The following is a 72,089-nucleotide window of genomic DNA, read 5'->3' as shown; positions in this document are numbered from 1 at the left end:
CGATATAGCTTATATATGGAATCTAAAAAAAAAATGATACAAAAGAACTTATTTACAAAACAGAAATAGACCCACAGACATAGAAAACAAACTTAACGGTGACCAAAGGGGAAAGCGGGGGGGGGAGGGATAAATTAGGAGTTTGAGATTAAGAGATATACAGTATTACATATAAAATAGATGAACAACAAGGACCTACTGTATAGCACAGGAAACTCTACTCAATATTTTGTAATAACCTACAAGGGAAAAGAATCTGAAAAAGAATATATATATATTATGTATTTGCATATATACAATATATATGATCACTGAATCACTTTGCTGTAGACCTGAAACTAGTATAGTATAGTTATATTGTTGTTCAACAGATCTCTGGGACTTTCTCATCTTGCAACACTGAACCTCTGCAGCCATTCAATACCAGCTTCCCGTGCTCCATCCTCCCAGCCCTTGGTGTACACTTTTCTACTTTCTGTGTCTGTGATTTTAACTGTTTAGATACTTCATGTGAGTGGAGTCCTACAGTGTGTGTCCTTTTGTCCCTGGCTTATTTTGTTCAGCATGACGTCCTCGAAGTTCATTCTTGTTTTAGCAGCTGACAGGGTTTCCTTCCTTTTTAAGGCCACATAATTTCTTGGATAGGACACCAAAACCAAAGGCAACAAAAGGAAAAATAGACAGGTGGGACTACAACAAAACATTAGCACATCACAAGAAACAGTCAAGAATGAAAAGGCCACCTGTGAAATGGGAGCATCATTGCAAATCGTATATCTGATAAGGGGTGATAATTAAGAATATATTTTTTAAAAATATTTTTAAATTTAAAAAAAATAAAATTTAAAAAAATTTAAAAAAGAATATATAAGGAACTTCTACATCTCAACAACAATAAAACAAGTAAATTGATTAAAAACATGCAGAAGGGCTTAAATAGACATTTCACCCCAAAAGACAGTGACCAATAAGCATGAGAAAAGATGCTTACTATTACTAATGATTAGAGAAATGTACATCTCTAATGAGATATCACACAATGAGTTATCACCTGACACCAATGAGGATGCCTACTATAAACACAACATAATGAAAAACAAAAGAAGGAGAAAATAGCAAATGTTGGCAAGGGTGCAAAATTGGAATACTTGTGCACTGTTGGTGGGAATGTAAAATGGTGCAGTTTCTATGGAAAACTGTATGGAATTTCCTCGAAAAATTAAAAATTGTGTTATCCTATGACTCAGCAATCCCACTTACGGGTATATATGCAAAAGAATTCAAGCAAGATCTTGAAGATGTATTTGCACACCTGTGTTCATTGCACCATTATTTACAATATCCAAGAGCTGGAAGCAACCCCAAAGGTGAATGGATAAAGAAGAGGTGTCATGTCAAAGCTTAATTTCTTCATAGGTTTCTTTTCGAGGTTTAGGCCCAGCTGTTTAAGTCAAGTGAATATTTTAAAAGCTGGGTGCAAAGTTTTGAACAATGACCAAACCTCTGAGGCTGACATAATTTTTGTAGAATAAAAGGCATGCAGAAAAAACTGGCTCAGGCAGTGCAGAGAAAATTCAAGTGAAACCTCCAGTCTGAAAGTAAGATAAAGAAATTGGCAAGGTAAAAAGAAAATTTATCATATACAACAAGACTTCGATAGTGACTTTCCTCTTAACTTCCTCTGTGCCCAAATTAATTCATGCAGAGAAAACGTTGTCATAGACTGTTTTATTGAAGTAGAGTTGATTTACAGTGTTGTGTCAATTTCTGCTGTACATAAAGTGACTCAGTTTTATTTATATATGTAGACACACACACATATTCTTTTTTTTTTTTTAATATTTATTTATTTATTTATGGCTGTGTTGGCTCTTCATTTCTGTGCGAGGCTTTCTCCAGCTGCGGCAAGTGGGGGCCACTCCTCATCGCGGTGCGCGGGCCTCTCACTATCGCGGCCTCTCTTGTTGCGGAGCACAGGCTCCAGATGCGCAGGCTCAGTAATCATGGCTCACGGGGCCAGCCGCTGCACGGCACGTGGGATCTTCCCAGACCAGGGCTCGAACCCGCGTCCCCTGCATCGGCAGGCAGACTCTCAACCACTGCGCCACCAGGGAAGCCCCACACATATTCTTTTTTACTATTATTTTCCATTATGTTTTATCACAGGGTATTGAATATAGTTCTGTGTGCTCTACAGTAGGCTCTTGTTCCTGCATTCTATATATAAAAGCAAAAGTTTTACTTGAGAGATAAGTGTATAACCTTTATACCCATACCTTTCTTTTAGGTGAATCATGTATATCTTCTACTACATCTATCTATATCTATATTTCCTAAAGTGAAAATTAAATATTACTTGTGAAAAGAGAGTTTATCTCAATTTAATAGTTATGTATGCATATTTATATTTTCAGTGAGTTAGTGTGTTTTTTTAAATAGGTCATATTGGTAATCTGTACTGTGTGCACGTGTGTGGGGGGGAATCCAATGACATGGTCTATGTGAAAATATTTGAAACCTATAAATCCACAAACCAGCTTGCATCCTCTCGGATAAAGAATGTGAGGCTCACATCTATACAGTAAGTGTCTCATGAGAGTTGTGAATAAGACCCAGGTCGCCTTTCAAGGTGTAGCTTCTGTCTGTTTCTAAGTAATTACGAAAAAGTTGTTCTCAGCACGTCCTGTTGGTGTTGTATTTGTATCCTGCTAGTGCACCTGGCGGGTACAACATACGGTGCTTCATCTCATAACAGTGGTTAGTGATGCAAAAATGATTCAGCCAGTGATTATTGGTTCATGACCAACAGTCATGGTCCACGCTATAGACAACAAGCGCGTGCATCTCGGCGTATGAACGGAAGCAGCTCACCAGGTGTCCAGCTGCTTGTGTTCTGCTCGGGAATACAAACCCCCATGTTAACGACTTTCATAAATTCTTACCATCTCTCCATAACCATTATTCAAATGGTCATGAGTACCGACTTTAATAACAGTTTGATAAAGGAAAATATTAGCCTAGAAGAAGCATCTGCTTTCCATAATGCAGATAAGCTCTATAATGCTCTGAATATCCATCGTTAATTATTTTTAATTGTCTAATCAATATGAAACTTTGAATCACTCATTTGCAATTAGAGGTCATACAAATTTACCACAATAACAGAACTAATTTCAAAATATAGCATCTAATCCAATAATGGTTACATGCTATATCAAATTTAGTATAAGTTGACAGTCAGAGAAAAGGGTTAAGATACCATTTTCTTAGCATTGCACTGTGTACATCTAATGTTCCCCAATTCTGGAGGACTACCTAATTTATAGTTAATGCCATTTAACATATTCCACTGAGTAATTTAGGCTCTAAGGGAGCTGTATAAATTAGGTTTTAAAGGATAAACAGAATGGGACGATTCCGGCAGAGAACAGCTGTACTGCGTCTGTCCACATGTCATAACTGTACTCACGTATGCAATCAGTATGGACTCAATTCCTAGAATTAAAGGAAATCGTAATACTTCCCTCCAGCAGTTTAATATGCTTGCACGATTTATTATGCTTTATTAACCAAAAGGAGATTATACTATTGCAGGCAAAGGTGTTATTATTTTAGAATTGAGAAAACTCAGGTCTCTATGCATGAGAAGCATGGAGGAAAAAGTGCTAGTTTTTGAGAAGAAACAGAAGGAAGTAATTTGGGGGAAGCAGCATCATTTGCTCACTAAGAAGTTTATCCCGTGGTAGGTAAAGGACAGGAAAAGCATAGTATAGGAAGAGCAAAGAGCCCGAGACATTCATCCTTGATCTCATGCTGCCCCGTGACCACAAGCAAGCAGTTCACATCTTCAGTCTTTAGTTTGCTTGGCTCTTGTTGAGGTTGGGATGTGTTCTAACAATTCCCTTTTGGCTCTAAAATCGTACACTGCTGTGATCACTTCCAAGTAAAGTTATACATGGACATAAACCCTTACGTTCTGTTATATAGGTAGACTATCCCAGCATTAATGGAAATGCTGACTATTCTAGGGCATCCACGACCAAATTCCTGTTCTGCTTATGTTCTAATTCTACCTGTGTCTGCCTTTTCGTTTTTGGTGTGTTCATTGGATAGAGACAAACCATGACGTAATTCTGTTTTTCAATAGCTCGTGACAGATCAAACAAGGTCCAAAGGGCTGTACAATAATTAGGGCATAACAACAACTTTAACTACTTCCTAAATTCTGAACACGTAGATTTTTTCGTCAGACGACAGCCCTGAATCTTAAATAGAAGAACATTGAGGTGCCAGTGTTACCGAACCGTACTTGGGTCCACTCGGGTCCAGAGGTGCAGTAAAGCCAATCTACTGACCCCGGGAAGTGGCGAAAGAAAGTACAGCGTTTATTGCAGGTGCCTCATCCTTGTTTTAGTTCAATATTTCAAGCAAGAAGAGCCCAAGACACGGATCGAAGTGCTGACGCATTTTAGGGGCAAAAGCCCAGGGGTGGTGGTCAGCAAGAAGCACACCAGGCCTGGGAAGAAGGGCACCCAGGAAATGCAAATCTGCACGGTCCCTTTTTGGTCGTTGCTTCACAAAAAGCCTTGAGGCGACAGCACATGGCTCTGCAGATAAAACTGAGGAGAAAACCTGCATCTGTGCCCTCTTTCAGCTGTAACCAGTGACCGCGTGGACAGCACACACCCAGAGGGCCGGGCAGCCCCAGAGAAGACCTCTAACCATCAAGATACAGGTACTTATCATCCCTCTGGGTAGGAAGTCTGCCTCCCTCTCACCTCTTCCTCACTGAGAGGAAAGCCTTCTTACCGTTCCTGACACGTGTCTCCAATTCCCCTCTAAAATGCCTATAAAGATGAAGGGAAATCACCCTCCATCCAAAACAACAACGAGCACAAAATCAACGTGACTTCTTAAACCAAGACTGACGCTCACTCCAGCAGCTGTACCTGGAGGCTGTCTGATGACTCCCAGGTTATACAACGTGGTGGAGATGCATGGTCAGGGGCTGCCCACGCTCCCGTCATGTATGGTAACACATGCATGTGGTTCCAGGGATTAGGACATGTGGCCGTCTCTGGAAGAAGACAGGTATTTCCAGCCACCCCCAAATCCATATCCCATCAAGTCTCCAGTTAGGAGAAAGGAGGGCATACCCACCTGCCCAGGTGGGTCCTGTCCCCGTCTGCCATTGCCCAGGGTTCGCCTCTGCACTTCAGATCTGGACCCTCTTGCTTCTTGGGAAGCCAGAAGCTTGCGTGGTGACTGGACCTCCTCCATGTTCAGAACTGGAAGGCAATTTTCGAGGAATAGGGCTGCCTGACACAGGCTAGTCCCACCGGAGCCCGAGGTTTCAGCTTAGATTTTGGACAGCTTGAAAGCATCAGAAGAGGAGAGAGATGTGCGTTTGGGTAGGTGTTCCTGTTGGAAAGAGCGAATCAGAAGAAAGGAGAAGAGAAAGGCAGCAGTTTTCAACCCACTGGCGTCTTGTCTCAATTATTGTATTTTGATTGGTAGTGATTTTGGTAATTTTCCCCCTGTGTACTTTTGGTTCCGATGTAAACATTTTCAAATCTCCAAATCCCTAGTGAAAGGCGTGTAATTTTCTGGGTCTCAAACTCAGATGCAGCGAGAACAGTGAACATGCTTAAAATAATAACATTTTGGATGGAACCCATTTACAAAACGATGCTTGGAAATCAGGGCGAATGCATGATGCTAACATCAGGTCTGCAATGTATCTCTGACCTCCAGTTTCATTTGGAATTATTTTCATAAAGATTTCGCAAAAAGCAAGGTAATTTATGCAAGAGATTTTCCATTAACATAGTTTTCTGAAATATTACAAACATAAGGATCATTTGGGATTTTCATGTAACACTGGAAGTGTCTGTGAATCTGTATGTAAAAATGAATGTGTTTCGTATGACATTTCATGCATACAGATAAAAACATGAAGTATATGTAAGTATGCACTGTAAAAAAAATGAAACATATGACATTAAGGGGGTCTGTGGAGAATCAGTGCTTTAACAAAAACCACAGTGTGATTTCAATGAAAAGGTAATTCTGGTCAACAGGTGGGATGATTTACTTCAAAATGTATTGGTGTACTTTTGATATTTAAATATTCTGGCTGCTAATTTATTAATGTACATATCTGCCGTATACAATTTCCCTTATTAGACCCATATTGAAGAAGCACATACGTTACTTGTTTAAACATATGCAGCTTATCCGGTGTCTTTTCTCACCTCCTATCAAAATGGCCAGAATAACGTTTGGGGTGATAACATGTAAAATACACCAGTTTCTTGTGTAAGAAATTCACTCGCAAAAAAAAAAAACAAAAAAAACCAAACAAACAAAAAAAGAAATTCACTCGCAAATCCTCAGCTACACCCTTTTGAGAAAACTGGTTTTCTGTGCAAATAAAGTAAAAGGTTTGTAAAATATGCCTGAAATCCAAAACAGCAGAACCAGCTCTCTCGACGGCCAAGGAGATGTATTCGGATGTGAGAAACGGGTGAGGGACCACAGAGAGATGCAGCCCTGCTCAGCGATTACGGGAAATACACGACAGGAATCCCTGAAGTGGGCATTCTTGTTTATACTAACCTTTAAGGACAGGGCACACCCAGTGGTGTTTGCCTTTTGAGTGAAAGACCATCACCACGTATGCATAGAATACAAGTTTTGTTCCAGCCCCCAACTTGGTGTGCATAGAGACTGGAACCGTTGACGTGTTCAGGGTTTGGAATGTCACTGTGGTTTCACCCTGATATAGAAAGGTGAGCCAGAGGGCAAAGGGCATTCCCCATGGTGGGGGACACTGGGACAAATTCCTCAGAGTTCAGAGTTGCTGAGGATCTTACTATCTTAGTCTGTCGGAGGTGCCATAACAAGGTCCCACAGACTGGGCACCTTAAACAATGGACATTTATCTCTCACAGTCCTGGAGGCTGGACATCCAAGGTCAAGGCACCAGCAGATGGAGCGTCTCTTGAGGGCTCGCTTCCTGGTTCTTGCTGTATCCTTACATGTGGAAGGGGTGAGGGAGCTCTCTGGGATCTCTATTCTAAGGGCACTAATTCCATTCATGGGGGCTCCACCCCTGTGACCTCATCACCTCCCAAAAACCCCATCTCCCAGTACCATCTCCTTGGGGTTGGGTTTCAATACACGAATTTTCGGGGGAGACAAACATTCAGACCATAGGGACATCAATATCTGGAATCCAGATATTGACAAAAGAACAACACCATCAACTAAGGGTATTGAGAGTTTAAATACCCCATTCCACCAGGTGCAGGCATGGGAATTTAATATCTGTTACCAGCATGCGTCGGATTTCCTTGAACCCTACTTGCCTTCCAGTAGCAACCCTGCTAAAGTCTGCCAGCTGGACAGAGCCCACTAGTAACAGCAGGTACTCCACTTGGCCATGCAGATTTAAGGAAGAGATACTTTTCACGTGGGAAGCCCTGCAGCGCCACGGTTATGGGTTATGCATGGGTGCTTCTGAGAGAAGAACAGCAAAGCAGCTGCTTCTCGAAACTGAGAAGCATTGCCATTCTGAAATAATTACGTCTGTTCCCACATTGTCCTTTGCATTGCTATTGAGTTGATTCCCGGAACATTCCTGATGCTTGTATCACCTGGGATATAAATCTATCCAAAAGGTAAAAGCCTGTGATATGCACTGCTGGTTGCTCGTGGACACAGCTGCAGGGTGATCTGCTCTGCTGTGTCGGGATCCCGATGGTTATTACCTGTGTTTACGTGTCTAATGAGACAAACGTCAAATCAGTGCAACTTAACCTGCAGCAGCAAAGCCCTAGGATAATGTCAGAGATACCGTGTATGATCTCAAACCTTCCTAGTCTTTCTGAATTTCATTGAAGTAGGTGGACCTGTTCTATGGTCTACTCAGTTAACAACGCCAGTTGGTCTAAGGCGGTGCCCAACAATTTGCATTTCAAACGAGTGTCCAGGTGATGCTGACCTTGTTGGCCCAGAGACTGTATTTTGAGAACCGCTCGTTGAGTTAAAGGAAATCTAAATTTCGAATAATTTTTAAAGTAAAAAGGATGACATCGGCTCCCATGAATGTATTAATTTATCCCAAGGATTATTAGATAAAAACTTGCTGCCTAAGCTGGTTAGTTTCTTTTTAAATTTATTTTATTTTACTTACTTATTTCTTAAGCTGGGTAACTGCTTAATGACCGCTAAATGAAAACAGCATCCTCATGCGTGGAAATCACTTTGCCTCAGGAAACATGGTTACTAAACCCAGTGATACATTAAACAATATCAATGGAGTAATAAGCGCTCTGAGATGTAATTGAAATATTAATTTGTGTTGTGTCTTATTTCAAGGAAACTGCTGAAAAACGCACTCCATGACTGTTTGTGTCTCTTCTTATGCTGTCAAGCAGCAGTAAGCTACTAATGAAGAATTGTGACGAAAAGCATTATTTAGCATCATGAGAAAGGGAAGTTTTTGAAAATGAAGCAAAGCAAAGCAATCGAAGCATCTTAGCTAAGTAAATAAATGGCCATACATTTGTGACAGAACAGTTAAACTAGTATTTAACACTGATTAGAAAAGAGTCATGCACCCCTATGTTCATAGCAGCACTGTTTACAATAGCCAGGACATGGGAGCAACCTAAGTGCCCATCAGCAGGTGATTGCTTTAAGAGGATCTGGTATATACACAATGGAATACTACTCAGCTGTAAAAAAGAACAAAATTTGGCCATTTACAGCAACATGGATGGACTTGGAGGGCATTATGCTAAATAAAATAAGGCAGACAGAAAAAGACATATACTATATATCACTTATATGTGGAATCTAAAAAATACAACAAAACTAGTGAATGTAACAAAAAAGAAGCCAACTCACAGATACAGAAAACAAACTAGTGGTTACCAGTGGGAAGGGGGGGAGGGGCAAGACAGGGATAGGGCATTAGAGGTACAAACTATTATGTATAATAAAAGCTACAAAGATATATTGTACAGCACGGCGAATATAGCCAATACTTTATAACAACTATAAATGCAGTATAACTTGTAAAAAACATTGAATCACTGTATTCTACACCTGTAAGTTATATAATATTGTGTAGCAACTATACTTCGATTAAAAAGAAGTGGCTTTAGGTGTAAAAAACAAAACAAAACAAAAAAACTAGTAGTTTAAATGGACAGCAAAACTGGTACGATTGACACAGAACCTCTACATGAGTGTAAGGGTGCTCACATAAGATGTATTTTGGAACATTTTAATCTTACTCTGAATGTCCTGGGGAAGCTTGCTTTCCTAAATACATTCCCAGAAGATTATTTCATGATATAATTAATCTGTCTATCACATCTGACTTTAAAATTTACCTACTTTTTGCATTGTATTTTTTTAAATGCAGAGAAATTAAAATAGTTTTCTGAAATGCAGACTATGTACACACTAGACCTTACCAGTTCGAAAAAAATCATCTTCTGTTTAATATTCAAATTTTGCTTCACATCAAAAGCTGGTCTCTTATTTGCATCTTCCTCTTTAAAGCCAAGTGCCTGTACTTTTGCTCTGTAGTCTAGGGAAACCTCGGTCATTCTGAAGAGGCTGACGTGTCATCTGTAAATAACATTTCTCAAATATTTGCGGCTAAGCTATTCTATTTTGATGTTTTAATGACAATATCATATGTATGCATTTATCAATGTAAAAAAAAATCTATATCTATCTATCTATCTATCTATATCAGGACTTGACAAATGCACACAACCAGGCCACACGTGTTATTTTTTCCCAGCACTCTGCCCTCTGAATACAAAACTAAAAATATTTTAAGGAAAATTCCGTAAGAAGTTGTTTGTAGCCCTGAGAAAACACTGCCATCCTCCCATGATTGGGTAACTTATTTCCTCATGAATATTTGTGTGCTGACATTGCAAGTATCTACTTGTTCATGTATTTCTGTTTTAAAAGTAGGATTATTTTACTGAATGTGTCTCCCCAAAGGTAGAAACCAATATTTCCCATTTTAGCAACTAAAATGTTGATGAATCATAAAGAATGTAAAACAATATTTTTGCTGCTTATATGAATGAGTCATATATATATATAGTTTTATATGTTCCATAAAATAAAATCCTATATATTGTGGGATATATTATTATTCCTACAAAGCACGCTTAAATGAAAGCGAGGTATTGGTTTTTGCCAATACAAATATAAAAAAGCAACCGTCTTTTGAAAAGGTCTTATTTTGCTTGTCCCAGAAAACTGTCCTGAGTCCAGGCATCCGTTTCACAAGGACTTTGATAGATCACCCCAGAAAACCCCACTTGGAGGACGAGTGAAGCCAATAATGGCCCGTTTTTCTTGTCCTTTACCACTTGGGGGAAATGGAGAGCTCCTCTCTCGGTGGAAATCTTGTATCCAGTGTAGGTGTGGCTCACAATGACCCCAGCCGGGGAACCAGGAGGTTAGGTGTGTGTTAACAACTTCCAGTCTGTCAGTGATGGACAGCTGTTTCCCCAGGGAGGATGGGCTTCATGTCAATCAGAGGTACCATTTCACACCACTGTTGGAGCTCTCTTTTACTGTTTTCTTTTCATTCTGTTCATTTCGGAGGAGGAAAAAAAAAAGTCACCAATGGTTATTTGTTTAGAAATTTACTTTGTGAAAGGCAGAAAATATCAAGAGGGGATGATACAGCAAACAGCAACTTAGGAATTGACTTAGAGAAAAATGGTAAGAGATGCAAATCAAAACCAAAATGGGGTATCACCTCACACCTGTCAGAATGGCCATCATCAAAAAACCTACAAACAATAAATGCTGGAGAGGGTGTGGAGAAAAGGGAACCCTCTCGCACCGTTGGTGGGAATGTAAATTGGTGCAGCCACTAAGGAGAACAGTATGGAAGTTTCTCAAAAGATTGAAACTAGAACTACCATATGACCCAGCAATCCCACTCCTGGGCTTATACCCTGAGAAAACTGTAATTCAAAAAGACACATGTACCCCAATGTTCATTACAGCACTATTTACAATAGCCATGTCATGGAAGCAACCTAAATGCCCATCCACAGACGAATGGATAAAGAAGTTGTGGTGCATATATACAATGGAATACTACTCAGCCATAAAAAAGAATGAAATGTTGCCATTTGCAGCAACGGGGATGGACTTGGAGGGTATTATGCTTAGTGAAATAAGTCAGAAAGAGAAAGACAAATACTGTATGATCTCTCTTATATGTGGAGTCTAAAAAAAAATAAGCTTATAGAAACAGACAACAGATGGGCAGTTGGTAAAGGCAGGGGGTGAGGGGTAGTCAAAATGAGTGAAGGGGGTCAAAAGGCACAACCTTCCAGTTTTAAGTCCTCGGGATCTAATGTACGGCATGGTGACTATAGTTAATAATACTGTCTTGCATATTTGAAAGTTGCCACTTTCTCTCTTCACCACCAGAATATCCCCGGTGACCCTCTTCAGTCTGCTTCAGCCATAGTTAGATTTGGGCATCTGTTAAATCACTTCTGTCTTAGGGTAGGCTTTTAGAAAATGCTGCTTTCTGTACCATGCCCTAACAAAAGCTCCGTCATTTTCCGGGTGGTTAATTCCTTACTGGAATTTCTATTTTGTAAATTGCATTGTAATTTTAACAATTTAGTCATTCACCTTAGAATTGTTTATGGAGCCTTGAGTACATCACCCACTCTCTTAGCAACGGGGATCACAGAAATAAATACTATGAGTTCCCTTCATTCTTGGAGATTGTATTTCAGTGGGAGAGGTCAGAAAATAAGCCAACAAGTACATTAGGTAAAAATTTTCCATTTTAAGAGGTGTTATCTTGCATCTTCAATGTTTTCTGACCTACTGCAGTTCACATCCCTTTAACTTGACTCCTAGCTTTCAGTAAACTGTGTGATAGTTCCCTGTTCTTGAATGTGATGGCTTTATCTTAATTGAAATTCCGACATTATTTTAGGCTATCGACTGCACATATTTCCAATGACAGGTTCTGTATCTTAAAAACAATCATTAAATTGAAACAGAAAAAAAAGAGCACTTTATAACTGAAACTGTGTTGAAAAGCCTATGTTAATTTCCCGTCAAAATGAAATGGATCGAATTTTACATACCATGAAATGTTAGTGATACTGTTATTATCCAGGTCCAGTGCATAATGCTGTTTACTTTTTGGAGTCAGAAATCAAATACTGCTTTCACTTGGATTGTTTCCGTATATACTGTGAAGATATTTAAATTCATGAAAATAATGCATTTCCCATTTAAGTTGGGGATGATAAATGGAAATGTCCATTTAAATTGAGTTCTTTTTAGATCATTAAAAGGAAAAGTTGTTTGAATTTTGTGATCTGACGTACCTTCTGAACAATAGACAAAAATAAATAGGAATCACATTAACTTAATAATATACAATGCAGAAAAACAGAGCGACAATGAAAGTTCCAGTTACAGGGCTGTCAGTATTCCAGTAAAGAAGTACAAAGTTTAAAGTAGTATTTTTTAGATAAAAACCAAGGACACGTAGATAATTGCATCGTGAATTTGTATAATATCTAACTTTCCTGTCCCACAGTGTAGGGCAGGGGAACAGGGTCTAATTGCTGTCAAAATATATACTGCTGATAACAGTTAATAGTGTAAGAGCCAATTCTGCATTCTGCATTCTGTTGATTATTACTAGAAATATTCAAAGTCATGATTGTCAGCCTAAATCCTTTGATATTTAGATCATTCTCTTTTTACTTTCTTATCTGGATTAAAGATATAAAAATGTTCAGTTCTTAAAACTTTAGCCAGAGGCTGACACGATGATATGTCTCTCTTTCTGTCAAAATAAGTTTTTCTACTTCATCTTGAAAAGGAAAAAAGTTCTCTAATTTAGAATAATTAACCCAAGTGTATTTTCTGAATTCATTTATTGCTTTGAGAATTGAGCCATTTGTCTTTATAATCATAAAGTATCATTTTTTGTTTAAGAGGGGAAAAGTAAAGAAGGAACAAATTTTTTTTTTTTTAAATCAATGAAGAATTCCTAAAGAGACAACTGATTGCTGTAAGATATTTCTGGGAAAGTTAAGACAACGATAGCTTGTCCCAGGGAGGAAGAAATCGGCATTAATTTGGGGTGTTGTCGGTGTGAAGGTATCTAATGTAATTTTAGATAATTTGTGGGGTATGCATTTTTATTTCAATGGTGATATACATACACAGTAAGTGCATTAAAATAAATAGGCACATAAAAATTCGTAGGAGTGATTGAAAATTCAGAAGTAGCCATTCTTCCATGGTCACTTTTTACAAATATAAGTGAAATTAGCTCAGTGAAATAATTTCTTAGGCTCGCTGATGGGTTAATCGTTAGAATTTTACACCATCCACCTGAACACTGTGGGCCATGACATTTATTTCAATAAATGACCAGCACCGTCTTTACTTCCTAATTATGTGTGTATACCTCTATTTTATTATTATAGTGTATCTCTATATGTTTATTACTTTCTTCATTGAACCTAGTTCACTTATTACTTCTTTCACTGAACTCTGTAGTTCTTTAGATTCCATTAGGTACAGTTTCCTCTCACCCATGCATCGCATTTGCTTCTGTGTTTCAACATCAGTCATCTCCTTGCTTTGTATCGGAGAAGAGGCTGTATAAATTATGTAGAATTGAATTCAGAGGAAATAGCGTATCTCAAATAGGTTTAAATCCAGGCTCTTTCTATGAAACCTTTTGGCTCAAGCCTTTGTTTACTTTACCTGTAAAATATGACATTTCAGAACCGCCATCACAAGATACTTATTAGAAGAAAATGACGTGGGAATAAAGCAAGCAACTCAGTGCATGCTTTGTCAGCATAAATAATAAATAATTATAAAGTCAAGAAATGGAAATGGCAAATATCATTATTAGTGTGTTGTAGGTTATAATTGAAATGAACCTGGGCATCACAAATTAAATGATCCGAAACCAGAGATGTACTCATTAGAAAATGACAAGGATTAAATTTTAAACCAAGACTGCTCTCCAGTATTTTTTTTTTTTTTTCAAATTACGCGTTGACAGAGTGGAGTAGAATTTCTTCTTTAGCAAAAGAGCTTGTAGTAAGGTTTTTTCCCACTTGAACTGCTGGAAGGATAATCCTCTCATCGAATGGCACAGATTGTCACACTTGAAATATTCAAGTTATCAGGGTCTCTTTCCAAGAATCACTGTCAGTCACTATGCCTTGGTTTCCAGACTGTATCTACAGTCCAGATGGTACAATTCTCAACAGGAATTTCTACCAACTAACTGATGGTACTAAATTCAGAATATCATCTCCAGCTATTCTCTGCCTGTGAACGTTGCACCCCCAGTCCTGATGATTTTGCGTGATGTGGTTAGATTACTCCATCACCTCTTTTCTTCTGTCAGGACATAGAGAAACCAATTGCTGTCCTCAGAGGTGTGTAATGAGAGATACGTAACAATATAGATAAATTACTTAGGCGTGGCAAACCTAACAAGTGTTTGATAAATATTATAGTAATGAGTACGACTTTACAACTTTATACTGTAGATGTATACTAGGTTATATACAGAGAGATCTCCATTTTTCATTAAAATGAATATTCAGAAAGCTAAAAGATATAGAAGTCTAAGAAACATCATGTATGATGTAATGAAAGTCTTGACAGTAGAGAAGTAGTTGTTCCCATAGCCCAACTGGATGGATGGGAACATAAGATTCCACTTTGTGGCTAAGATGATAAAAACCCATGCATGGCAGAAATCCAGATATTAAAATACTCAAGAGTGATAATTGCAGCCAGTAAATCTCACCAGCCATTGTGGATGAGAAAGTGGACGTGTGGAATTTCCTTTCCACGTGAGGAGACAGATGCTTTAATTAGCTTGACTGTGATGGTCATTTCACGCGTATACGTCTATGAAAACATCCACTTGTGCCCTGTAAAATATACACAATTTTTATTTGTCCTTTATACCGCAGTAAAGCTGGGGAAAAGAAGAAAATGGATCTTTTTTGTATGTTGTCTTTCCATCTCAAATATTTCCATCTCATTATTGACCGGAGACGTATTAATATGTCCTTCGTTACCCGAACGTTATGTATCAGTACGTTTTCAGAGAGGGATACAGTTAACATCACCGTGCGAAGTTGCTAGAGCTTAACGTTGATCAAGGGTTCATTATACAACGTATGATTGTCCTTATCATTCACATTTTGCTCCGTTAGGTTTTTGTTCCAACCTTGTGTCTATCATAAACGTACAATTTTCAAAACTGACGCCTCGCGAAATTCTGAGTGAAGAAGGATCTTTCGGTGAATTTTAGGTAGATACTTTCTCTGATGGTCCGAGTGCCATATATACTAGTGTCTCAGAAGATGATAGTGCTTCCGAATATAGTTCTGACTCAGACGATGTGAATAATACCCCGGTCAGTAATGAGTTCAAGGAAGTTACCAGGCATCTCTCCTCTGCTCTGTCTGTGTGCTGCCTTTCCTGCAGTTTCATAGCCCAAAGCTTGGGACTTGTTAATCAAGGCATTTAGAGAACAGAACTGCCCGTTTAAGTGGTCATTCACCCCTCGTTCTCTCCAGGGCTTGTTCCCGTTGTTTTAAATGGCCTTACTTGGGCGTCTTAGCCCACTGCCCCCAGGAAACAATTTCACCCTCCATTAGATCTCATTCTTCGGAATATTGTGACGCTTAACCTAAGACACATTGACTTCGGATGATCACCTTACGCTTTGAACTCTTTGAGCTTAATGCCTGTCTGTCCCCCTGGCAAACCAGAATGTGATCAAGGTCACCGTTTAAACTTTATCATTTTAGACATAAAATAAGCTGCGTTCGCTTTGATAGCTTTACGTTTTAACGTTAATAAACTTTTCAGTATTCTATTCCGGCATGAATGGGTTTCCACATTGCTTCCTTCATTTTTGTGTGATGTATCCTCCCTTTATCTAAAAACATCCTAAGATCCTTGTCACTTAGTTTGTTGCAGGGATGTCCTAAAGTTATTACTAGGTACTGTCAGGGTAGAAGAAATTTCCCTCTACCTTTCCAGGCTCTTCTGGCTGGTCTAAGAATGAAATGGACATGAGACAGATGAACAGGAGAAAATCACACAACGTTTAGTCACACGTGCACGTGGGAGAGACCCGGGAAAACTGAGTCACTCACCAAGATGACTGAACCCCTCCCCTTAAATACCATCTTCAGTTAAGACAGAAGAGCCTGCTGGGGTAGTGGTTTGGGACCTCAGAGGGGAGGAGGGCAGTTCCCATGGAGACGGAGAAGCAAGTGTTTGTAAACAAGTGTTTGCTGGGCCTGCAGAGACAGGGGGACACAGAGAGGGATTGTAACAGGCAGACCTTGCTGGGTTCCTCCCCACCTACACGCCCAGTTCACAGTACAGTTATCTAGGGTGACGGCTCCCTTCCTGGGGCAGGTCCTCTGTCTCCATTCCTCAGGCAGTTAGGGGAAGGTCACACATTCTTCCTGATTTTTGGGGGGCCTTGATTATTTTCAGTTCACAATAATCCACATGCCAAGGAGACATTTGGGGGTGGCAATATTTGCTCCCCTAGAGTACAGTAAAAAATACATATTAAAAACATTCTGAGGGGCTTCCTTGGTGGCGCAGTGGTTAAGAATCTGCCGCCAGTGCAGGGGACGTGGGTTCGAGTCCCGGTCCGGGAAGATCCCACATGCCGCGGAGCGTCTGGGCTCGTGAGCCATGGCCGCTGGGCCCACGCATCCGGAGTCTGCAACGGGAGAGGCCACAACAGTGAGAGGCCTGCGTACTGCAAAAAAAAAAAAAAAACATTCTGAGTACACCTGAATCTAACACAACATTGTAAATCAACTATATTACAATAAAATTTTAAAAAATTTTTTGAACTCTTAATAATGAATCACAATGCACTTGATACTCAATTTATATTTTATATTAAATTTATTTAAATTGATATATGTATACACATTGTGTAAGTACTGTATATAGTATATAATTTATATGTACATATAAATTACATGTCTTTATACCATTTTACAACTGAATGTATATATATACATTTGTATATGTACTTGTACAAATTGTGTAAATATATATAAATTATATATATGTTTTATATAGATTTATAAAATAATATATATTGGATAATATGTGAAAAGAATGCAGAGTAGGAGTTCCTGATTTGATTTTTTTTTTTTGGAGTGTTAGGTTTCAGGTTTATTACAAAGTCAAAGCAAATATGTAATTTATAGTAATTATAGTAATATATTATTTTTCAACCGTATTATTTTCAGGACTCAACACTTATAGCACTCTTTTTTAAAATTTTTTGAATATTTTATTTTTTTATACAGCAGGTTCTTATTAGTTATTCATGTTTCTTCAGTTGTTCTTCTAGGCTTTTCAGATTCATAGAACTAAATCCCAGGTGTTAGGGAAAGGTCACACAATTTACACAAGAAAATATTTGTTTGCCAGTTGTGCTAAGAGAAAATTCTTTCTTCTATAAATAGCAAAATAACATATATATCCCTTCAAATCCAAGCTGCCCTGGTAAGAGTGTTCTTTTTTTTTTTTTTTTAAAAGAAGATGTTGGGGGTAGGAGTTTATTAATTAATTAATTTATTTTTGCTGTGTTGGGTCTTCGTTTCTGTGCGAGAGCTTTCTCTAGTTGTGGCAAGCGGGGGCCACTCTTCATCGCAGTGTGCGGGCCTCTCACTGTCGTGGCCTCTCTTTTTGCGGAGCACAGGCTCCAGAGGCGCAGGCTCAGTGGTTGTGGCTCACGGGCCTAGTTGCTCCGCGGCATGTGGGATCCTCCCAGACCAGGGCTCGAACCCGTGTCTCCTGCATTAGCAGGCAGATTCTCAACCACTGTGCCACCAGGGAAGCCCCAAGAGTGTTCTTTACTCTTGCAGGTTGCTTCAGTTAAGGACATCAGAAATATGACCTGTTCCAGAAAAAAGTATATCTTTTAATGTATATTTTTGGTTGATTGCAAGTAGTAAAAGGAAGTTATACATGTAGAAAAAAAAGAAGCTTCTTAAAAAATGTGATCTCATGAACAATGCACTAAGATGGATAATTCTTTAAAAAGGCCCACTGGAGAGTCTGCCTTGAAAAAATAATATTAACTTGACACCAATGAAATGTCATACTTAATATGATAAACCTTTAAATAAAGTTAGTTGGTTAATGATATTTGGAAATGCTTGACTAGAAAAACCAATGAGCATTATCACTTGGATGTTTCCCACATAGGAAATCAATGTAGCTGGCATAGACAGTCGCCACTTTTTACCAAAGAATTATAATCCACTTGTTGTCATTAGAAACAACTTACAACTCAAGGCTGTATAAGGCTGAATTTCATTGTTAGAAAGAGGAAAGATGGTTGGAAGAAAAGTTCCTTTAAAAATATTTTATCGGGGCTTCCCTGGTGGTGCAGTGGTTGAGAGTCCGCCTGCCGATGCAGGGGACACGGGTTCGTGCCCCGGTCTGGGAAGATCCCACATGCCGCGGAGCGGCTGGGCCCATGAGCCATGGCCGCTGAGCCTGCACGTCCGGAGCCTGTGCTCCGCAACGGGAGAGGCCGCAACAGTGAGAGGCCCGCGTACCACAAAAAACAAAAACAAAAACAAAAATATTTTATCGATTTGTCAGCCCCAAATAATAAATGCTCAGTGTAGAAAACTTGAGAAACGTAGGAGCGTATAACATAAGCAAAAAGTTCACAAATGACACAGGACATAGAGTGTAGCCATCGCTAATGTTGCATTGGATTTTCTTTCATACTTTCCTGTGAATAGGTACATGGACAAATAACACTGCAGATGGAGTGTCCTATATTTTACCTGCTTATCACTTGTCTATGTCATCAGTCTGTCTATCATCTATCTCATCTATTTATGTATCTAGCTAGCTAGCTACTATCTATCTATCTATCTGTCTGTTATCTAGCTAGCTAGCTATTATCTGTCCATCCATCCTTCTAGCTAGGTAGCTAGCTAGCTATTATCTATCTATTCATCCATCCATCCATCCTTCTATCCATCCATCTAGCTATCTGTTTAGCTAGCTAGCTAGCTAGCTACCTATCTATATATCTAGCTAGCTAGCTTTTATCTATCTATCTATCATCTATCTAATTCTCAGTGGACTAGCTCAAGTACAGCTTTCTCTCTGAAGCTTCTGTTAATTGTAACAGTGCAGTGTAAGGAAAAAAAAGACGTGACGGTCCTAATGTTCAGTGCACCCCAGTGTTTTTCACTCTCTATTCTCTGCAAATACACATCTTCCTATTCATCTTTTCTTTGAGCACTTCTTTTTCCATTTACATTGTAGGTAAGGCTAACCTAAAATTCTGAAATCACCTCAAAATTTTGCTCATAAATGAAGTCATCATCTAAAAATGGCTACTTCCTTTGTTTATTTTTATGTTCCTACTAATTCATGAATAAAATTAGAAAAATTTAAACTTGTTAATATTTTTCTACTAATCAGAATTTTTTATTATATCTTTCAAATCTGTCTTTTTGTTCTTATATTTACTCAACTCTAGACAGTAAAATCTTACCTGTTCTACCACAGCAGACCTCTTTCTGACCTCTAATATTTCCACACACTATTGTTACTTTTATATCCCTAAATTTTCTTTTATCACATCATAGTCTCTTGGTTAAAATCATTCAGTGTTTTTCTATTATTCCAAAACAAAATTTATTCTTAGTTGGATCCTGATTATTTTTCCTATCTTGCGATTAGCTAATTAAGTGTACACAATTATTCGGTGTAGAATTTCTAATAGCTATCCTGTTCATGGAACACAGCTTCCGAAACGCTGTTCGTTGCATATTAGGGATTGTTTATTGGTTTGTTATTTGTTAAATAACCAATATTTGTTATTGGTTATTTATCGTTTTCGCCTGTGTAATGACAAGTCAGGGTATGGAGTAGCCATTGCCTCCAACTCATAAGCTTCTGGATATCAACAGGCTCATACGTTTGGAGAAGTAGCATTCTTGGCTATAATGTGCCAAGATGAGGGGGAGGGGAAATTTTGAGAAGCACTGATTTAGGAACAGGTTTTGCTGTTTGAATAATCACCAGGAGCACAATAAATTGAGTAAGATAAGAGGACTTTTATTCATTAACAAGGTTTCCACACTGATGCAGGAGATCCGTGGTGCTGGAACCCAGGCTCCTTCTGTATTGTGGCTCTGCCTGCCCCTGAGCTTTTTTTTTTTTTTTGCGGTACGCGGGCCTCTCACTGATGTGGCCCCTCCCGCTGCGGAGCACAGGCTCCAGACATGCAGGCTCAGCGGCCACAGCTCACGGGCCCAGCCGCCCCGCGGCATGTGGGATCTTCCCGGACCGGGGCACGAACCCGCATCCCCTGCATTGGCAGGCGGACTCTCAACCGCTGCGCCACCAGGGAAGCCCTGCCCCTGAACTTTGATTGGACCTTCATGCTCCCTACCTTCCTTTATTCCTGCCAGAAAGGAGTTGGCCCGTACATGGCACACTCATCCGTGAAGTGGCATCCCTCTCCCATCCCTCTTACCATCCAGACACTACCCACACAGCTGCAAGGGAAGCTGGAAGAGAGACCGTTTTCCTCATGCTCATGTCCAGCTTAGGACACAGGAGGATTTTCCTTTTGTTTTGTTTTCTTTTATTTCCCTAAAATAAAAAATAAAGATGACCGTGATTAGCTCTACCCTAACTACCGATGCCCCATAAAGGAAGCTATTAGAACTGAAGATTTCTTAAGGGAATAAACCAAGGATTTAAGGTGTTGGAATTAGAAAAATCTTGGTTTGAGTTCACAATAATAAAAATAAGACTATAAGTGTTTTAATATTTTTATGAGACAGTAGTAGAACTACCTGTTTTTTTTAAGTAAGAAAATAGACATCTGTATAAACATTGAAGCATTAAACAGCAAAGTTACCGTTTCTGTGTCTCCATATATAATCTCTGGCAGATACTGTGAAGCCAGCAATAGGTATTAGCATGGAAGGTAGATTTCTAGAGTTCTTCTGTTTATGTCAGACTAATTTGGCTTGGATAATGGCACATATGCATGCACAGGTAGTGTGGCGTATCAGAGGGAATGGTAATAGGGTGGTTTGGCATATGTTCAATGCAGACTTCCAACACTGTGCCAGCATACAGATATAAAGTTTAAGAACAGATTGAAGGTCCAGAAAAGATTCCATGCCACACAGAGAGGGCAGTGGAGCTGTACAACAGGGTTAACATTTCCCTGTGACTTTTTTATAACATAGAAATAGAGTGAAATATAGCCATGTTTCACAGTGGGAGATTCTAATGCTAATGTTCTCTTACAGAAGATTGATCACAATGACTTATTTTGACTTAATGAGTCAAAGGTTATAGAGTTCCTGAAAAATACTAGGGCCTCGCGTTTAGTAAGTCTCTAAAGTCCTGTCATTTTTTGTTTGTTTCTTTTTCTTTTCAGATATTTTTATTGAAATATAGTTGATTTACAGTGTTGTGTTAGTTTCAGGTGTACAGCAAAGTGATACAGTTATACATATATGTATATTCTTTTTTTTTTTTTTTTTTGCGGTACGCAGGCCTCTCACTGTTGTGGCCTCTCCCGTTGCGGAGCACAGGCTCCAGACGCGCAGGCTCAGCAGCCACGGCTCACGGGCCCAGCCGCTCCGCGGCATGTGGAATCTTCCCGGACCGGGGCACGAACCCGCGTCCCCTGCATCGGCAGGCGGACTCTCAACCACTGCGCCACCAGGGAAGCCCTGTATATTCTTTTTTTCACATTTTCTTCTATTATAGGTTATTACAAGGTATTGAGTATAGTTCCCTGTGCTATACAATAGGTCCTTATTAGTTATTTATTTTATATACAGTAGTGTGTATCTGTTAATTCCAAAATACTAGTTTATTCCTCTCCCCTTCCCCTTTGCTAACCATAAGTTTGTTTTCTATGTCTGTGAGTCTGTTTGTGTTTTGTAAATTAGCTCATTTGCATCGTTTTTGTACATTCCACCTATGAGCGATATCATATAATATTTGTCTTTCACTGTCTGACTTACTTCACTTAGTATGATAATTTCTAAGGCATCCATGTTGCTGCAAATGACATTATTTCATTTTTTATGGCTGAGTAGTATTCCATTGTATGTATGTACCACATCTTCTTTATCCATTCATCTGTCAGTGGACATTTCGGTTGTTTTCATGTCTTGGCTATTGTAGATAATGCTGCTATGAACATTGGGGTGCATGTATCTTTTCAAAGTCCTATTAGGTTTTGATGTTTTAGTGGTTAAACTGTTTTAAAATTAAGCCAATTCAGTATTCCCTGCTACTGGATCCCCTTCCGTAAAGCAGAATTTGTAATTTGTGATAGACAACTAAATATTCATATTTATGGTGGAGGGTAAAAAAATCTCCAGATTTTCTCTCTACAGAAAATACTCTTGAACATAAGGACCTTTTCCATATACTTTACAGGGGCTAACTGACAAATCCACACAAAGACGTCTTTCATAAAAGCGGACAGAATTGGGTGTAAATTCCATGGTAACATTTTCTAAGCTCCAACTAGCTCATAGGCAATAGGGGACCACCATTACCCCTCCTAGTATCATAAAGAAGACTAACTAAAATCGCAAAATAAAATTGCCTACAATTATTTAAACATTATTTTTTAAATTCTTCTTTACCTCATTCATGTTTTCATTGCAAGAATGTAATCCGTTACATGCAATGGCCTCGTCTCTCTGTCTCTCACACTGTCCTGCAATTTCATTAAACTCTAGTGCTTGGTAATGAAGGATGAATATTTATTTTAGCTCTGTTATGTAAATTCCCTGCTATCTCCAACTCCAGATATCCAGGTGACGAGACATTAAGTAATGTTGAATCAGGTGAGGATATATAAATTATCAAACTACTTCCAGCAGGTAAATTTTGTCACATTTTTTTTTCATGTAAAAAATAATTGTAATGGGAAAAAGTCAACCTGAAAAGGCTCGCTACTCTATGAATCCAATTCTGTGACATCCTGGAAAAGGGAAAACTATGGAGACAGTAAAATGACCGGTGGTCAGTGGGGAGGGAGGGATGGATGAATGGATGGAGGAGAGGGAATTTCGGGCAGTTAAACTCCTCTGTATGACACCATAATGATGGATACATTGTCCAAATCCATGGAAAGTACACCACCAAGAGTGAACCCTAATGTCGACTATGGACTTTGGGTGATGACGATGTGTCCATGGAGGTTCATCGCTCATAAAGAATGTATCATCTGGAGGGGAATGTGGATAATAGGGGAGGCTATGCGTGTGTGCGGGACAGGGGATACATGGGAACTCTCTGTACCTTTTCCTCAAATTTGCTGTGGACCTAAAACTACTCTAAAAATATCCAGTCTTTAAAAATAAACTTGTAGTAGCATAGAGATCTAGCATGTCAGGCCATCCAAGCAGGTGTCCATGTGTTCCCCCTATGAAAGAGTTAACTTTCAATGGGGTCAACCCAGCTTAAATACTGACAGGGGGAGAGAGAGACTTCAGGATGTAATATGTCCTGTCATATTGCCGTGTGCATCTTGTGTATTGTGAAGTCTCTCCCAGAACTGTTCTATCTCTTCAAAAGTCGTTTGTGTTTTGTTTCATTGGTGTTTGTGTGCGTGTTTCTTCTAAATCATTTCACGTCTCTGATTCGTAGGTCTAGCCTCTTACAGTCCCTGTGGAGCCATTACGCAGGGGGTCTGTCCCCTCTTAGAAGGGAAGCCTAGTTACCAAAACGAACATACTGATCATGTGTTAAGTGTTTCCTATGCACCTGCATAACTCTGAGCATTTCATGTGTCTTCTCTGAATGGATTGTACATTTGCAACTTTTGAAATTTGTTTTAATATTCACTAGGCATGTATTTTGAAGCTGTATTAGTGGGTGCAAATATGGGATGACTTTAATTTCCTATTACATACCAGCTTGTGGTTATGGATTTAATGGTATATCTTTCCACCCTTTTGTTTTCAAACTTCCTCTGTCCTCATGTTTCAGTCAGTATCATACATAATGTACAACTTGTAGTCAGTATAATATATTTGTTGTTGTTACTGTTGTGATTGTTTGTTGTTCTTTTTCATCCAAGTTGACAAGCTTGATATGTTATTTGGAGTTGTTACTTCATTTACATTTTATGTAAATGCTAGTTTTGTTTTCCTCTACAATAATACAAATATATATATATATTTTTTCTCCCCTATTTGGCCCATCTATTGCATGTTGTTTTATTTCCTCTTTCTTAACATATATGAGATCGATTGACGCTTTTTATTATTTTATTTGTTCCTTCTTTTAACATTTTATAGATTTTAATGGTCTAGAATGAACGCAAAGAAGGTAACACACAACTGAGACTTATAACACTCTAATATAAAATGTTACAATATTACTAATTCCCCAATGCAGCTAAAACCTTAGAAGCTACGAACATATTTACCCACATACCCTCTTTCTTTGGGTTACTACTTCCCTCCACTTTTTGGTTTAAATAAAATTTGAAGTCCAAGGACAACCAGAGTTATTGTTTTGTGGTTGATATTTATTGACATATATGAATATATTAGCCCTTTGCTGGTTCTTCATATCCTGCTGCTTTTCCGTGTCCATTATAATTATTAAGAAGAATCCTTCTTAGTATTCTGCTCGTGAGAAATTCCATCAGCCTTTATATGAGAGCTGCTTTGTGTCAACGTTCATTTTTTGAAAGATATGTTTACTGGTTCCAGAAAATATAACTTTCTTCACTTCGAAAATGTCATTCCATTGCATTCTTCTGTTCATGATGAATCCAGGTGTCATATTTAGGACCCAGCTGTACATGCATGAGAAACTTCTGGTCATGTGTACCAGGAGAGTAACACAAAAATGTTTTTAGCAGCCTTGCAAAGTGGTACAAAACCCAGAAAGGCACACTGGAAAAAAGATAGATATAAAGAGTATATTATACTCACATCATGGACTATTATAGAGCCTTGAACATAAATCATCTTAACTACTTGCCTGCTTGCAAACATGAATGCCCATGAGTAAGCATGTGTATCGATTAAAAACTATTCCTAAGAGAAAACAGAGTATGATGCTCTTATAACAAATTCATAAATCTGTAAACAACAGGATAAATCCACATTTACATATGTGTAGGTGTCCAAACACATACGCACACATGCATACACACATGCATACACATACATGTATGTATGTAGCTATGCATACATGTGTGTATATACGCTTGTACATACACAGTTCTAAAAGTTTAAACGTTTTATCCTGTCAGAGATGAACATTTGTGTTCAGTGAGTTCTGACTCTAGACATGCTTTGCTTTTAAAGATGTCAACTTGCAGCACTGCAGGTACCAAAAGATTTAAGAAGTAGATGCTAGAGAATGAACACAGATGAGTTCAGAGATTGCAATGAAGCAACTAGAGATTAATTGCCTACCAGGAAAGGGAAAATGTGAACTCTACCCTGAAACATCCAATAACTGAAATACAAACAAAGAGTGTGCTTTTTAGGAAAGCTTTTCTAGTTTTTCTTTTCTTTTCTTTTCTTTTCTATTTAGGAAGCCTCTTTGAACAAAATGACTTTCATTGAAGTGATGTCTAAATGACATTGTCAATATCACTATAAAATTATACCATTAAATTTGCTTTCGGATGAGTTCCTGCAGTTTACCTACCGCATAATCTCTGCTTCCTAAATTATATGCCTCTCCTCTCTTTCCTGAGATTCATCACAAAATGACCACACATAAGGTACAATTTGAAGCCAGTCACCGTAGCTCATCATTTTTTGAGTTATGTTACATATTGTATATTCTGCTTCTTCCCAAATGAAGAGATCAGTAAAATGGAATAGGGTTGTTTTTATAGCAGCTCAAGGTAAATTAGGAAAAATTGGTCATAGGTGTTATTTTATGTGAAAAACACAAATATATATGTTCATCACATAACCTTAAGTATGGGGAATAAATTTCCTACCATGTATCAACTAACAGGTAGAAATTTGTATCCTAATTTTACAGATGAAGAAACATAGACCTGATGTGATTAAATATTTGAGGGAATACATAGGTCAGAAATGGGGAGACCAGATTTTGAAGCCAGATCTGCTCACTGTAACCAATTCACCTGCTGCCTTGAAAGTAGAACTTTCCAACAGTTGGACCTGCTTAGTAGTATAAGATTCTGTCTCAAGATGTAGTAATGCCTATATTCCAGATTCACTAGACACAGAAAACAAAACAAAACAAAATAGAATAAACCAAAAAAAAATTTTTTCCTATCATTCCTTCATTTTATAGCTTCAGAATTAAATGGCTTATTAAGGGTGAAGCAGCTAGCTAATGTCAGGGCCAGACATGAAACTGAAATTGTTGGCCCTCAGATGCTACTTTTCCATGAACTAGGTATTTACATTGTAAATGTTATGTATGTGAATTAGTGTTTGCTATGAAAGAGCGTATTTATAAATTCAGAAATTCCATCTATCAAACTTCTGGAATTTGTTTTTTGAATTTTGACAATTGTAGACAATCTTAACATTTGTAATCCACATCAATATTATAATTTATATTACTTTGTGTTTTTGTGTAATTATAGTAAAACAACCTTCATAATATATTCATGGAATACAGGATGCACAGGGTAAACTAGGGATCCTTTAATCATTAGAAAATGATGATATAATGTAGAGAATAATATTGGAATGCAGGTACTTAAAAGAAAAACCAAAAAACTAGGATAAGTCTTAGGAAATCAACATAGCAAACTCATTTTCAAGGTGCGAATGGTCAAACAGTTGAACCATAATAAAAATATATATTTACCTGTCCACACACTTGTGTTTCAAGATGCAGCTGAAGTGCCCCTGGGAGCCAATGACGTCTTATTAGCAAGAGCTGCATACACTTAACTATAAAATAAGCCAGGGTCTTCTGGAAACTACAGAGGATATGTTACCTTTAAATTCAAAATAAGCAGCGACCCCTAGAATGCAGATCAGAGAAGATGTTCAGGCAACTGAGCTGAACCGTGGGAAAGAGAAGGATGCTTATGATGGGTCATAAGAAAATGTATTGCTTGTAACAGGTTCGCTATCAGATATAGGTGCAAAGAATGTGAAATTTGAGTCAAACCTCTGTACACCAGTAAGGATAGACCATCTTAACATAGCTGTTAATATTTTGAGAAATTACAAAGATACCTTATTGTATGTATATAATATATATACACACACATCATGTATATCGATAATATGTATATAATATGTATATATGTATAATATATACATATATGCACAGTGTATATACATACATGTATATATATATACACTGAATATATAATATGTATCATCAGTGTACATACTGTATATACGTATATATAATCTGTTTACATATAAAATCTGTATAATCTCTATGTGATATAATCTCTATATAAAATCTTTATAGTATATACAGTATATTTATAAGCATATGTGTGTATATATATATATACCTATATATAATGTATAATCAGGTTGTATTTATAGAGAAACATAATAAATCTCTTTCAGAAACATAATAATCCAAATATTGGGCCACAGAAAGAATGAGTGGAGTTTCTGTGTCCAAAGCCAGACATAGAATTACTTGGACATCCCTCCCAGATGCAAGTTATAGGACGATCTCACATGGGCTTTTTAGGTTGTCACATAATTATGACCCATAGAGGCTATCCAAGAAAGTCTTTGGGATTCACAGTGACATTAAATTAATGGATGAGTAATTGATATTGTTCTTATCACGAGATTCTTTTCTCTTTAATTGGTTTATAAGAAATTCCATTAAGAGAATTCCTGTATCCAATAATTATACTGTCGATTTTATTTTTAAAAAGTTAAGGCCAATGGACTTTTATGATTTCTGCCAAATGTGGCCATTCTAGAAGTGTTCATTGCAGCTAAACTTTGTTGCCATTTATGACAGGAACTGCAGATGTAAAATTATGTTCTTGGAAACACACTTTTATTTACATATTGAGGCGTGAGGAAGATTAGCTATGATCGGTCAACCAGAAAGGTCACGTTAATATGTAGAATGAGTAGGGAAGATAGAAAAATAGGGTTATGTATTTTTCATCTTTTGTTTGTTAACCTCATATTTTTTGTAAGTCGATGGTCATTCTCCAACGTATATCCTCCACAGTCAGCATAGGGTTTGTAGCTAAGTGGATTGAGGCCATAAGAGACTGAGTACCGACTGCTGACATGTAAGCACCTGTTCTTATCTAATATTCTAAAGTATTTCTCCAAGGTCTTCAGGATCAGAGTGAAAAATGCCATTTGTTTAAACTCATTCTTGCAGCATAAACAAAGATCGTTTGCCAAGTACATGTGATCCCCCTTAAGGATGGTGAGTGTTCATAAGAAGGCCAGCTCCTGGAAATAATAGTTGTACGGACTAGCTATTTCTGAATTAGCCTTGAACTGGGGGTCTCAGCACATTCACAGCTCAAAAAAGTTAATTTGATTGTTGGAATTGGATCAATGTTTGTTAATGCTGTCCTCAAAGAGAAGACCAAATTCTTTTATCCCTAGGCACTCAAATTTATCGTCTTAGGTAAAACAGTGCAGAATAATTTCTTCCGTGTTGTGCCCCTAAAGGACTTGAGAAGGCGTTGTGTCTTCATGGATGTTTTCTTTGCTCTTTCCACATCATGGTTGCTAAATAACAGTCACTTCCAGTCTCCGTGCATCAGCTTGAGATGATGGGATAGTACAGCACTCCTCCCCAGGATGGTGCCAGACTCCCACAGACAGCCACCTTTGGAGATCCCAGCTAGCCACTGAGTGTGGTGGGAGTGGGCAAACGACATCTGTTTTCATTTGGGGGCGTGATGGCTTATCTCCTGTGTCAAGTTGACTGGGCCATGGGGTTGCCCAGGTGTTGGTTTAAACATTCTTTCTGGGTGTATTAGTGAGAGTGTTTCTGGAAGAGATTCACATTTGAGTCAAGCCCATGATTACCGTACTTAATGTGGCTGGGCATGACCCAGTTCACAGAGAGCCTGAACAGAACAAAAAGGGCAAGGGTGGATTCATTCTGTCTGCCTGACTCTCTTTGAACTGGTTTTCAGTCCTTTCCTGCCTTTGCACTTGAACTTGGACTGCAAATACACCATCAGGTCTCCTGGGTCTATAGCTTGCCAACCACAGATTTTGACGCTTGTCAGCCTCCAAAATCATGAGTCAATTCCATAGGATATGTAGAGACAGAGACAGATGTAGATAGATAGATACATAGATACACACATAAATGAATAGATAAATGGATACATAGATACATAGATATATAGACAGATACATACATACATACATAGATAAATGGATAGATACATATATACATAGATAGATAGATATATACATACATAAATGAATAGATCGATAACTGGATAGATAGATACATAGACAGACATAGATATGCAGTTTTCTCCTACTGATTCTCTTTCTCTGTGGAACCCTGACTCATCTGACTAATACAAGGGGGTACTTTAGGGTCAAGATTTCTTAAACTAAAAAAATGAAAGATCACATATAATCATTTAACATTTTGGAAACCTTCAGGGTCAGTTGTGGTTGACCCAAGGATTGTGAGGTCTGTTCTGATATGTTAGTGGTCAGGGCCTAGGTATGCTAGCCATTTTGAGGATACAGAAGAGTTCTGTTCAAAGAACTGTCCCTTTTCCCTCATGACTTTCACGTATCCTCCCAGACATACATGTAAGTGGAAAAAAAAAAAAAGAGATTTTGTATATATACAGATTGTATAGAGTATGTATACTGATTATACATATATATATACACTGTATATACATATATATTATACATATACACACACTGTATATATACAATGTGTGTATATATGTATATATACATTCTATATATATAGTGTGTGTACAGATATATATACAGTGTGTATATATATACATATATATATATACACACACACACACATGCAGTGTATATATATTGCTCTCTCTGAGTCCAGAAACTAATTAAACCCCATTTTACATATGAATACAAATAATGTTTCAAATTGTTCTTATACACATTGAATTTTCAAGGAAGAAGACATTTAACTGTGTAAATTCAGGGAAAATGATGTTTTGTTTTCTTTTAAAGGCTTTTCCTTGGAAAACCTTTCTTTCAAGACAGACTACGAGCAAATTCTACCCAGGTTGCAAGTATAAATTCTATTGGAAGTAACAGTTCTTCCTCTACCACTAAGATGCTAAGGAAACTAATGCTGAGTTTCCTGATAACCCTTCAAAACTAATTTGAACCCTGGTGCCTATTCCGCATTTTAAATACGATCCTGCTTGGTAGATAAAGGTGAACGTTTGACTGGGATTATGTGCCACCCATTTTATTTTCCCTTAGCATGGGGAAAAACGAGCAGGGAGATTGTTCCTTCACTGAAAATAATTCAGGAAAAGAGAGAAGCTTGATGATAACAAGATTATTTTTTTTTCTTCATTTTTGTTTTATTTCTGTTCTATCTGCTCTGCTACCTTCAAACACCAAATGTTTCCATGCTCTGTTGTTTCTATTAGGTTTTTCTCTTTTGGAAATTCAGATACTCTGTCTTCGTTGACGATTATACTGTGTTCCCTCCCAGAGAAAAGGGTGATAGTGTAACTCAGGATACTCAAAATTCCATAGTCCGTCCCTTGCTTAAAACTTCCTTGGCTTGAATCAGACAAGTTTTGCAGACATGGCGGGGACTTGACCCCATAGATGAATATCCTATATTCACTCATGCAATTTCAGGAAGGATGCTATCTGTAGAAGTGGCCTTAAAGCAACCTATGAATCATGAATTGCTCCAAATGCATCTTTCAAAAAACAAACGAACACAAAAGATAGAACGTCCTTTTAAAACAGTTGTTCTGACCAGTCTCGGTGAGGGTCAAAACAGGTCCAGGTCCTTAGTCACCGTATGTACCCATCTTGAATAAATTGCTAGAAAATGGCGCTGAAAAAAGCAGAATTGCCTTAAAATGGTCGCAGTCTTCCTGTGAAAGGTGAACAGGTGAAAAGCACATGACAGAGATACGGTAGAATGAGTTTATGCCTGGAAAGATGGAGGGAAATGAGACCAATTCAGCAGCACGCAAAGTAACGTCCTGTCCTGTATGTTTCCACGGCGCATCATCTTGTTAACGCGATCAAAGGATGCAGAGATGATTTCCACAAAACCTGCCCAAAGAACTACGTTCTAGGCTCTGAATACCTGGAGAAGCTTTCTGCATGGGTCCTATTCCTAATAATTGGGCGAACACCCACCTCTGAACTGCCTGGGAGATCTCTCCCATTTAACAGGATACGCCCCGCGTTGTCACAGATCCCAGGCTGTCGAGCTGATCTGCTCTCCTTTGGACTTCGGGGACGTTTCTGTGGGTGCCAGAGGGCGTTAGAGAAACCAAGAAAGAGCTCATCTGGTTAAAGGGAAGTCAGAACAGTGCTGTGGCCTGAACCCCTCAGGACGGTTGGGGAGAAAAACGTCTGATGGCAGAGCAAGGGAGTAGATGATGTGTGGTCCTGTGGACAGAAAATCTCATCCACCCTGTGGTATTATTATCTATTAACATCATGTCTGCATTATTTCAGTTTTTTAAATTCTGATAAAAAAAACAATGCCGGTGTAAGAGGAAAACACATTTAAAGTACTTGGAAATCAGAAGATGATTGTCAGGTACATGAATTTTAACAACAGAAAGAGTAAATTAAATCTGCTGTTTCTTGTACTTCGGATTAACACGTTTTCCAGGTTGGGAATCATCAATAAAACATCGCCTGCAATATTGCCAAGCCGACATACTGCTGTCTTCTTCCTTATTTAGTGATTGAGGGAAGAGTAATATTCATAAAATATAGATGATTTAGAACTAAACCCACCCACTCATCCAATACCAATTAGGTATTGACTTCCTACTCAGTGCTGGGCAATGTTCGAAACCCTGTGGATTTAGTGAGAAATAAAACCAGCGTGGAGCGTATGTTAGCTTTATTGATTCGGAGCCAGCTGGGAGGCGTAGACGTCAAAGGAAGAGTCAGGAGTTTGGTCTTAAACATATTGTTTCACTGATTTGCGAAAAGTTGAATCTATCCTTGCCGTGCAAGTCCTGCGCTGAGGACGAGAGCGTAATTTTGGACAGTGAGAATATTGACAGCATGAAAGAAGCATGCCCGTCTTTCATGTTGGAATCCCACTGGGAACGCCTTCTGCATTTTTAAAATTAAATATCATCCAATGTTCACTCTTGCCATCCACTTGGAGACCTTTTTATTTTCGCATATGGATCTGTCTACCTACCTACCTATCTACCCACCTATCCATCCATCATATCTGTCTATCCATCCATCCATCATATCTATACACACAAATATATATGTTTTAATTGTGACATCATACGCATGATATCGATTTTACCATGTTAACCATTTGAAAGAGTACAAGGAATTGGTATTTAGTACATTCACCATATTGTGCGAACATCCCCTCTGTCTAGTCCTAGGACTTCTTCATTACCCCAAAATGAGACCCTGTACCTATTAGCACTAGACCCCCTACCCTCCTTCCCCCACCCCTGGAGCCACTACTCAGCTTTCAGCCTCTAAAAATTTACCTGTTCTGGACATCTTCTGTAAGGTTAATCATACACTCTGTGACCCTTTTTGCATCTAGCATCATGTTTTCAAGGTCCATCTATGTTTTAGCATCTACCAGAACTTTGTTCTTTTATGTGGCAATATAATTTTGATACAAACATATAGATAACGGCAGAAGGAGTAACACTTGGGGTATCCAACCATTCTCAAGGGAACCCGAGTCCTGGGAAACCCAAAGCTGGGTGTCTGCATCCTCTTGTCAAACCTTCCAAAGAAATTCCAGCCGACCTCCCCTGACTCATCTCCGTGTCCCGTTTGCTTTCTGCATGGTGATCTTGTTTCAGATTTATTAAAGGGCTGAGAAGATTAACTCTCAGTTAATGGAACTGTTCCCTTTGGTTCACCCCAGCTTCCTAGAGAATTTCCTCTTATTGAATAACTTAGTACTGTCAAGTGTAGCTGGCTCACCAGATATTACTTTAAGCAGAAAGTACGGAGCCGCCATCTCTGGTGGAATCAGCATTTTAATTAGCAAAAGCCCTCCATGGAGAACCGACAATGCATTTTCCTCACTTAGGGAGACAGTGGATGAATAACCCTCCTAGAAACATCCTCAAGCCAGATGGGCGTACTCGGAGTGTTTAGGAAATATCTTTAGGCTCCTTTTTAATTAGCTTCTGAAACCCCACAAACAAGGTCACAGTAGTTGCATTTCACTTACTTTGTAAGGAGGACGGGTCTGTTTAAAATGCAAAAACAGTGCGTGTCTCAGGACAGGACAGCAGCTTAACAGAAGCTCCTCAATGTGTGTCTTCAAATAGATAACATCACTCATCTTGTTTTCTCCTATCAGACGCAACCTCTCTCTGTGGTCCAGCTAGATAATATTTTTACTCTTTCTCTGAATGCTGGACTAATCATTCCAATCAGTACAGTACAAGTCATTGCTACAATGAGAACTGGCAGGGCAGGGTGGTGGGGCAAGATTCAATTTTAAAGCTTAATGCTCGGACATAATGTCCTTGATTTGTGGCAATTGCTTGAAAATATAAATACGCTTATAAATAAATATCCAGGGAATACTGGCATCTTGTTTTTTTCTCTTTAAACACAATGGCAGCCACATATATTTAATTGAAAGCATAACAGTTTAAAGATGGAAAATTATGTCTTAGAGATTATTTTATTTAACTATGTTTTAAAACTGATCCCCACCGATATCTAGAAATGTGTCCAAGGTCTTATGACAAGAAGTTTTTCATTGCCATGTGGAACTCAAAACACGGACTTTCAATTCAGAACTTTTATCACTAATGTTTGGAAAAACAGAAAAAAAGAGAGGGGGGAGGTGGGGTAATTAGGTGTGAATTTTTTTTGTAGGAGGGTAAGGGATGCAAGAAAATGATTGGGAATTTCTAGTTGCAAATCTGTGCTTTACAGTCCAGAATTAATGTTCACATCCATCCCCAGTGCTTCTGTGATCTTTGTGTTTCGCAGTCACAATCTAGAGGTGAACATAACGTGGAAACATTTACACTCTGGGTTACAGAAAGAAGTGAAACCGAGTCCCCCGAACACTGAGTTCCCTTCCCGAGTTTATGATTAACCTCTCTATCCAATACTCTATTCCCTTTCTTGACCTATCCTTGTTCCACTTGGGATTGAGAACTATCGAAGAACAGGGGGGATTGAACCAAGCAGGACCCTGCAGGGAACCTCCCTCGTACAAACACCCCCTCCGTGTTCCCTGTTTTCTTGTTTATAGAAAACAAAAAGGCTTTCTGTCCTAGGCCTTCCCCATGTTCCAAAGAGCAGACTCAAGCAGTTAATGATTAGAATTACAGAGTCACAGCTCTCCTAGTTCCTCCTCAAGGGTTAGAGATAATAATCTGATGCGTATCTCTGAGTACTTCTGCAGAACCTAAGACCCCTACCCCGGTGGAGGATGGTGACCACGTGCTGACCACCAGCATGTAGACCCCAGGCTGGTTGGAACCAGAAGGTTGATGATGAAAATTCCCAAAACATCACCCTGTTACCTCACCACCAACCAGTCGAAAGAAAGTCATGCCCCCTGAAACCCTCACCCCAAATATTGCCTTTCAAAACCCTTCCTTCCCTGAAAGCCTCAAGGAGTTAGGGTCTTTTGAGCCTTATTTGACACCCTGCAAATAAACCCTTCCTTTGCTGTAAACCTCTGCTGTCAGAGTTTGGCGTTCTGCACCGTGGACACACAAGTCCTTGCCTGGTAACACAATCAATCCTTACCTTGTCTTTTAAGTGAATTTTTACTGTGAAATATAACATAGGCTCCAAAAAGTGCATAAAACACAAATGTAGACCTCAACGGTATCTTACAGAGTGGGCACCTAAGTAAAGAAATAAGACCTCAACAGCACCCCTGACTTCACAAACATCAACTCTTCCATTCCCTCCAAAAATAACAGTGTCCTGAGCGTTATGGCCATTGCTAGCCGCGGGGGTGGACCTTTGGATCATATCCAGGTGGAGGATATGAAAAATAAGAAACGTGCAATGGATAGAGTGTAGAAATCATTCCCGCATTTCAACTGGGTCTGCACCAACGGATGGAGTCTCTGGTACATAGATATATGAGATAATGCAAGAATGTTTTTTGAAGTTGCGTACCAGTTGACTTTTCACCATCAGTCTCTGGAAGTTTCTTCTTCCCCCGTGTCGTTGACAGCACTCGGTATTGTCAAACTGTTTTTCTTTAGCCGGAGGGTCTTTTGATGTACGTCATGGGTGTTACGACATGTATTTTCTTGGGCACAGTGAACTGGCTACCATTTTGTATGTGTATTGGTTATTCGAATACGGTGTTCTTGTTTGTGAGGCTGTTGATGAGCTCTTTGACATTTTTCCGATTCCTGTGTCTTTTTCCTTCTTGGTTCCGAGGTGGTATTTGTAAGCTCTTGGTGGTTGCGTATGTTGCAACGTCCTTACCTGATGGCACGGCTGTGCTTCCTACCCTTGTGTTCACGCTGGATGCGGAGCGCTTCGGAAACATAATGTCCTTGATTTACCAACATCTTTCTAATACTTAGGCCTTGTGTATCTTGCTTTAAAATCTCACTTTACGGTGAGCTCCTAAAAATATTCCATAATATTATTTTGTAGATCCGCCCTGCACTGCTCACTTCCACTTTCTGAGATGATGGAAATGTTCTGATTGTTGCCGTCCAGTGCTGGCTCTGAGCACACAGATGGGGCTAGTCTCACTGAGAAACTGAATTTCAGCTCTGATTTGGTTAGTTCCATTTGAATTGGCATCTGTGGCCACTGGGTTCTTACTGAATAGTGACGTTCTAGATGCTTTGTGGTTTTACGTTTCTCATTCGTAGCGTTTCCATTGTTGAGCAGTCATTTATTCGTGTAAAATGCGTCTATTTCTGACCTCCCCATTCTGTTCCCTTGGTTTATTTTCTGATTTTTGCATACTGTTTTAATGACAATTTAGTATCTCTTTATGTCCAATAAGGCAGCTAACACTCTTGCAGGGAACTCCTAAAACCCTTGGAATTTCCTGAGGGATAAGAGTTTCCTTGTAATTCATGGCAAGCCCCTGCCAAGGACACCTGCGTTTATGCTAATGAGTTTATGCTAACGAGTGATGGCTAGAGGGGCCCAGGATGGCTTCCGGATGAGGGCTGGTTGCCATAAAGGCCACCCGGGAGATGTGAGGGTTGCCACTTTGAGCTTTCCCTTCTGACTTCCACGGAGGAGAGACCTGAGATTGACTTCTATGACCAACCACTAACGACGTGATCATTTATACCTATGTAACACAACCTCCATAAAATCCCATAGATAATAGGATTTGGAGAACCTGAAGTGGGGGAACCCAAGGAAATGCTGGGAGGGTGGTGTGCCTGAGTAGGGGTTGTGGATACCCTCAAATTTATATCTAGTTGATCCAAAGTACAGGTGGCCCCAGAGACTCACACCTGGTATCTGAAACGGGGGCATTGCTGTGAGACTGAGCCCATCGCCTGCACGGTCTGTGTTACAGCTGGGGGTCACCTTTGGATTCAGAGAATTTGTTCTTGGTGTAGAAAACACCACCGTGCTCCCCGAGTTCTCCTCTTCAAGACAAAGTCTCGCTAGTCTTTGTTAATTGCAGTTAAATATAAATTGTAGATTTAGTTGACCAGATTCCCTAACAACCTGTTGGATGGTTGGCCATAGGGATAGATCGGTTGGTGGGAAATTCAAACCTGTGCAATATTGATTCTTTTAACCATTAAAAAGTTTAGGAACCTTCATTCATTTAGGCCTTTCTTATTTTCTCTTATGATTGTTTTAATTTGCTTTTGTGAGGACTTCTTCCAATGTATTCTGTTTACATTTGTTATAGGTAATTATTACAGTCATGCCATGGTAAATGGTATTTTCTTTCCATTTTTTTCCCTTTTATTTCTCTTACGTAAAAATTCAGTAAATTGTGCGTGCGTTGACTTTGAGCCTAACGCTGCTGCTAAACTCCCGTATTAATTATCTTACTATACCCCTAGCTGCTTTTGGAGTTCTAGTTTATGTCACATGTTTCTTCCTTGCCTAATCACCCAGGAAATAATCTCTAGAACAGTGCTGAATAGAATACGTTTTTGCATGCCTATCTGCTTCCTTATTCAAAGAGAAAGTTTCCAGTATTTCCCGAATAACTAGGAGCTTTGTTATACGTATTTAAAAAATATGTACTACTTATCAACTCATAAAAAGCAGAGTAGAAATATGATAGCATTATTTATCAGGGATTGATACAGAATTTTCAATGATGATTTTTTACCTCTATTAAACTAAAGTGGTGAATTATTTTGATTGATAATGAATGATAACCTAAATTAGAATTCCATATTATGGTACATTTTCTACAAAATGTTTTGCATGGAATTTTATCAGTTATGGCATTGGAAAATTGTGGCCTGTAATTTTCCTTTTTAATGCTGGCCTTTGATGGGTTTGGTATCAGAATTAAGCTGGATAATGAACACGTGTCAGGAAATCTACTCCTTTGCTGTTACCTGGCAGCATGTGCTCAAACGGGTTATTCTACCCTGATATTTCATTCTGAAAAATGTAAAACATGCAGCAAACTGAAATATTTCTCCAGTGAATACCTATATACTCCACCTGGTTTAAACCACTAACATTTTTACTTCACTTTTTCAAATCACATGTCTGTCTGTCTTTGCATCTATCTGTCATTTGTCTATCTATATACGAACATCTATCTGTGTATCTATCTATGAATCTTTGTATCTGTCATCTGTGTATCCGTCCATAAACCTATCTTCTGTCTAGCTCTATCTGTATCTATTTATCTATATATCATCTATCTACCTACGTATCCATGGATTTATCACCTGTCAGTGTATCTGTTTCATATCTAACTATATTCATCTCTCTAAGCAATCTTGAGCTGTACATACAATATATAATGTATTTAATGCATATATAATTTATAGCGTATAATATTTAAAGTATAATTCATGGCATAAATATATAAATTTATCCCAGGCTCTCTGGGGACCACCTACTTATTTTCTTTATGATGACTTTTGATGATCAGATTTTTTTTTTAAGTTTGATGAAGTCTAAATTGTTCATCTTTTTCTTATATGGTTATTGTTTTCTGTGACCTATGACATGTGCTTTTTCCCAATGCATGGAGATAATCTCCTTTGTTTTGTCTTTTATGTTTAGGTCTATAATACACCTCAAATTAATTTTTAAAAACTTTTGTTTGCAGTGGGAGGCAGGGGTTAAGGTTCGTTAATTCCATAAAGATAACTAGTTATTCCAGCATCATTTGTAAACCCACCCTTCCTTCAGTGGATTACTTTGGAGCCTTAGACAAAAGCCAAATGGGTATAGAGTTCTATTTCTGAGTTCTGTAATGTGTTCTATTGATCTAGTGAGTGGGCGGTCTTTAATGCTGATACCACATTGCTTGACATCTGCTGATCTGTAGTAGTTCTGGAGGTCACTGGGTGTAAGTTCTGCCTTTGTTTTTTTCTTTCAAGTGTCTTTGGATATTCTAGGTCCTTTGACTTTACAAATAACATTTAAAATCAGCTTGCCGGCTTCTGCCCATAAACTGCTGATTTTTTATTGGGGTTACATTGAATCTTTAGGTTATTAAGAGAAACTGTCACACTGACCCTCTGCATAGTCTGGTTGGCCAAGACAAGACATGTGACCATGTCAGGTATTAATGGGACGAAAGAGTATACACCTCAGCAGCAGTTTTTTTTTTTTTAAACATTGCTATTTTTAAATTTTTAAGTTATTTTTTATAATTTTAAAAATTTAAGTATAGTTGATTTACAGTGTTGTGTTAATTTCTGCTGTACAGCAAAGTGATTCCATAACACATATATATGTATACCTGTACATTCTTTTTCCATTATGGTTTATCATAGGATGTTGATTATAGCTCCCTGTGCTATACAGTAGGCCCTTGTTGTTTATCCATTCTATATACAATAGTGTGCATCTACCAACCCCAAACTGCCAGTCCATCACTTTCCTCCCCGACTCCTTGGCAACCACAAGTCTAATCTCTATGTCCAACAGCAGGTTTTATTTTGAGGTTCCATGAAGGTTAATCATATGTGTCCACTTGCAGGGTGTCTTGCGTTGAGATTGACATCTATACTGATGTACTTTAAGAAAAGCAGATTGCCCTACATAATGTGGGTGGGCCCTGTGTAATCAGCTGAAGGCCTGCATAGAACAAAAAGATGGGCCTCCCCAAGCAGGAGGGAGTTGTCCAGCAGATGGCCTTTGGACGTCATCTGCACCATTGGCCTTTGGGTGTCAAGCCCACTGGACCACCCTACAGACTTCGCCATCCTACATCATCAGATGAGCCAATGGCTCCTAATAAATCTATCTATCTATCTATCTATCTACCTATGTATCTATCTATCTACATAAACACGTATTATTGATTCTGTTTCTCTGGAAAACTGACTAGTACAGGTGGGAAGGCATGACTGTTTGCTTATCAGTAATTTAAGTGGCCACAATTACTATACGTACCACTATCATATCAATCACTTCGATATATGGTCACTATGATAAACCCTTAACAATCTTCCTTTTTAAAAAAATATGGAAAAGAATGTTTATAATGTGATGTCTCAACTCAACTTTATGTCTTCTCAAAATTTTTATTTAATTCTCTTTCTTTCGCCTACATGAACTTTCCCAATTTGATCACACATTTATGGTCTTTGAGCAGTTTCCTATTGCCATTCACAGGACCCACGTTATGCCTGAATTCTGCCACTGTTTAATCAGTTAGCAAACCTGACCTACACAGAGGTCTGGCACTGCTGTTATGACATGTGTCAACATCCTCTGTGCCACCAGGATGTGAATTAATGATCCTGAAACTCATACCCTCATGGATTATTTCCTGTCATCACTAAAAGGAATCTTCTGAGTGTATGTGGCGTTCCAGAGGGAAAAAAATTTTTTTTTTTTTGCTTTAGTACAGGCATGAATTATCAAACATGCCAACAGCAGGATATATTTAAAATTCTTTCTACTGGTTTTGAAAAATTTCATCAATTATGGAATAAGCCATATGGAGCAGGTAAAGTGTTTAAAATATCTTATTGCTTCAGTTGAATAATATTGATCCAGTGTCAAGATCTTAAGCATTGCATTGCTGTGGAGACATTAAGTTTAACATAATATTCAGTATAAGTCAAGGCTATATTTCATGTAGGTATGAAAAACTAAACTCTAACTAGTGAAGAAAAACATTTTAAAAATGGGAGAATGTTAGAAAGTTAGAAATTTCAAGAACAATGCTGGTTATCCATTAAAATGGACAAGAATCTTTCAAGTTGCCACTCTGCTTTCATTTGTATCATCTTCATGAATCATCGGGTCCTTTCCTGGGGAGTGGAGACAAATTGTTCAGAAGGAGCTCACAGAGAAGCAGATCCAGTGGTTGTAGATTTTCTTTCTCCATTTTCTCAGTAAAATGCTTAGGATTCGCTCTTGGATTAATTTGGACCACCTTTACCTCTAAACTTGTTAGTGATGGGATGGAATGTGGTGGTGCTTCCATGGGATATGGACAGCCCCAAGATCTCTTAAGTAGGATCACTCTACGATAAAGGTCAGATACTGAGACTGAACCCCCCATGTTCACAGCAGCACTGTTCACAATAGCAAAGACAGGGAAGCGACCTAAATGTCCATCGACAGATGGATGGATAAAGAAGATGTGGTACATATATACAATGGAATAATACTCAGCCGTGAAAGAGAATGAAGTAATGCCATTTGCAGCAACATGAATGGACCATACTAAGTAAAGTAAGTCAGACAGAGAAAGACAGATACCATATGATATCTCTTATATGTGGAATCTAAAAAATAGTTCAAATGAATCTATGTACAAAACAGAAATAGACTCACAGACATAGATAACAATCTTATGGTTACCAAAGGGGAAGGAGGGGGGAGGGATAAATTAGGAGTTTGGGATTAACATATACACAGTACTGTATATAAAATAGATAACCAACAAGGACGTACTGTAGAGCACAGGGAACTATACTCAACATCTTATAATAACCTATAATGGAAAAGAATCTGAAAAAAGAATACATACATATATATACACACACCTATATATACATGGAAGATATGTAATCACTTCACTGTACACCAGAAACTAACACAACACTGTAAAGCGACCATACTTCAATTCCAAAAAAAAAAAAAAAGATGGAGCATGTATCAAAAGGAAACGCAAGTAGTTTTGCTGGAAGTCGAGATGTTGAATAAGTGAAGGCAGTAGCCATCTCACTGTAAGTGACAAAATCCATGTGATGACTACCAAACATTTTTGAAGTATTCATACATGTAAAATTATATATGACATATATAACATGCATAAAAACGAGTAAACATTAACCATGTTACATCTAAAATCAAAATGGAGCCTCAGACTCTGATCAGTATTTTAGGGCACCTCCAGAAACATCCCTTTGTTGCCTATTAAGGTGATGGATTTTTGCTGACTGTCTGTTTGCTCTCGGCTATACGTATATATCCTTAAACACTATATTCTTAGGTTCGCTATGGGTTTGTATACATTCGCCTTAACTGTGTAGAAACTTAGCCAACTGCGTTTCTTACTCAGCATTATGCTTACAAATGCACTCTCACGTAATAGCAATTAAGCGAACTTCACCAACATATAACATTCCAAAATAGGAAGAGAACAAGCCTTTTCTGTTCTCTTGTGTTTGAACATCTTCCTTGTTTTATTTTCCTAAAAAATTAGTTTTTGAATGTGTGCTGATTTGAGGATTCTTTTCCAGAACTCCTACTGAAGTTTTTAAGAATCTGGTCCTGGGTATTACGCTTCGGAGTGGAAGTGCTGGGTCCCAGGAAATACACTTTACAGTCAGTATATCCTGAAGGTGTTCTGACGCCACTCTTCATGTCCTCACAAACACCTGCTTTCATGGGGCAGTTTGATTTCTTTCCAGTCTGTTGGCGGAAACATGTCTTACTGTAGTTTTTATTTTCTATTCCTCATGTTGAAGATAGTAAATTTTTCATATATTGTTTGGCCATATTTTTTTTCTACGAAATGTCTGAACTGATTCTAAAACACCCCCAGCTTTCTAGAATTTCCATGAACATTTCCAGATACTTCAGCAGTAAGTTTTAAACGTCACAGATGTTGCTAACCATGATATTTTGGGGTACAGAAATATGTCATTATTATTTTTTCTTAAAAGTTTTACCGATTAGTGTATTCACCCTGCCACCTCCTCTGAAGTACACACACCGTCACTCTGTCCACCACCACCAGTAACAAATAGTAAAAGCATGTTATGTACACAAGTATTGGCCAAATTTTCCCCAAGACACAATCCATTCTCAGATTATAAGATCCCTTGTTGCATCAAAACAAAGTAGAATATGACACAAAGTACAATTAAATCGCATTTGCTTGTATTGTAAACATTTAAGACGAACATGCTGGGAGACCTTTGCTTGCAGGAAACAACTAAGCCATTGTCCGGGCATAATTAAGAGCCACGTTAGGGAGTTTATCGACATGGGATTGGACAGATCCATTTGAGGTGATAGATTGCTTTTCATTATATTGTTGTATCCCGTTTAGCAGAACAAGGACAGATTACGTGGAAGCGTGTCCATCTTGTGAAATTCCCCTCCTACAGCAGGGAAATGGGTGGTTTATCCTGTATCAGGTCCTTTCTCTGTGTGGTCAGATTTATTCCACAAGATTGAATTTGTCTGGTCTTAACAGGACAAGGCAGAATGCTTATCTTTTCTGTGTCCAGATTCTCACCATTAGGACATGATCTCACAAGGCGATTTTAAGGAATAGAGGAAATTATATCAAGTATCTTGTTTTCTCTTTTTAGAATTGCATTTTTAAGTCCACTTATAATGTGTCCTCTATCCATTTCCTTCAAGCTTCTTATTGTTTTATTTTGTGGCAGCCCTGCACGGCTTGCGGGGTCTTCGTTCCCCAACCAGGGATTAAACCCAGGCCACGGCAGTGAAAGCACGGAATCCTAATCACTGGACCGCCAGGGAGCTCCCTTCCAGCTTCTGAAACGATCTCAGTTTTTCTTCTCCTCTCGAACTCTCCTTTTAAATGTTGCTCACAGAACGAGTCCACTTGGTAACCCATTGGTCTCCAGCACCGTTTCCCCATCTCAGCACTATTCACATTGTGGACTAGGTAACCCCGATGGGGGGCCGTCCTGGGCATTGTAGGTTGTGGAGCAACACCCCTGGTCTTCTCCCATGATAGCTGCCAACCGAGCTGTGAGGACCCAGAGTCTCTCTCTACTTTGACAAATCTCGCTACGGGCAGAATCACCCCCAGTTGGGTTCCATTTGTCAAGACTCCAGCCAAGAGTTGGAAGTAGATATAATCACTTCCTGCTAGTTTCACCTTCAAACTCTATCCCTCCAGCTCCCAGACCTCCACCATCATCTAGGTGATGGATCGGCGAACTACAGCTCAGAGTCCATACCCGGACAGCTGCGTGTATCTGTAGATCGTTCTCTCGGCACACAGCCGTGACCATCCGTGTCTGTATTGTCTACACGTCTCCGGTAGTTTTCACACGGCAGCTCCGGAGTTGAGACTTGTTGACAGAAACCATATGGCCCACAAAACCTAGAATAGTTACTTTTTATTTGGCTTTTCTGGAAAAGAAAACATTGCAGATTTCTGGTCTGTGTCGTCTCCAGGGGTCTGGATGTGCGTTGTCTGTTGGGTGTTTTCAGAGTTCCTCCTGATTTTTCTTTTACAAAATGAAGATATAATTAACATATTATATTAGTGTATGTGCAACATAATGATGGGATATTGATGCATATTGTGAAATGATCACCACAGTAAGTCTAGTTATAAGTTTTTTATTCTGGTGATGAGAAAGTTTGAGATCTACTCTCAGGAACTTTGAAATATAAAAACACAGTGTTAGGGACTTCCCTGGTGGCCCAGTGGTTAAGACTCCACACTCCCTATGCAGGGGGCCTGGGTTCGATCCCTGGTCAGGGAACTAGATCCCGCATGCCTGCCGCAAGTAAGACCCAGCACAGCCAAATAAATAAAATAAAATAAATAAATATTTAAAAACACGGTGTTATTAGCTATAGTCACTATGCTATGCATTCCATTCCCAGGACTTACTTGTTTCATAATTGGAAGTTTGTACCTTTTTATTCACCTGTTTTGCTCACCGCCCCACCTTGCCTCAAGATGAATGGATAAAGAAAATGTGATCATATATATAAAGTACATGCATATATATGTGATATACAGATGTATATATGTGGGAGATTATATATATATACACATATATATATATACACACACACACACTTATAACACACAGACACACATATGCGTGCACACACTGGAATATTATTCAGGCATAAAAAAAGAAGGCTGTCTTGCCATTTGTGACAACATGGATGGACTTTGAGGGCATTTTGCTTAGTGAGATAAGTCAGACAGAGAAAGACAAATACTGTACGATCTCACTTATGTGTGGAATCTACACAAACAAAACCCAGACTCACAGATACAGAGAACAGATTGGTGGTTGTCTAATCTGTGTTTTACAGAACTCGAGCAGTGTATTTCTTTGAAAAGTGTCTATGTGATTATGTTGCTCTACTCTGTAGAACTGTGCATCTCTTCACAGTGAACTCAGGACTAAATCCAGTCACCTCAGCTTATCTCTTCCTTCCCCAGCTACTCAGGCCTCCCCATCCTCCAAGTTTCTTACCCACCATGTCCTATTTTCTTCCTCAAATATGGGTTGCCTCAGTCTTTGCCTGAATCCCTCTTGTTCATCCTTCAAGTCTTAAACGAAACGTTATTTCTTTAAAGTTATTTTTTTTTAATGACAACCCCTACCCACGTCAATTATATGCTTTTCCCCCACGAATCATTCTCAGGGATGCTCCACACGTGCGGGTGCTCAGTTGCAGACGATCACATCCACGTAAGCGCATGTCAGCAGCATGGACTAGTACAGTGTTCGTTTGATTGTAGGAGCACAGCCCACACTGCAAGCTTCTCTGATAAGGACCGCCATCCCTGGGATGGCGGTAGCTTCTGCTGCATAGTTGGAGTTTATTTTCAATAATGAGTCATACTCTTGGTCTGCCTGCCCACAGAGTGACAGAAACTTGACATTTTTCTGCGGATTTCACCATAGGAAGGAATAATTCACATTGCAGGGAAAGAATCAATAAGGAATAAATCAGTAAGTCAGGAATGACGTATGATAAGAGGAAGGAGATTTCTTCCAGGGTAACAGAAAGGCAGTGGAGAATGAGTGTCATTTTCTACCGTTAACTCTTCTATCCAGAAGAAGGAGGGGAAGACACAGAGTTGCTCTCACCACTCTGTCAATGGACACCTTTTGCTTTCTGCATCAACAACAGTGATGTTTCTCAGCCTTAAACACTTGTAGGACCATTTATACGCATACTTTCCTACCTTGCCAGAAGTAGTGCTCACTGTATAATTGTTCTCTTTCGCCCACTGAAGAATAAATGCCGGGGCTATGTAAATACATCCTATATATTTACACATTACGTAGCATAAGGATTTGCTGTAAGATGAGGAAATGAATGATATCTCTTTGTATAGGGCAATCATTATGCCTATTGTATTAAGTACCAGCCAGCGCCCTGCTGTACTAGCAGATTCGGAGTTTTATCAAAATATCATGAAAAGAGCACTTCAGAGTCCTTGGGATTCTTTTACAAAGTCAAGAGACAAGTCAGCGTCGAGATGAGTTCCAGTTGTTTCAGCGCAGCAACTGAAAGTGAGAAAAATTGGACACAGACTCAAAGAACACTGTTAAACTTTGGGTGTTATTAGGATTCTTTCAATTTTAGTTACTCGTCAGAAACAGGGTGAAACAGAAGTTCAGGGATAAAATGAAGACAAAAGAGGTATTTGATGCTGAATTAAAAAAAAAAGGGGGGGGGCTTCCCTGGTGGCGCAGTGGCTGAGAGTCCGCCTGCCGATGCAGGGGACACGGGTTCGTACCCCGGTCCGGGAAGATCCCACATGCCGCGGAGCGGCTGCGCCCGTGAGCCGTGGCCGCTGAGCCTGCGCATCCGGAGCCTGTGCTCCGCAACAGAAGAGGCCACGGCAGTGAGAGGCCCGTGTACCGCAAAAGAAAAAAAAAAAAAAAAAGGTTTGTTATAAAGATGGAAAAACATCCATTTCAGAATGTCATGCTCCTTTTTATTTTTTTTTTACTTTATTTATTTTTGCTGTGTTGAGTCTTTGTTTCTGTGCGAGGGCTTTCTCTAGTTGCGGCGAGCGGGGGCCACTCTTCATCGCGGTGCGTGGGCCTCTCCCGTTGTGGACCACAGGCTCCGGATAAGCAGGCTCAGCGGCCATGGCTCACGGGCGTAGTTGCTCCGCGGCATGTGGGATCTTCCCAGACCAGGCCTTGAACCCGTGTCCCCTGCATTAGCAGGTAGATTCTCAACCACTGCATCACCAGGGAAGCCCCGTCATGCTCCTTTTGATCTCAGGCAGTTTTGAGGCCAATCGGCATTTTTCCAAGGTCTCAAAAAAATGTTTCAATCAGACCAGTAAAACGTGCATGACCTCAGAGGCATCTGAATTATCTATCTGACCCTGTCGCTTTTCTTCTTAAAATACATCGGTAGCTATTTGCCATCTCTAAGGAGAAGCTGAATGCCTACACTGGTGCGAGACCCTTCATGATCTAAGCCCCTACTTACCTCTCCTAATAGCCTCCTGGACACTAAGCCCACAGCGCCAGCCTATTGCCTTTCCACTTCCCACAGGGTTCATACGGCTGGACTTAAAGTGTACACTGACGCTCTGTGGCTTTGCTGAGGCTGACCCCACTCCATATAAAAGCAAACGCTGTTCACCCTCTTCACCTTGGAGAATCTCATAAATAAGTAAAGACACAGCTCACCTGTTCCTCTTCTGACCATCTCCTAATCCTGCCGGGCTCCATAGGATTGCCTATTTCCTCAGAGCATAGTTTGATCACTCTGTATAATTCTTACTCTGTCTTGAGTATCTTGTTACATGTTTGTCTCCCATCCAGGATGAGGGATCAGGTCCATATTTACTTAACATTTAAGCATCCAGGGCCCAGCTCAGTGGCTGCTTAGAAGAAAAATAATTACTTCTGGAATGATTAAATCAAGGAATGCATGGATACTTCCTTGTGTTATTACCTGGGCCATATTTTTTATTCTTATTCTAGAATTTATTTTATTCTAGAATTCACATGCCTTTGGTGCAGAAGAGTGAATGCTCAACGGTTTTTAAGAAGTGAGTGAATGATCTCATCCTATTTATAAATTGTTTTCACCAAGAATCTCTGAGGCTCCAGATGATCTATTATTATTATTATTATTATTAGGTTGCTAAGTTCAACCTAAGAGGCTGTTGCATACTTACCAAATTCAGAAACATGAGTAACCTCAATATATGTCTGATAAGTGTTGGTATATCAACACCTGATTGCCAGCCAGTCATGAAGCAAGCTTGTTGTAAGCTAGAAGTCCATGCCTCTAGTGGATGCAGTTCAAATGGAGTATAAGGTTTATATGTCTTCGTAATGATCTACATGATTCCTTCATCACCATCACCAACAAAAGTATTGATCAGTCTATCCATCTACATGTAATTTGACCTGACGTCTTTTTTAGACCAGATACATTGTTGGAGATAGGCATAGGGAGATAAAAAAGACAAACTTGGTTTCCACCCTGATGAAGAAGACACCCTAATTGGTGAAAAATAAGCAATATACTTAGAGATTGTTGTAAGAACACACTGTGAAGTTGATGGTGGTGGTGATGGTGATTTTAACGATGTTGATGGTGGGGTGATGGAGATGATGATGCCATCATGATGATGATGATGGTAATGAGCGTGATGGAGATGATGATGGTGATGATGATGATGGTGGTGGTGACGATGATGATGGTCCTGCTGCTGCTGCTGAAGGTGGTGATGGTGATGATTGTGATGATGATGGTTGTGGTGATGTTGATGATGATGATAGTGGTGATGATGGTGATGGTGATGGTGTTGATGATGATGGTGGTGATGATCATGATGGTGATGGTGGTGGTGGTGACGATGGTGATGGTGCTGATGGAGATGATGGTGATGGTGGTGGTGATGATGATGGTGGTGGTGGTGACGATGGTGATGGTGCTGATGGAGATGATGGTGATGATGGTGGTGATGATGATGGTGATGATTATGGTGATGATGGTGGTGATGATGGTGGTGGTGATGATGGTGATGGTGGTGATGATGATAGTGGTGATGATGGTGGTGATGATGATGATGATCATGATGATGATGTTGGTCGTGGTGCTGCTGCTGCTGCTGATGGTGATGATGATGATGGTGGTGAGGATGGTGATGGTGATGCTGGTGGTTATGGTGATGATGGTGATGGTGATGATGATGGTGGTGATGACGATGGTGATGATGCTGGTGGTGATGTTGATGATGGTGATGATGAGGGTGATGGAGATGATGATTCCATGATGATGATTATGTTGAGGGTGATGGTGATGATAATGATTGACAGTTTTTAATGGCCATTTATTTTTTGCCTAGTCAGAAATCACTGCCTGATTCAGCTTAGTTCATAGATAGACATCCTGAACAGCCAGACTCACTCTCAAAGTAAAACGTAATTTTTCAATAAATGTGTGATAGTACAGTCCACTTTTGCTTTCTTTTGTGTTCTGAGAGATGAACAACAGGAATGGGCCTTCAGCCTCTCCTTCCCTCAAATATCATATTAGCTACTTAAACATGAAACTGTTTTAGCAGGAGTTCCTTTTCGTAGTTGGTAACTCGCCAGCAAGCTGTTCTGTCCTTCTTCACACAAGTGCACGAGAATGTTACTAAAAATTAGTTTATCAGCACATATTAGTTGAGCTACCAGATGGTTCCCCAATCTATAAAATAATTTTAAAAACTAAAAATTCCCCGTGTAACGTATATGCTGATTATTACTGGCAGATGGGGCTCAGTGGATATAAAGTTTCAGTTATAAATTCTAGCGATCTGTTCTACAACACTGTACCTATAGATGACATGGTATTGTGGACTTAAAAAATTGTTAAAAGGGTAGATCTCACATTAAGTGTTCTTACTAACATGTTCACACACACACACACACACAAAGGAACACAAAGAAACTTTAGGAGGTGATGGATACGTTTACTTCCTTGATGGTGGTGATGGTATCATAGTGTATGCATACGTCCACTCATAAAATTTTATGTATTAAACTCCTGCGGGTTTTATTGTATTTCAATTGTGTCTCAGTAAAGCTGCTAAAGCAAAAGAAAGAAACATTAGAGTTATTTTTTTGACTGTTAAAAAGAGATAACGATAATCAGGTTAAGTAGAACCTCTTGAATTTTATGTCAAATTAGAAGAACCTGGAAAACTCCAATTCAGGCTGCACACTGCCAACTCCTTTTCTTGAAATACTGGAATATTAAAAACATACATGCAGATCAATTAAACTGATACCTATTTAGAGTAGTATAGTTCTCAGAATTTGTCCAGATTCCTTTCTGCTGGGATTCTTAAAAAGGCAAAAAGAAAACTTGTTCACGAAAACATGATTATATAGTGACTACACATTCTGAACCAGATATATTCTGCACAAAGCACTCTAATTTATTCTTGCTTGTTTTAATCTCCCTGTCAGATTTTCACTCCTCAAATGATGTATCTAAAACATCCTTGGGAATTCCCTGGCGGTCCAGTGGTTAGGACTCCACGTTTCCACTGCAGGGGGCACGGGTTCGATCCCTGGTGAGGGAGCTAAGATCCCGTAAGCTGCATGGTGTGGCCAAAAAAAAAAAAAAAAATTAAAAAATCCTTAAGTAAACTTTTTTGTGGCTATCCATTAAGAAAGTTCCTCGTTTATATTACCAATTACCTTTCTCTCTCTGGATCATAATATTGTATGTGACACTTTGAAAATATCAGTGTACACATATGACTTTCCTTCTAGACTTCAGGTTTTTCCAGATGGCATATACCTCTGATTCATCTTGGTGTATTCAGATGTGAACCCACTGCCAGGATTCACAGTGGACCCTGCCACTGTTTAATGTATTCATGGAAAGTGAAAATTCAGGGATGGGAGGTGTTCACAGTGAGATAATTTCTCAACGCCCCGTCTTTTTTTGAGTCAGGCGCCGCATCCTGTGTGTCGTCAGAAAGCATCTTAACAGCTAACCAGTTCTCTTCTGACAGACACCCTCCGCAGCTGTGTAAAAATAAGATGAAATTGCTAAGCAAAGTAAATATTTAATTAAGAAACAGCTAATCAGATTCCCCTTCGCTTTGTTCTGTTTATAGTTAAGCAGCTCCCTTTAATAGAAGACCATTTCCATTAGTATTTTAAAATCCCTTCAACATATTTTCATTTCAGTTTTCTGCTGCATTTTACTGACCTTCATCCCCAAATTGATTCTGGCTGTGTTACTGCTGGAGATACATTATATGTATATAAGACTTTTAAATTCACTTAGAATTCGAAGTCCTATCATCCATCGTCTTATTTAAAAGAAGCCTCTCTGCACAGGTGCACAGGCAGAATTAGAATGAAACTTGCCCTCAGACGATACTTACTGTGGTTTCTCACACACTTTCATTAAAACTTCAGGTACACATAGGCTCCTAAAAGACTAAATGCAATGCATTGCTGCTAATTGAAGAGGAACAATTATGCTTAAAATAAGAAAAAAAAAATCTCTATTTTCAAAATTATAAAATGTAGCCAAACTTTAATTTCATGCCTAAGCCATCTTCCAGAATTATAAAATGTAATTAAACTTTAATTTCATGCCTAAGATTTCCACATTTTTTTTTCAAATAGGATTGCCTTGAGGTATGAAAAAGGACAGCCCATTTCACCCTTGTTGTGTGTACCTTTAGACTGAAAGAAAGTCAGTCACACATTTTCAAATGCAGTACTATAGTATGATATTAAAAGGCCACCAGATAACATATACTGAAGGTAGTCTTTATTTTTTTTTATTTTTTTATTTCTTTGCGGTACGCGGGCCTCTCACTGCTGCGGCCTCTCCCGTTGCAGAGCACAGGCTCCGGACACGCAGGCTCAGCGGCCATGGCTCATGGGCCCAGCCGCTCCGCGGCATGTGGGATCCTCCTGGACCGGGGCACGAACCCGTGTCCCCTGCATCGGCAGGCAGACTGTCAACCACTGCGCCACCAGGGAAGCCCTGGTAGTCTTTATTTTTTAGAGATCTCCAAATTTTGTTTTGAAATAAATAAATCCAGCTTATCCTGGATTGAATTAAGCATGAGAGAGATGTACATAAAATTCAGAATGGTGATTATTTCTGGAGAATAACAGAAAGGAAATGGGGGGGGGGAGTGGCTGAGAATGGCTCTGTTTCTGATCAATATCCATTGATCATATATTTATATATGTAGATTTATACATAAATATATAATCATCTGAAGCATAATGTCAGATTATTGACATGTAGTACACTTAGATGATTGTGTGCGCGAGTGGGTCCTATATTATTTTTGGTCCTTTCCAGTGGAAGCTCTAAAGAAGAAATATTTACTGTAGGAGCAAAAAAAAAAAATCCAGAAGAAAAAATAAAACAAACATCTGTACGTGGTGGGTGAGATGTCCATGAAAACTGAGACACTCAAAGGTTGGGAATTTCTCTCAAGAAAAAAAAAAAGTTAATTCTACCATTCTCCTTATGGAAGTGACGTAAAAATCATGTGAATTTTAAAGTAAAAAAAAAAATCAAGCTATTTTAACATTAAAATCAAGTTGGATCAAGAAGCTCTATCATCTGTGAATAGTATAGAAAGATGACACAGCTTGTGATGCAGTTAAAAACATATTTTAAGGGAACCCCAAATGGATTCAGCTAGAGATGATTATACAGATGCTCCCCAAATATTTTGAAAATTATAAAACAAACACAGAGGCAAAAGCATGTAGATGCGTAATGAAAAAATAAATTCCCATGAAGCACGTTGCAGCACAAAATCCTAGTTGATTTTGTCAGGACTTGGTTGCTGTTAAGAGCTCAGTTAAAGAACATGAGCTCCTCAGACTTTCCTGGTGGCACAGCAGTTAAGACTCCGCCTGCCCAGGGAGATCAGCTAGGTGGTTTGTGACCACCTAGAGGGGTGGGATAGGGAGGGTGGGAGGGACGGAGACGCAACAGGGAAGAGATATGGGAACATATGTATACGTATAACTGGTTCACTTTGTTATAAAGCAGAAACTAACACACCATTGTAAAGCAATTATACCCCAATAAAGATGTTAAAAAAAAAAAAAAAAAAGAATCCGCCTGGCCATGCAGGGGACACGGGTTCGAGCCCTGGTCCGGGAAGATTCCACATGCCGCGGAATAACTAAACCCGTGCGTCACAACTACTGAGCCTGGGCTCTATAGTCCATGAGCCACAACTACTGAGCCCGTGCACTCTAGAGCCCACGGGCCACAACTGCTGAGCCCACGGGCCTAGAGCCCATGCTGTGCAACAAGAGAAGCCACCACAATGAGAAGCCCGAGCACCGCAACAAAGAGTAGCCCCTGCTCACCGCAACTAGAGAAAGGTCATGATTGATCATGGCTGGTTCCAAGGTCATGATTGGTTCCAAGAGGGGCAGAGTGCAAACGTCGAGGCCACATAAAGTATCCACCCAGAGCACTCACAGCAGCCCAAAGCCACAACTAGAGAAAGCCCATGCGCAGCAGCAAAGACCCAACGCAACCAAAAAGAAAATAAAAAAAAAGAACATGAGCTCCTAGTAACACATATCTGTGTTTCAGGCTGACCTAGTGAGGTTAGAGGTTGCTTTTCCCAGCTTCCTCTTAGGAATTCTTAGCATTCTACCTGATACTGCTTAGTTTTCCTGTCTGGTTATTCTTGAGTGTGGCGAATCCCAGAGTTGGTCTCTGCAGGTAGATTGGTTAAAACTCCACTTACAGGTGTTGATGGTGGCCGTGCCTGATGCTTCCATTTTTAAACTCTTATGTAAAAAACTCTTAGATAAGAGTTTAAAAATGGAAGCGGGGGAGGGAGGAAGGAAGGACAGGGGGAAGGAAGAAAGGACAGAGGGAGGGGAAGAACAGAAACGTTTGGAAAGGAGAGGAGAGGGGAAAAAATGACAAAAAGAGAAAGGGTTTTATAAAGACAGGGAGGAACCAGAAAAAGACCTTTAAAAAAAAAATGAGCAGATTTCTACAGAACGGTTTTCCAGTATTGAAAAGGATGATTCTTCAATCACTGCCGTCCAAGTTGAAGGGAATCGAGGCGGTGCCCCTTACCTCTCACCGCATGACAGACCGCCCTCAAGCTGCAGTGTCCTAGTACCATGATGCTTTCCTGTTTCTCATGAGAATGCATGTTCCTTGCTGGTTTCTCTGCTGATCTAGGCTGGTCTCACTCACAAGCTCACATTCAGAGAGATGTTCAGCCCTGGCTGGCTTCCACTGAGGTGCTGGCGTGGCAGAACCTGCCTCTTCTTGGGCTGTTTCATCCTTAAATCCTGGAGCGTGAGCCTCCCCACAAGGTCACGATTGCGTTCCAAGACAGGCAAAGTACAAATGTCAGGGCCACGTATAGCATCCTCCCAGAGTACTCACAGCAGCCCAAAGCCACATTCTGTGGCTGAAGACATCCCCAGGGGCAGCCGTGATTCAAGGTAGCAGCAACAGGAGGATGCCCGGACCTCATGTCTACTGAGCACCTGGAAGGGGAAGCTGTGCTTTAGCTGTCTGTGCACCCCAAGATGCAAAGTCACTTGGATTGCGGCTAGGTACCTCTGGGTACATTAGTTCCCCAGGGCTGCTCTTAACCAAATACTACAAGCCATGGGATCCAGAAAAACAGAAATTTGTCTCCCAGTTCTGCAACCTAGGAGTCCAAAAATCAAGGTGTCAGCAGGCCTCGCTCCTTCTAGAGACTCCAGGGGAGGGTCCTTCCCGCCTCTTCTGGCTTCTGGTGGCCCCTGGATACCCCTGGGCTTGTGGCCCCATCAGTCCGATTTCTGCCGCTGTCTTCACATGGCTTCTGCTCTGTGACTGTATCTCCACATGTCTTTCTCCTATCTTATAAAAAGAGCAGAGGCACCTCCTCCAGGGTGACCTCATCTTACCTATGTAATAACATCTTCAAAGACCATATTTCCAAATCAGCTCAGACTGTGCAGGACGGGGAGTTGGGGCTTCAGCGTATCTTTCGGGGGGACACAGTTCAACCCCCTTGCATATGTAACCCACCTATTCTAGTACTGTCATTCCACTTTCTATGTTTTAACCCATCTTCTTTGACCTTAGTCTCTTTTTTTAAATTAAATTTTATTTTTTTTAACATCTTTCTTGGAGTATAATTGCTTTACAATGGTGGGTTAGTTTCTGCTGTATAACAAAGTGAATCAGCTATACATAGACATATATCCCAATATACTTTTCTTCAGGGTTTCGTTCTCCCCAGAGAACCTCATTCCATAGAGATACCTTAAGAAAAACACTATTGCTGGCAATCAAGATACAAATATTTGGGACATTACAGAATGAAAGCCTTTTGAGACTTTGGTTTCCTACACTTGAGGTTGACCAGATCTCTGAGTTGATGTGATTGTAAACAAGTAAAATATACATCAAAATTGTCTAAGACACATCCAGGGGCTGACAAGAAAGTTGGGAATGCTCAGAAAAAAAAAAAAAAAAAGACCAGGAAAGGCAGAAGGGGCACAGATACTGACTTTGGTTTTGAGATAATTTGTTGACCTGGTGAACATGACCACCGATATTCTACTGAGTCAGTGTATTGAGGCTTTAAAGAGAAAGACGAGGGACAGGTCAAAATAATTGGTTTCATAGGAAAACACTCCTAATTCTGGTGCACCAAGATATTAGCATAGCATAAAGTGGAAGTTTCCTGGCAAGTGCCAAAATAAATAAGCACAGTAGATAAGAAAGGAGGAGCTTTAGAAATGGGTAATTATCTCTTCTGGAATGAATAAACACTGAACAAGATAGGGAGACATGCCCAATGGATAGTAAAAAAAAAAAAAAGTAAAGCTATACTCATTAGCACAGCATCCCATTGTTGCAAGATAGGTCCAAGATACCATAAGATACATGAGTATATTGATGCTGGTTCTATGGCAGAGATGGGGTTGCCACTAATTGTGGAAAGGAGGAATTTTCACTCTTTTGCATGCATACACTATATCACAATAAAAACTGCAAGGAAACAAACAGTATTTATTATAAACTCTGAGTATGTTATGGCAAGGAGGGTTATAAGATGTCCAACAAGAAAAAAAAAAAAAAAAGATGTCCAACAAGAATTCTGCCTCTTGGGACTTCCCTGGTGGTCCAGTGGTTGAGAATCCGTCTTGCAATGCAGGGGGACGACGCTGGTTTGATCTCTGGTCAGGGAACTAAGATCTCACATGCCGCGGGCCAACTCAGCCTGCGTGCCACAGCTAGAGAGCACACGTGCCAGGAACTACAGAGCCCATGCGCCACAGCTAGAGAGAAGGCCGCGCACCGCAACGAAGATAAATAAATAAACATTACAAAAAAAAAAAAAGAATCGTGCCTCATGGTGGTACACACCCTGTATGATTCAATCTCCTTGAGTGTTAGTGGGACTGTGGATAGGATGGGATTTATTTCCTATGATTAGGCTACTAACTAGCTGGCTTTGAGCTAATCCAAAGAGGAATTAGTGTGGGTGGTCCTGGCCTAATCAGGGGATGAAAGCAGGTGCACTCCTGCAGGGCTCAGGGAAGACAGGAAACACCTGTGATGTACACTTGGAAGAGGTGGCTTCTAGATACTGAGCCTCCCTCAGCCAGCAGCTGACAAATGACAGGACCTCAGTCCTACAACCACAAGGAATTAAATACCCAAAACCTCTAGATGAGAATGCAGCCAGGCCAACACCTGGCTTTAATACGTGTGAGCAGAGGACCCAGCTCAGCCCTGGACTCCTATCCCACGGACACTGTGAGATAATGAATGTGAGTTTAGGTTGCTGCCTGTGGAGTTCATTATGCAGCAGTAGCAAAGGAATACAGACATCCGTTAGGTTACGACGATAATAGTTTGGGTGACATTTTAACCTTGAAATGATAAATTACCTTGTGAATGATTCAGAGCAATCGAAAGGGGAAAACCAGCCCTAGTAGGTTGGGAAGTGGAGTAAGAACTTAGAAAATCCCCCAAGTTGCACAGAATGCAGGTCTACTCATTTTATCCAAGAGCCTCTATCTCTCAATAGACAGGACCAAGTGGATAAGATGTTTTGCCATTTGAAGGTGTGTTAGCACCGTTTTCAGAAGGACATTTTTATACCCTGCTCAGGCAAAAATCAATAATAAACAAACGTTAGAGACTCACCTTGAAGGTGCCCTGTTCAACTATATGGCGTGGCTTCAGTGTGTTCATCCGGTTTCCAGGTCTCAGGGGTGAGCCTCACCTCCAAAAGATTCCCCGTGCCCTTTGTAAGAGTCTGCCTTTCTGTCTGAGCCCCGTGGTGTTAGGCATTGCCTGAAGTACAGTTCCGCAAAACAGACATTATTCGTCACACTTACGGGCTCAGTCAACTAATGAGTTGGCCTTGGAATTGGGAGAAAAAAAAAATTGCAAATTGGAACATGAAATCCATTTGATGTGGAGTTTTATGCCGAGTGTCTTTACTGAAAAAGTCTGCACCCGACACTGAGATTCCATAGAAATGTCAAAAAAATGGACAGTTGATGTAATAATCCTTTCTTCAGAATAATCAGTCATCATTTGACAAACTTCTCTCTCTCTTGCTGCTTTCCGCTGGTGCGTCCCGCTGCTACAAGCCTGTTCTCTCTTCCGCAGGGGTCTCCTTAGACCACTGACAGCGGACAGATCTCTGCACTGCACCGAGGATGGAACTGGGCTGCCAGCCATCTGTTATCCAAACCCTCCTCGCAGGCTTCACGGGTGAGTTTATTGTAGATGAAGGAGACCTCACCTACGGGGAAACACTCTGGGACCACATTTCTATCCAAGAAAAAAACATTGCAACAAGAGAACATAGAATATTGTGATGCTGTGTTTCTCCACAGCTTCTGTAGAAGAAAACTGTTATCTGTAGAACCAGTTCTGTGTGATTAATACATAACCGGGTGGGGAGTATTCAATTCTGAGACATCATCATCGGATTATAAAAGCTGAGGGAAGTCTGTCTAGCAGGATCGTACATTTGGTCGCTGGTAAGACCCGTCTGAATTGCCTCTGAAAAGCATATCACAAGGATGGGTTTCAACAAAGCACGATCCGTGAATTTTGTTCATGGCATACCATTGGGGTCCCCACCGCCATTTTTTTCATTAATTCTCTTTATTTGCCTTGTATGTGTAAAAAGCGAAGGTGTGTGTCTAGTGAAAGGATGTCTTGGTATTAACACAAGTGGCAAGAAAATGTGGAGTTTGCTGTCTAAGGAATCAGTTAAAGCCACGTTTATGATGATCACTATCTGAATCATGCTGGAAAGGAATTGATGCTGCACAGGATTTTCTTTCATAATCATCTTTTATAATGGTCAGCTTTCAGTGCTTGTTTAATGTAAGTGTTATAGATACAAATTTTAGTAATCCACCAATTTATCTGTCTTCCAAAAACTTATCAACTTAAGTACATTCCAGTGAACCGTATACAGGGATTCTGCCCACAAAGCTTTTTGTTTGAAGAATGGCTTACTTATTACATATATTTTCTAATTGACATGGATGTTTATTTTGTAGTCATACTTGTGTTTTTTTAACTCAATTGCGTTGTTGTTGAAGAACAGTGTGGTCTGTTGGATATTGATATGAAGTGATTTGTTAAAGGCAAATGTCTAAAATACTTACACTTTTTGAAAAGAAGAATGGGGTCTTTGGGCAAATGCCAGAAAGTCATAAGGAACATACTTGTCGTTGGGCAAGTGGGCGTTTTTACACATTGCAGCAAGGGAGACTGCAAACCATGGGGGCCATGGGCTGTCTCCGTAGGAAGTTGTTACAATTAGCTGTCCTAGGATGGATGCTGGTGGGTATTTGGGGACCATCTAAAGGATTGGAGGTTTATCTGGATTGGAATGTGGAGATATTTCTATGATAGAGTATGTCAATAATTCTTATCTCCGAGGAGGACAGGAAAGGCTACCTCTGTCATTGGTAAAGAAGCAGCCCCCGAATCCGTCACAAGAGGGGGCAGTTCTGCATTTTGTGATCCGGATCATGTTCCTGGCGTGTCTGTGTGTGGAAGTGATCATGGGGGGGTCTTTGTCTTAATTTGTCGTAATCAAAGTGCGGCATCATCACTTACGATGTGAGATACGTATACCTCATTCCGTGCGTTCTTTAGTTTCTCTACTTTCTCTGTTTCAAAATGTGCAAACATAAATCCCCCTTTTCCCCCTCATCTTTTCATATTTGAGTAAGAGGTGTGTTCATGAGACTGGATCATGCCCATGAAATAATCTTGGTATCTTAAGGTTACCTGTGGCATAGAACATAACTCAACCATGGGAGTGACAGTCGCATCCTAGTCAGGAGCTTTACTTTCTGTGGAGGGAGTGGACTCTGTCCTCCGGTCTTGGGCTTGTCCTTTGGATCCAGTGTGCGGACACGGAAGGCCTCAGGGATGGGTGAAACCATAAACTTCTGGCATCCCGGTCCCTGCAGCCCAGGTGAGACTGAGCCCTCTTCTCTCTGACCTCAACGTGAGGCGAGTAAGGTGTAAACCTTTTTGCTGTCCAGGCTCTGAGCTTTGCAGGACATCTGCTTTTGTGCCTGCCCTGCTCACAGGAAGCTGTAGAATGATAAGGGTCCTAAAGAGTGAGAATCTGCCTGTGAGAACCTTGGGCTTCCCCGCTGCTGAGATGGACCCGCGGGAGCCGCAGAGAGATGACGGTCAGGTGTGCCGTGTGCCAGGGATGTGGCTCTTTGCACAACTCCAGGGTGTGATTGGTGCAGTTTTAGCACCTGGGTTTTGAGCATCAGATATCAAGGAATAATATCGTTGTAATTTAGGTAATGAAAATAAATTTTACTTTCTTTTGTAATCATACTTGGTGTCATCAGGACTTTTGACAGCTGTAATGGGCTGAATTGTGCTGCCCCCGCAAATTCCTGTGTTGATTACCAAAATGTGACACACAGACATGAAATGAGCAAATGCTATTGGAAAGATGACCCCAGTAGACTTGCTGGACACAAGGTTGTCACAAACCATCAATTTGTAAAAACGGCGGTATCTGTGAAGTACAGAAAAAACTGAGGTCTGCCTGGGTGTGTATATACAGACATATCATATCTTCCTCTCTTCCCTTATTTTCTCTACCATCTTTTTCTAATGCGGGATGACTTTATTTCCACGAGTTAAATTCTACTGATCACTAGATGCTCATGCAGAAGAACTGTTTATTGTATGAGAATACACCTGTTTTTTCTGGGGCAGTCTGTTGAGGGTTTTCTAGCTTAAGGTGAACTTTGACTTTCTTTCTGCTTAGCTGTCAGAAAGGTGGGAAGAATTCTGAAAACAGAGGTGTATCTTCCAAGTAGTTGGCTAAGTTCAAGCCAGGCAGTTGATCAAGGTTCTCTCAAGCCAGTGTCTTATCTGGCTGAGGCGACGTTCATAGCGGAGAATCTGGCAAGTGAAAATCAGTGAGCATATTGGCCCCAAGAAAATGGGTTTTTCAATTCCAAGATTTGTAAAAGCATGATCTGTAAATAGTCAGTACAAATAGAAAAGTCAATGGAATGAAGAGAATTGAGAGAGGAGGTTGATTAAAAGGAAGAAATTCAGTAATAACATTATGCTTGTAAAAATCTGTACAATTCAGGAAAGCACAGATCACTGAGGACCTGTGAATGGCAGCCCATTCACAGGTCCAAATAACTGAGATGTTTTTTGACAGCTACACTGAATGATAATTTTAGGCTTATCTGTGTGTCCAAGTCCTGATAATATTTTCCAACCATCCCTTTTATTATTCTCAAAATGGCTTTTTCTTTAAAAATCATAATATTAGACAATGTTAGCACAGCAATTAAATGTAGAGATGCTTTGCAACCAAAGTGTCTATGTTATACATGTTTTTGGAGCAGAAGATATGAAGCCGTTAAGTATGGCCGATATAGAAAAAAAAATCCAGCCGTTTTCTTTCCAAAGCCTGTATCATTTCTACACACATTTTAGTTAAATGAATACATTTTCTTTCATTACTCTAGAAATCCTTAACCCAGTTTGTATTACTGTTACCGTTTTACCAGCAAACATCAAGTTTAAGATGATGGCCTTCCAAAGCATTACTTACCAGTATGTGACTTCCGTGATGGACGATTTTTTTTTTTTTTTGCGGAGCACAGGCTCCGGACGCGCAGGCTCAGCGGCCATGGCTCACGGGCCCAGCAGCTCCGCGGCATGTGGGATCTTCCCGGACCGGGGCACGAACCCGTGTCCCCTGCATCGGCAGGCGGACTCGCAACCCCTGTGCCACCACGGAAACCCGGATGATTTTTTTAATATGTATTTTTAAGTAGCCTTACAAGGTATCAAATTCAAAAGAACGAAAGACCACCAGATCCACAGCCCAGTAGCAAACAGCATCATCTGTTGTTTGGATCGACTTGTCACAGGTCGTACGTTACATGCTTCCTATACAAGCAAATACATGGAGCGTGTATTTATGAGTAAAAATAGAGACACAGATGTGTTTGCGTCACTGTGTCTGTTTTCCTGGAGCTCATCCCATTTTACTAGAGGTTGGAACAATGTTTCTCCTCCATCTTGTCGGATTAATATAAAGTGTTCCGATTGGTCCAACTCCCACTAGTTGGCAGAAAACCTAGACAATGTCTGTGATATTTAAATTGATAAGTAATGTGTCCTGGTCTCTTTCAGGACCCGGACTTACCCGTCTCTTTGTGGTGAGTCAGTAATCTTTCCTGGATTTTGCCAGATATCCGCTCTGTGAGGTCAGATGGCAGGGGAACCAGTGTAGGGGAGCAAAACCGGCCACCCTAAAACATCTCTGTGCCATGTGGATTATTTCTAGCTGAGAACAATCAAGGCCCCATCAAAACTCAGGAAGAAACGTGGACCTTCCCCCAACTGCCTGAGGAATGGAGACAGAGGACCTGCCCCAGGAAGGGAGCCGTCACCCTAGATAACTGTACTGTGAACGGGGCGTGTAGGTGGGGAGGAACCCAGCAAGGTCTGCCTGTTACAATCCCTCTCTGTGTCCCCCTGTCTCTGTAGGCCCAGCAAACACTTGTTTACAAACACTTGCTTCTCCGTCTCCATGGGAACTGCCCTCCTCCCCTCTGAGGTCCCAAATCACTATCCCAACAGGCTCTTTTGTCTTAACTGAAGATGGTATTTAAGGGGAGGGGTTCAGTCATCTTGGTGAGTGACTCAGTTTTCCCGGGTCTCTCCCATGTGTACGTGTGATTAATTAAACGTTGTGTGATTTTCTCCTGTTCATCTGTCTCATGTCCATTTCATTCTTAGACCAGCCAGAGGAGCCTGGAAGGGTAGAGGGAAATGTCCTCCTCTCGTCTGTACTGTCATGAGGCAGCTGGGGAGACTTCAAATCACAGGCAGCACCTGTTGCTGCAATTCCTGGGCTTACGAGATGTGTTCTGTGTTGCCTCTGGTTCAAGGAGTGTGGCCGTATCCCTGTGCTTCACTGACCCTCTTTCTACTTTGCTTTTCTGTCATTAGCAGCTTGTAAAAATCATATTCTTCTCTCAGAGGTGGCCTTTCCCTGTCAACACTCTCCAGAACCGTCACCATGCATGAGAGAAAAGAAGTTAGGTTATTGAAAAAGATGAGGACTTCCCTGGTGGCGCGGTGGTTAAGAATCCGCCTGCCGATGCAGGGGGCATGGGTTCGAGCCGTGGCCCGGGAAGATCCCACATGCCACAGAACAGCTAAGCCCGTGCGTCACAACTACTGAGCCTGCGCTCTAGAGCCCGCGAGCCATAACTACTGAGCCTGCGTGCTGCAACTACTGAAGCCCGCGTGCCTAGAGCCCATGCTCTGCAACAAGAGAAACCACTGCAATGAGAATGCCATGCACCGCAACAAAGAGTAGCCCCTGCTCGCCGCAACTAGAGAAAGCCCGCATGCAGCAACGAAGACCCAACGCAGCCAAAAATAAATAAATAAATTAATGAAAAGAAAAGAAAAAGAATTGATTCATTGCAGACTATATGTATCCCCCAATTACTTAAACCATGTTCATTAGGCTGTGTTCTTCTCCTTTAGAAGAATATGTAATATATTTGGAAATGGGTGTTCTAAGATTTAAATACTTGCAACATTCTTCTTTTCCAGAAAGGTAACAAGAATCATTTTTCAGAGAAATTCAGTTGCTAATGATAAGATGATTTATCTTACGTGAAAGACACAGTGGAAGTCCAAACTCTCAATAACTTTGTTAAGTACGAGGAAAAATATGTTTGGGGAATTTCAGTAACATCAGAAGGAACTATTTCATCCTGTACTGAACATTTATTTTCTCCCCACTATCGAAACGTGAAATGGAGACTCATCTATCACGGATAATCATTTTTAAGAAGTTGCTTGATCTCTGTCAATGTAATGTTACCTGGAATTACCAGAGTATTTTAAAACTATGGGGATTTTAAAACATGTTAGAATTGGTTTTATTTTTCTGGTTTATGGCCTCCTTTGGGTTCAGGCTCCTGTGAATCACCAAAACTGGCTTAATCGTATCCGACAGATGCAATCTTCATTACACTGAGAGAGAAAACCGAATCCTCTGGGCAGCATGTGGAGATTTAAGTATTTAGTAAAAAATGGCACTGCAGGGGCTTGCTTCCCTGGTGGCGCAGTGGTTGAGAATCTGCCTGCCGATGCAGGGGACACGGGTTCGTGCCCCGGTGCGGGAAGATCCCACATGCCGCGGAGCGGCAGGGCCCGTGAGCCATGGCCGCTGAGCCTGTGTGTCCGGAGCCTGTGCTCCGCAGCGGGAGAGGCCGCAACAGTGAGAGGCCCGCGTACAGAAGAAAAAAAAAAGATTTAAAAAAAAAAAAGAAAAAAAATGGCACTGCATAGTGAGCTAGGGTTCACTGTACTTTGGTATGTAATAAAACAAATCTGAATTCCTGTTAAATTCCTCATTCCAGTGACATTATAGTGAAATGAGAACGAAATATTATACAGAAAGAAAGTGGATAAACTGTAGCTACACAAAACTAAGCTGGTGGGTCTTAACACCTTAATATATAGCTGTAAAAAAAATCCTCAGAAAGTTTCTCTAACCCATGATTCCATTTTTTTTAGTTTCAACACAAAACCAAGTGACATCAATAATTGTTTATATTAGCAGTATATAACTTTATAAGATTAAACTTAAATGAAGGGAATGTTCCGTAAAAATTCAAGCTGTCAATTACTTAGGGAAATAACTTGTAGATTGATCCAAGTTCTTGGTAATTTTCTCGTTCTTTCTTTGGCTTGTAGGCCGATAATTATTATACTGCTAAAAATGAATGAATACATGATGGATGGATGGATGGATGGATGGATGAGTGAATGGATGGATGGATGGATGGATGGGTGGATGGGTGGGTGGATGGATGGGTGGATGGGTGGATGGATGGGTGGGTGGATGGATGGGTGGATGGGTGGATGGGTGGATGGATGGATGGGTGGGTGGATGGATGGGTGGATGGATGGATGGGCGGATGGATGGGTGGGTGGATGGATGGGTGGATGGACGGGTGGATGGATGGATGGATGGATGGGTGGGTGGGTAGATGGATGGATGGACGGATGGATGGATGGATGGATGGGTGGATAAAAGAAAATAAAACATAGATCAGTGATATCAGTGAACTATGATTATTCCACCTCTTTACACCTGAGTTACTGAAAGAAAATCACTAGCAGGGTAGATTTTATGTGCATGAACATGTTTCATCCCAACACATGTATTCAGGTATCCAAAGGGAATGGTTTAGTACTAGTAAGGGCTGCCACATACATGGCCACAGTGGAGTGACTTTTTATGTTACTGCTTCATTTTGCTAAGTGCTGCTGCCTGGGGCATCACGTGGAATGCAGTGGCTGTCCTTTGCGCTGGCCATGCTGTGAAGCCCCAGTTGGGTAAAGGATTTTAAATGGCTAATTCCCACCAACACTTTATTTCACTGATTTTTTCTGATGGCTTCTGAATGTAATTTTTTAAATCCTTCACATGGTGCAATCAGATGTAGTGTCTAAGTACCTTGGTTTTACAAAAGGAAACGGGTTTGTTTGATGAAAGAAAAGGACAAAGAAGGAAGTTGAGTGACACCCAGGTATCAACTCTGTCATCTCATCACCTGCTCAGAATATCCGAAGACGCTCTTCTCAGGGCTGGGGGCTCTCTCTGTGCCGGGGGATGAACTGCAGGGGAAGCATCCTTGGTGACAGCACACAGGCAAGAGCTCGGAATCATTGGCTGTCTTCAGCCTCAGATGCTTTTCTGACAGGACCCGTATGATAGTGAGCCCACACTCTGTGTCTTGTCTTAAGAAGGGAAAAAATGCTCCATCGTGGCTGGATATTCACGTCTAACTTCTCATGCCTCTTTACGTTCTTGAGAGCATGGCCTCATTCTAACTGCTTGGTCTCGCCCAAGATCGTGGTATTTCAGCTCATGGTTTCATGCTCCTTAGATTTATGTTTTATTCATTGTGATGGTCAAGAAGCCCAGGGTCCTATGGTAGGCAGGACTGTAATACAGTCCCTCACGACCTACATCTCTGCAGAAGTCTTTCCCCTTGGGAGTGGCAAGGTATGAGAATATGGTGATGAGCTCTCACTCCCATGATGAGACGATGTTAGAAAGCACAGTTGACTTCAACAGAGATTATCCTTGGTGGGCCTGACCTGATCAGGTTAGACTCTCAAAAGCACAGCCTCCTTCTCTGCAAGAGAGATTCAAAGCATGAAAGGAATTCCACCAGAGAGAGATTCTACATGGCTGGCTGTGAAGTTTGGACAGAACCACATGACAAGGAATGCAGGTGGCCTCTGGGGGCTAAGCACAGCCCCTTGAGGAAAGCCAGCAAGGAGATGAGGACCTGATTCCTACAACCACAAGGAACTGAATGACTGAAGCTTGGAAAAGGACTCTCAGCTCAAGAAGAGAACAGGTCAGCACTTTAATTACAGTCTTGTGAGATCTGAGCAGAAGACACTCATATGCTATGCTGGAATTATGACTTACACAACTGTGAGCTAGGACCTGGGGCTTGTTTCAAGCCACTACCTTTGTGGTAATATTTTTTTTATATTTATTTATTTATTTGGCTGCGCTGGGTCTTAGTTGCAGCACATGGGATCTTCAGTTGCGGCATGTGAACTCTTAGTTGCGACATGCATATGGGATCTAGTTCACTGACCTGGGATCGAATCTGGGCCCGCTGCGTTGGGAGCATAGAGTCTTAACCCCTGGACCACAAAGGAAGTTCCTATGGTAATTTATGATGCAGTAATAAAAAAATGAATGCAGGGCCTAATCATGATTGTATCAGGAATGCTTAGGGGAAACCTTAGCCATAATAAGAAAAAAAGCATGCTGTGACAATGTATTTATGACCACTACAAGATTGTTTTAATTTATTTTTTAAACAGCGGTTTCCACATTAAGATTCTCAGGTCTTCTTTTCAAAAGTGAGATTAATGTCCCCTGCTCTCTTGGGAAATTCCTCATTCTCACATAACATTTTTGTTTCTTTTTCAGATTCAAAATGCTATGTAGCCAAAAACAGATTTATGAAATACTTATAACTGGTTTACATTTCATTAGAAATTTGGAAACCTGATCCTGTTGACAGGTTATTTTTTAAATTGAAACTCTGCCATAGATGTGTAACAGTGACATTGTGCTATCGAGAAATATAAAAATGCAAACTCTCCATTTCTGTAAGATTATTTCACCTGGAACATCACAGAGAATGAGATTATATTATAAATGTTAATGATTCTTTGTCCTTTTTTTTCCCAGAAGCTTAGCATATATATCACAGGGTATTGATTTTTTAGCATGATTCTTTCAAGTGAGATGATTTTATTGTCAGAATGAACTCAGTAATTGATGAAGAGTAGGGTTCAAATGATTTATTCTTGAATATTCACCACATGGTTGATAACTCAGGGGAATATACATCTTTAAATTACACGTGCATGTGTTTCTGGTAGGATATGTTACAGAGAGTGTACATTATACTTTAGATAGCGGTCTTTCCAGTTAGAGAAAAATCATCCTATTGCTGTCAGTGATGACAGATCCGTTTGGCTCACGTGTATATGCTCGAGAAATAGCCAAATCAGGTAATTATTGAGAACTGTGAATTGGAGGACTTCCAATTGTGTATTTTAGCCTTCTCAGAGAATTGTCATTAAAGACCAATATCTGTTATTTTTAAAATGCGACCGATGACGTTATATAGATTAAGAGCTATAGTTCTTACAGCTGTGATTTAAAGATATAATAATTTCTAAGACATGGTGATTAATAAGGTTGACCAGATGGCTGAAAAGAACGTAGGGTTTGGGTTGATGGGCTTCTCTATTTCTCATCTCTTTCTGGAATACTTCACCTTGGAGGGAGCACCAAGTGAGGGATTTTGTTTCTCTCGCTCTCACTTTGCTGGAATTCCAGTGAACACAAAAGAAATAGTGGCCTGAACTGCTTCCAATTTACCACATAAGAGAACGCTATCTCACGTTCAAAGGGATGGAATAATGCAGCTCAAAATAGATGGTCGTCACAGGGTAAACAAACTGTGTGGTCAGAGGGGCTGTGAGGGTTGTAGGAACAGAGAAATAGCCACGTGGGTGGGAGGAGCTGGGGTCCATAGAAGGCTGTTGGGATGATAGTTGTCTCCAGAAATGGCGGTACCATGAGTGTGGACAACTGACAGGTTAACCTAGAACACCACGTGCCCAGAAAACAACACAATTCTTCGGGTAGATCTTTTTGGAGAAGCTATGACTTGACATGTACTTCCAAGGAGAGAGGATGAAGAGTTTTCTATTCTGGAAACTATGCAAATTGACTTGGAATTCACCAAGGTGACATTCAGTGAAAGCCTGGTGGGACACGGTATCATTTTGATGAGACAACTATGGCGATTTCGTCTTCTGCCCTCCAGTCACGTTTCCTGATGTGATGTGCCCTTCTCCAGTCAGTTTTATAAATCCAGGCCCATTCTCTGAATTTAAGAAGAGGTCATTAATCCACAGAATACAAGGCGCAGAAAAGTCAATTCCTGGCTATTGAGTTTCACGTTCCTGGAATAGCCAAATGGGTTGAATGAATACAGGTCAAAAAGTGAATATTTTTTCACTTTTCAGTGGAATAAAGATTCCAAAGACTACAGGAAGTTTGAGGGGCTATCAGGAAAGCTGAAACATTGATCTTTGTGGTCAGGAGCGTTGCTCTGGGCCCTCCAAACCAAATCAGTTCTTTCTTGTCCCGTCTCCAGATCTAGCTCATGGGAAATTCTGACCTCCTAGAGTTCCTTGTTGCCATAGCCCTTGGAAATATAACAGGAGCTATGGCATATCTAGGCAGAGGGATCCACTGGTTCTTTGGAATGGACTGTGACCCGGCATGGCGCAAGCTGGTAGCAATGGTTCCACCCATTGGGAGCACATGGAAAGAGGCAGGGGATGAGTTTAAGCCAAAGGGACTAAAAAAAAAAAACCCACAGCAGAGCCCAGCACAGCCCCACCCCTGAAGACCAGATGGGAATTGGCATCTATCAAGTAGTGACGTCTGGGCCGAAGCTAACGCCAAACACAAGTTGGACCTTCTTTGTCTACCCTCCCCCTCCTCCACAACCATCAATTAAAACCCTAAACAACCTGGTTAGTGCAAGAGCATGAATCAACAAAATTACATTTCCAGCCTTGGTGAAGTGGAGGCTAAAAACCAAAATTCAGTTGTTACAGAAAAAAAAAGTGTATCTTTTTTGCACGGGAGTTTTAGTTGTGCAGCTGGTACCCAATGATATCAACAGTCTCTTCAAACTCTTCCTTCTCTGAATGGTTTTGTGGGTTTTTGCTTTTGTTTTGTTTTGTTTTTGGCATGCTACAACAGAAGCTTTGTTCAGTTCCTTCAAAAACATTGGCAAAATAAATTTCAGTTACAAATTCACAGATACACACTTCAAAGTGTAAAGTTGTATATAACAAAAAAATACAGGTAATATTTATAACAATAACTTACAGATACCAACGAGCGATAAACTACAGTTTCACAAAGGATTAAATAGTGTTTTGATTATTTTAAAGTCAGATGTCACTAACCGCCCCCCCCTTTGTTTCCGTACGTGAGCTTGCTCCTGGGGACTGGTGTTGGTATTAGATTCTTTTACAAAATGGTCATTTTCAAGTTGCTGACCTGTAGGAAAACTAGTCATAGATTGACGGGAGAAATCTTTATAAATAGTAGCATGCAAACGACTGACAAAATTAATGACCAAGACGATGTTGAATCTACCCTTGGCATTTCGTTAGAAAGCAGTGCTTGGAGCTCCCCCTCTGCTGTCTCTAATACTCTCCTGGGAATTAGATATTGATTCCAACTGCCAATGGCCAGGCTACTGCGTGTCCTTCCCCACAAAATGAGAAACATATCCAGTCAGAATTCATCCCGAAGCCAAATCCAAAGGAAAACGTCGTATTTACATAAGGTCTCTGAAGGAGGAAAATTAGTCTAATTAGAAATGAAAAGACAAAGGTAACTTTTGAAAGTAAATCACGTTGGTAAGGCATCTAATATAATTTGTCTCACTTGTTTTTTTTTTTTTTGAGAATGTCCTGTTTCTGAAGGAAAATAAAGGCCAGCATTATAGGGGGCATTGGACAGCCTTCTTCCTACCACCTGTGACGGGGAGGGCGCTCACGCCTGCAGAACAGAGCACGGCATGGGCAGTGGAAGAGAGAAATATAGAAAACAGTGCGCGCGTTTCATAATCACTCCCTCACCACAGGGAAGATGACAACCTTTATTGTATTCTTGCGTTTCATTCCTTCGGTCACGAGTATATATTAACGTTCTGTGATGTGTAAGGGTTTTCCTGGATGCTAAGAACATAGCATTGAAACACGTGATCCCTGCCCTCAGATGTTTCAAATTCTACTCCTTGGGTAAACACCTAAGGGATGCAGGCCATCCATACTCCATCCGTGCTCGAAGACAGCTGTGCACAGTGTGCAGTGAAATGTGGGGTCCATGCTGGCAAAGACCTTCTTGGAGAAATCAGGGAGCTTAAAAGAAAAGAAGGCATTTGCCCTGAAAGCTTTTTCTGTTTTTGCATTATTTTGTCTTTTGTCCACACCTGGTGAGCTTGTTCAAGGAAGGGGCAGGCAGACATGAATAAATGCATTAACACCTGGCAACATGTTCATTCTTCCCCTTGTGTCTTCCACACTCACTGCACTGCTGATGAGTTTTTGCTGCCAGAACTGTCTTCCCCGGAGTTTAACACAAATCACGGTTATGACGCTTTACTAGAGAACTCGGGCTGCTGTCACAAAATAGCACAGACCGGGCGGCTTCAAGGACAGAAATGTATTTTGTCACAGTTCTGGCAGCTGGAAGTCTGAGATCAGGGGGCCAGCAGAGTCAGGCTCTGGTGAGATTTCTCTTCCTAACTTGCAGGCAGCTGCCTTTTTGCTATGTCCTCACGTGGCAGAGAGACAAAGAGAGAGCAAGCTTTCTGGTATTTTTTTCTTATAAGGACACTAATCTTATTGTCAGGTCCCCACCCTCATGACCTTACCTAACCCTAATCACCTCCCAAATGCCCTTTCTCCAAATACCATTCCCTTGAATCTGTGAAACTTTTTACAAATTAAAAACAAGCCAACCTTTGATCGTGATAGTGTATTTTTGGGGAAAAGGATAACTTTTGGCCAACTAACTTTATGCTGATAAAAGGAACATCAAGAGGGAAGAGATATGGGGATATATGTGTACGTATAACTGATTCACTTTGTTGTAAAGCAGAAACTAACACACCATTGTAAAGCAATTATACCCCAATAAAGATGTAAAAAAAAAAAAAAGGACATCAATTAAAAGGTTCAATAGAATGGATAAACAACAAGGTCCTACTGTATAGCACAGAGAACTATATTCAATATCCTGTAATAAACCACAGTGGAAGAGACTCTGGAAAAGAACATATATGTATGTATAACTAGCTCATTTTGCTGTATGGCAGAAATGAACACAACACTGTAAACCAACTATACTTCAGTAAAATAAATTTAAAAATTAAAAAAGGATAACAGCAAAGTTTCAGACACGTAAAAGATATTCAGACTACATATTTACAGGAAAGATTCATCTAAAAGTACCTACAAAAATTAATTTGAAAGAAGCAAATGTTAGCTTATTTCTCCTCCAGCCAAAGGGTGTGTCTGTCGAAAGCTCTCTCATGCCAAGTGGTACCATCTATAGACAGGAACAATGCAGAGATTGAGATTTTGATGTCAAATCCCACTATCTCAGGAGATAATATCTTTTATCTATGTCTTTTATCTAATATCGTTTATCTAATATATTTTATCTATGTCAGTCAGTGACACCAATAGGAATCAAATTTCTGTGACTAACATACCCCCCAGAATTCCAGATGATGGTTTAATTTCATTTTCTAGTGGTGCTTCCTAGAGAAGCACATCTACATAAAGAAAGAGAAGAGAAGTGAGCCTTCTTTCCTGACAAGGGGAGAATCTCCCATTCAGTGTATTTGAAAGATGCTCGTTGTATGTCAATAAGAAATGATGTGTTTAGAATCTGCCAACGACCTTGCAGCTCTGAGAGCCCGAAATGCTACTTACTATGTCACAGCGTTTAGACCCACTTCAGTATTTTCACAAGATACAACCTCACCTGTGTGTTTGGCGTGGAGTTGGTGGCGTGCTGGGGCCAACTCATCCTGGCTTGAGAGAGCTGATGACATTTTCAAGAATTTTGTGAGCTGCGTGATGTCATGTAGGTAGCTTAAAATTGTCAGCGAAGGGGATATGTACATCAAATAACTTGGGGGCAGCTACAGATCAGACCTTTTCCCCTGTAGGCAGTTGCTAAATATTTACCAGCACTGTAAAAGCCCATATATTTGATTTATTACCTGGATGTTAAAAAAAACCAAGTCAATCACTTCGCATTTGGTTATCGATGACTGGTTTTCTTCTCTCTGTAAGGACTGGAATTTCCTTCTAGCACTGGTTCTGCAGATAGGATTGACATGTTTCATTTGGGACTTCCCTGGGTAAGACTCCATGCTCCCGGTGCAGGGGGCCCAGGTTCGATCCCTTGTCGGGGAACTAGATCCCACATGCCTGCTGCGACCAAGAATCCCACATGCCGCAACTAAAACCCAGTGCCGCCAAAAGTAAATAATAACTAACTAAATAGAACAGAAATGGATTTTTTAAAAAAAAAGATGTTTAATTTGATCCAGTAGTGCACTTTGGAGTAATATAAACACTATCTACTTCCTGTATAGAGAAGATGATTTTGATTCCTCTCTCCCTACTCCTCTCCATCAAGGGCAACTAAAAGCCCTAGAAATGGTACAGGAAACAACCAAAGGAGAA

The sequence above is a fragment of the Pseudorca crassidens genome, chromosome Y, assembly GCF_039906515.1.
Source record: "Pseudorca crassidens isolate mPseCra1 chromosome Y, mPseCra1.hap1, whole genome shotgun sequence".
Taxonomy (NCBI): domain Eukaryota; kingdom Metazoa; phylum Chordata; class Mammalia; order Artiodactyla; family Delphinidae; genus Pseudorca; species Pseudorca crassidens.
This window is presented reverse-complemented; position numbering follows the sequence as displayed.